Below are 72,089 nucleotides of genomic sequence, written 5' to 3'. Positions count from 1 at the left end.
CACTTCCGCAGCCACAACCTCCATCTCTGCAAATCTGAGCCACCATCAAAACCCACCCAAAACCCAAAAAAAAAAATCAAGAACAGAGGGAGGAGCTCTGCCACCATCACCTTCCTCTTCCTCCGGTCAAAATCCGGCAAAACCCTAGCCAACCACCACTACCAAAAACCCATCCTGCCCAAACCCCCCACAGCCGCCACCTTCTTCTCCGGCAAGCTTGCCGGAATCCGGCAAGCCCGCAACCTCCACCATCTCCTCCTCCACCATAGCCATCTCCGGCCGAGCCTCCCCCACAACCACCACCACCATAAACCACCCCAAACCGCCACCTCTGCAACATTACCACCACCATAAACCACCCCAAACCGCCACCTCTGCAACTCCACCTCCACCGCAACCCACCCATTTGCCCTCCACCCACCTCCACCATCCTCCACCTCCAGCACCACCACCTCCAAACCCTTCGAAAATCCCCTCCATCTCCATCCTCACCTCCCTCCAAACCCAAAACCGAAATCCCCTTTCTCTACACCCCAACAAAACTGAAACCCATTTCAAAAAAAAAAAAAAAAACCCAAAAAAGCCACCACCGGACCATTACCCTCTTCAAACCCAACGCCGCCGCCCATCCATCCACCTTCTTCCACCTCCTCTGCCACCCAAACCACCCTCCTCCCCCAACACAGCCGCCCATCATCTCCTTACCTCCACCCTCGGCCACCGTTCCCCACCACCTGCAACTCCATCGCCGACCCCCTTTCACCTCCTCCAGCCACCGAAACCCGCCGAAATCCTCTCCCCCACCTCGTGGTTTCTCCCAACCCTCATTAAACCCAAATCCTCCCCCCCATCTCTACCCATTTCGAAAACCCATCCCACCTCCTTTTCTTTTCGTTTTATTTAACAGGAGAGAGAGAGAGAAAGAAAGGGAGAGAAAGAGAGAGAGAGAGAGAGAGGGAGGGAGAGAGCTCGAGCTCCACCGCCGTGCCTCCCCCATCGGCCGATCCTCCCCTCCACCACCGCTACCTCCCTCTCTGTTTTCGGCATTTTTTTTTTTAAAAAAATAAAAAGGAAAAGAGAGAGAGAGAGAGAGAGAGTGAGAGAGAGAGAGAGAGTGAGAGAGAGAGAGTTGAAGGAGAGAAGAGGAGGGTTTTCTCGATTTTGTTTTATTTTATTTTTTTTTTTTTGTTAGAAAAATCAGAGTGAGGGAAAGAAATTGCGGAGGTGGACTCGAGCCCCACCCTCGACCCGCGGCCTCCCCATCCGCGGCCTCCCCATCGCTGCCGATTAGCACCACCATTGCCATGCCCAAAACCACCTCATCCTCACTTGAGAACCCAAGCTGATCCCTTTTTCGTTTTCGCCATCCCCAAGCTTCGATCTGTCGAATCCCAAGCGCAACCGACTCCAGCAAATCATTCGAGCCGTGCCGACCATCTTCAATCTGAGGTAATTGCTACTCTCTTTCTTTTACTAGTTGTTTATAATGTGGGTGGTTTGATTATCGTGGAAATTCAATTTACCTGAACATTGCTAACCTTGTTTTAACTCCTGGAGTATTTCTGGTCTTAAAAAGCATGGTATATCTGTACCCCTATCGTTCGATCTCATCTTGGGTTTTCCTATTAGGTTATTACCCTAAGGATGCATCGTTCGATCTCATCTTGGGTTTTCCTATTGGTTATCACCCTAAGAATGTAAAAGGTTCATGATTTTTGTCTTCTGATTAATTCCTTTGGTCTGTTAAAAGTTTTGGTATCTGTGACAGAAATCATTATAGATGGGGTTTGAGATTCCGTGTGTTCTTCAGTTTGGAAATGAGAACCGTGCTAAGTTGGCCAATGCATGAAAAGTAGAGGTTTACTCAAATACATGTTGAGGTGATTTATCCTAAGAAATGTATCTCCCGTGTTTGAATGAGATTTGAATGTCTCGTGAGGGCTACGAGAGCTCCGTGGATTAATGTTAGAGCAAGTTATCTTAAATATGTGCTCAATCTTGTTTGCATGCCAGCTAACCCAATTTCATTTGCTTGTTAGTTGAACTCCCAGCATATTGACTTTAGTCAAGAGGGGTAGGTCTAGTAAAAGATGCTTCTATTCTTGTATTTGCATGTGCTAGGTGCTATTCAATCCTCTTTTCAGCCAATCAAGGGGGAAGTAATGTCCATTAAATGAAAAATTCCTAATAGGTCGAATAAATAAGCAGATGTTGGAGATGTTCAATCTAGCTCGTTAGGAGTGGCAATTCGAGCGCCCTTTGTGTATAGGATCAAACCTCTAATAGTTCATCCCTACCCAACAGTTGATATCATCGTGGGGACGTCTATGGGGTCGGCATTTTGTCCTATTCTGTCTCTTTTGAGAATATGTATCGTATGAGTCCCGCAGTTTCATTCATAATTGGACCCCATTTCTTGTCTCTTCCCACTTCTAGGATCCTTATAGAGTTCGGTGTCCCTTTTGTTTTCTGGTTCCCCTTTATTATCATATTTCCATAGGGATCAGGCTATGACGGAATACTTCTTGAGCCAACCCCTTCCCTTCCCGCCTTAGAGTTTTCGCAGGTTGAGCGATTTCTTCCTCTATAGAGTCAGTCGTAGAGAGTTTAGGGGTCTGTCCCACCGTCCTAGGGTTTGGGAGTCGGCCCTACCCTTGTAGAGTTTAGGATTCTGTCCTATCCCTTCATAAAGTTTGGGATTCCGCCTTTTCATCTTCCAGAGTCCGTCTTCAGCATACGAGTTAGTCCTTCAGTCTTTCAGGAGTCAGTCCTGTCATCGTAGGGGTTAGGATTCTGCCCATCCTCTCATTAAGTCGTGATCTTTACCCGCTCTTGCAAGGTATAGGATGATGTCCAACCCTTGCCGAGTGGTTTTCATGTTCGTACCCCCGCAAAGCATAGGATGCTGTCCAACCTTTGCGGGATATCAGGGGTCTGTCGTACCCTTATGATGATAGGGTTGTGTCCTCTCGTGTCAAAAATTCCAACAAAAAAACATTTCAAAATACTTAAAGGTTCAAAAAACATCTAAAAATCAAAAATCCCAAAAATCTCAAGTTACTAGGAAAATCAGGTCCGAACTACGGATGGCTTGATCCCTAGCTGAGGGGTACGTAGGCAGCTCAGGCGTGCTGCTGGCACCCTGAGTTCAGTCACTCTTTTTTATACCACTTTACCATTATTTCTCACATTTCCGTCCGAACTACGGATGGCTTGATCCCTAGCTGAGGGGTACGTAGGCAGCTCAGGCGTGCTGCTGGCACCCTGAGTCCAGTCACCCTTTCTTTTTACACTATTTTCACACACCATTTTTTTGGCAAATATCTTTCACAACTTCAAAACCTTCCAAAACTACAAAAATTCTTCAAAATGACCTTGCAAATCGGTTTCAAAAGACCTTCCCATAGAGTTAGGAGTCAGTCCTAGGCTTTTGGGGTGTCTTAGAGTTAGGAGTCTGTCCTGATCTTGTGGATTTGTCATGTCTGGTCGTGTAAGTGTCCCTAGAGTTAGGAGGCCTCAGATCGTGGTCGGTTAGACACTTAGTCGAGCCGATGGCTAGACTAGAACGCGCTTAGATAGCCCATGGTTTTCCTTAGGACACACAGCCTAGTCACACTTAGGGTGTAGGTCCACCTGCATTACTTAGGGCATATAGGGAGTCCTAAAAATTACCATTCACTTGAACTTAAGCAACGGCGCAAGAAGCTTTAAAAACTAGTCAGGTCTAGTTGATCGAGTCTAGGATAGCGGTCCTAGAGGGTTAGGCATTGTAGTTTAGCATAGGTCGCCGAACTACGTTGGCTCTGATTCTTCCCGAGGCCGGGATACGTAGTGCAGCTAAGATGGATGGCCATCTTGGTCCGAGTCAATTATCGCATTAGAGTTTAGAGTTTGTCGTGTGGAGTCGTGTTGTGTTGTATGTTTTGCTGTGTTTTCTTACTTTCATGTACAGATCCTATACTTTTAGTTGTAGCATGCATGTGTTTGTCCACCAGAACATAGACACCAATTAGGCATGACACTCATAACCTAGCTATTCTTAGGTGTCATATCTTTCATTTCTTTTTGTATGTGCTTCTTATTCATCTCCGAGATATGCATGATTAGCTAGACGTTATCTCGGAGATATTCGTTCCCATTTCACATGATTTTTACCCAAAACTCTTCAAAGTTAACAATAAATGGCATAAGAGACCAGGTGCTCGCACTTGGGCGAATTGGGGGCGCCTAACCCCTTCCCCATTCGTCATCAGGCACGGACCTTTTATATATCTCTGGTTATCTGTTGCGACAGAGCACAGCATGGGATCCAGGGCCTACTTCCTTGGATGGCGACTCTTTCTTCGTTTAAGGTGCGTCTCGAATCCGGGCTAGTCCCCGAATCGAGAGGTATCTCACTTCACATCGCCGCTCATGCTGTGAGGGGCACTCTTTCGAGAGTTCCTTGGCGGAGCTCTCCTTCACGTGGATGATCCTGAGACTCGCGTGGGGGCACGTCCCCCCCGCCTCTCTCGGATCGGGGTCCACACCTATTTACGTTGTGGCCCAACAAATGAAGGGTTTGGATCATCTCATAAAATGGGCCGTACAGTAATTTTTAAAAAATTACTAGATTATACCGGGCCATATAAAATCTTTTACCTTTATTCTAATAACAATCCAACACTAATTCAGTATGAGTATAACATGAGGAATTTACATCTTACTACGATTCCTATTTTGATTCTTCCTCACCTGTTTGGATGGCAAGAATTTTGTAGAGAAGTTTGGAAAGCAAATATATTTCTAAAATTTCATACTTTTCTTTACACATATAAAAAATATTTGGAACCAACCGTATTCCCATCTGAAGACCCCTGAGGCAACCCTTTTCGTTGAAGACCCCTGAAGTAACCCGTCCATTTAAAGACCCCTAAAGCAACCCTTCCATCTAAAGACCCCTGAGGCATCCATTCCATTTGAAGACCCTTGAGGCATCCCTTCCGTATATAGACCCCTGAGGCATCTAATCCTTTCAAGAGTTCAATTATCACAAAATCATTTTCTTTTTTCTTTTCTTCTTTAATCAATCTTGGGCCAGTCAAAATGTGTTGTCTGTTTAGCTTTAGCATTCGCGCGACAAGTACGCTCTGCCAAAGAGGGGCATCTGTAGACACCCCATTTTGACCGAACCTTAAACCCTTGTGTTCAAATAAGTACCCTTCAAAGTAGTGATCAAGGGTCCCAAATTTCACCCTAAGCTAAGTTAGGGTTCCTGCAAAATTTCGTCGAAATCCGAGCAGGTTTGCCTAGCAAACGAGCTGAGTAAGAAGCGAGGTGCAAAAACAGAAGTGGGGTGAATTATCCTACTCTAATTTTTGACCTAATTTCTTCCCGAGACCACCCATTTTCAGCAAAATCAAATATAAAACACATAGGAGGGGTGTCTTAAGGTAATAGAAGGGGATAAAATTATGTTAATTTTTTACTTAAATTTTTCTCTTCAGACCACCATTTTGCAACAAAAATCAATGCAAATTTTTTTTAAAAGGGGTTGTCCTATAAACTAATGGGGGTACAAAAATTAAGGAAAAACTCTATAAATAAAGCATTTGGGCTCTCATTTGAAAAAAATTATGGTTCTTAATCTAATTTTAGAGAGAGAAAGAGAGAGCTTTCTAAAGAGAGAGAAGATTCCAGAGAGAGAGAGAGCTTTCTAGAGAGAGAATTCTAGAGAAAGAATGAGATCTAGAAAGAGAAAGAAGGAGATCTAGAGAGAAAGAAGGAGGAGAAGAAGATTTCAAGGAGAGATCCAAGAGAAGAGTACAAGGTTAGTAGATTTTGAGTTTTCTTTGAAAATCTAACCTAAAATGGGAAATCTAAATAGAAAATGCTTAAAATTGTTAGATCTAGTAACATAGGGCTAAAATCTACCAAGATATGTTTAAAAACATGTCTCATATAAAGATCTAAAACAATTCACCTTAGATTTTGAGTTCTAGTTGAATTTCGATGTGAAAATGGCAAAATAAAGTATTGTCCAGGTTCATTTTTGCCAATATTTTATCAATTTTAGGTTGGAATTTGTGAAAATTTCAGTTGTGAAGGTGTAGTACTCGTTGAGATCTTCGATTTGGCGTATAATGGCCCAAAATGGGCCAAGAAACGAAGAAGGTATGCCAATTTTAAGATTTCAGTTTAAAATTAGGGTTTCTTAGATAATTTTTGTGAAAATCTTTAGATCTGATGTATTAGGCTTTGGAAATCAAAAATTTATGTGTTAATATATGCGTGATTGGAATATCTAGTGAAATCCATGATAGATCAAGGGTTTTGATGTGAAATGCTCTTATACGATGTTGAAAAACTTCAAAATTATATGTTGTCTAGAATTATTTTTTGAGTTTTTCACTAAAATCCGGTTAGAATTGAGTATTGTACTTTACATAAGACTTGTAGAACTTGTTGAGATCTTCGATTTGGCATATAATGGCACAAAATTGGCCAAGAAACGAAGAAGTTATGCCAATTTTAAGATTTCTGCTGAAAATTTAGGTTAAAATGGTGAATATATACATTTTTTGTGAGAATTCCTTAAAGATCTTGAAAACTGAAACTAACATGGTTAGATCTAAACCTAATCAGCATGTATTATCATATATTTGTGTCAAATTCTCATAGCTCTTGTGTTTGAATGAAGTTTTGATGTGAAATGTCATGAAATTATGTTGAATTACATGTTGTCCAGATTTTATTTTCAATTTTTCACTAAACTTCGATTAGATCTATCAAAAGTGATACACATGGAAGTTGTAGATCTATCCGAGATCTTCGATTTGGCATCTTACGATCCTCGTAACGATTAAAAATAAAAAAAAGTTATGCTACTTTTAAGTTATCAGCAAAAAAACACTACATTTCCATATTTGAATTTGCTCGGAGATGGTCGTTTGCTGGCCGCTTCTGGCAAGATCTAGCCAAAATTGTCAAAGAGAAAACTTTCTTTGATCAATTTACTAAAAATTTGTAGTTGAACACTTTTCTCGAAAATGTATTTTTGATCATCTGTTTTGCAAACTCAAATCAGAACTTTTGAAAAACAAAACTGCATAAATGAAATCTGAAATCAGCCCAAAGATGATAATTTTCTGGCTACTTCCGGTGAGAACCGGCCGAAGTGTATAACTAATCAAATGTTTCCTGATGTGTCCCCTACAACTTTTATGTGTATAACTGTTGCTAGTTATTCCATTTGAAGAGTGTAATTGTAAATACAAATTATCAGCTTTCATGTAGAATGCAAATGCGTGCTTTTGATACTTGATTCATGCTTAGCCTAGTGGGTGATGAAGGCGTTAGCCCAAGCCCATCCTTAGGGGACTTGTTCAGTCCGAGTAGCTTTCCCCTCTCTCATTTAGAAGACTTGTTAAGTCTTTTAGACGTGTTTAAACCATAGAATCCTTCCTTCATTGCAAATGGCGATGAAGGCGTTAGCCCAAGCCCATCCTTAGGGGACTTGTTTAGTCCGAGAAGCTCTCCCCTCTCTCATTAAGAAGACTCGTTTAACCATAGAATCCTTCCTTCATTGCAAATGGCGATGAAGGCGTTAGCCCAAGCCCATCTTATAGGGGACTTACCCAGTCCTAGTAGTAATCCCCTCTCTCTTTTAGAAGACTTGCTAAGTATTTTAGACTTGTTTAGACATTAATCCCCCTTTCTCATTGTGAAAGGGCGATGACGGCATTAGCCCAAGCCCATCCTTTAGAGGGATTTACATGGTCATGGTAATACCCTCTTTCTTCATTTTTCTTCATAGAGAGCCTTCTTAGCCTTTAAACATCTCTTAGACATTAATTCTTCCTTCATTGCAAGGGTGATGAAGGCGTTTGCACAAGCCCATCCTTAGAGGGATTTTTCGAGTTATGGTAATACCCTCTGTCTTTCTTTTTCTTTCCTTAGAGGTTTTCTAGCCTTTTAGACACCCTTTGAACCCTTGCTCTTCTTCATTGCAAGGGTGATGAAGGCGCTAGCCCAAGCCCATCATTAGGGACTTGCTCAGTCCAAGTAGCACTCCTCTCTTTCACTTAAATGACTTGCCCAGTCTTAGATATGCTTACATTAAGCCAGATATGCTTACCTTAAGCCATTAAAATTTTTTAGCTACCTCATTGCAAGGGCAATGAAAGAGTCATCTTGAGCCTAGCCTTTTAGGAGACAGGCTATGTCTCATGTAGAAAAAGTCAAACCCTTTGGAGACAGGCTTTGCTTTGTCTCATTAGTAAGTCAACCCATAGGAGACTACCTCAACTCTCATAAGCTGCACCTCATTAGAAGACTAACTTAGTCTTTTATTTGCCCAACCCCTATTCTATCATTGCAAGGGCGATGATAAGGATACTTGGAGCTCTCCATAAGAGACATGCATTGTCTCATTAGTAATAGTGGTTTCTTCTTCTTCTAGAAAACATATTTTGTCTAATTAACACCCCCTCTTAGGGTTACCAGTTTAGGAGTCTGTCCATTAGCATAGGAGCCTGTCCTTAGTTACAGAGTCTGTCCTACTGTCATAGGGAGCTAGGATTCTGTCCAACCTTTCATAAGTCATGTGATTTTGTCCAATCCTTACAAGACATAGGATTTTGTCAAACCCTTACAGAGTCGGGATTCTGTCTCCCCTGCAAAGTATAGGATTTTGTCCAACCTTTACGGGATATTAGAAGTTTGTTATACCCTTATGATGATAGGAATCTGTCCTCTTGAGTCAAAAACAGCAAAAATACTTGAAAACATCTGAAAAATCCAAAAACATCTGGAAAGTTGTGAGTCGGTAGGAGTAGTTAGGAAAATATGTTTTCTAACTACGTTGGCTTGATCCTCTTCCATGAGGTACGTAGGCAGCTTGGGATCCTTATCCCAAGTCCAGTCAAACCTTTAAAAATAAACATTTTAAACCTTCCAAAAAATACAAAAATTCTTCAAACAAATATTTTACACCCGATTTTCGAAAAGATCTTCCCCTAGAGTTAGGAGACTGTCCTAGATGTTTGGAGTGTCTTAGATTTAGGAGTCTGTCCTGGGATGATGATGCTTTGCATGTTTCGTATGAGTGTCCCTAGAGTTAGGAGGCCCCGAGTCATGGTCGGTTAGACACTTAGTCGGGCTGATGGCTAGATTATGATGCACTTAGTTAGCCCATTGTTTTCCTTAGGACATACAGCCTAGTTACACATAGGATATAGGAACCACCTGCATTAGCTTAAGGCTTATCAACTTGCATTAGTTAGAGCATATAGGAAGTCCTAAAAAGTTACCATTCACTTGAACTTAAGCAATCGTACAAAAAGCTTTAAAAACTAGTCGGGTCTAGTTGATCGAGTCTAGGATAGCGGTCTTAGATGATTAAGCATCGTAGCTTAGAATGGGCCACCGAACTACGTTGACTCTGATTCTTTCTGAGGCCTGGATACATAGAGCAACCGGGATGACCATCCTGGTCTGAGTCAAGTATCACATTAGAGTCTAGGGTTTGTCGTGTGGAGTCGAGTTGTGCTGCGTGTTTTGTTATGTTTTCTTACTATTATGTACAGACCTTATACCTTTAGCTGTAGCATGCATGTGTTTGTCCATCAGAACTTAGACAGACACTCATAACGTAGCTATGTTTAGGTGACACTTCTTTCTTTTATGTTTTGTGCGTGCTTATTATTTTCATCCCCGAGTCATGCATGTTTAGGTAGACATTTTCTCGAGGATATCCGTTATCATTTCACATGATTTTTGCCTAAAATTCTTCAAAGTTAATAAATAAATGATATAGGAGACCGGATGTTTACACTCGGGCGAATTGGGAGCGCCTAACACCTTCCCCATTCTTCATCAGGCATAGACTTTTGTATCTCTGGTTATCCGTTGCGACAGAGTATAGTATGGGTTTCAGGACCTACTTCCTTTGATGACGACTCTAAGTTATTTTAGGTACGTCTCGGTTCCGGGCTTGTCCCCGAATCAAGAGGTATCTCATTTTTCATCGCCAGTCATGCTGTGAGGGGCATTCTTTCGAGAGTTTCTTGGTAGAGCTCTCCTTCACGTGTGGAGATCTTAGAGGATTGACGGGGATCTCGTGTCCTCGCCACATCCCTTGGGATCTGGGTCCACAGGCTGGCGACTCTGCTGGAGAGTTCTTGAAACATTGCCTAACTCTGTAGAAATGCCATTTTTACTAATTTTGAAGAAATTTGGGTCAAAATCAAGCTAAAATGGAAACCCTTTTTCATTAGAAGCCAATGGCACCAAATAAGTGCGTAATAAAATAAAGGCTCACACACCACTTTCATCCCTGCAGATATTATCATGTTTTGTGGTTACTTTTCTGCTGTGGTTTGTTGTGGATGGATATCAAATTGACCTATTTCGGTGAGATACTATGAGTAGGAGCCGTGAGGGCTATACCCGCCTTCTAGTGCCATCGCACCAGTAGTATACTTAGCACCTGGACACTTCGTGTGTAAAACTGACATAGTTCGTGCACTGGACTCTATAACATAGTGTACAAGTAACTATGCACCCGGTCAGGTGGACCTCACAGCCTTACCCTCTCTATATATTGCATTGTCCTTTTGTTTGCATATAGGGACGAACACGTGTTGCATACACATGTGGAGCTTAGAGTTAGGAGCCTTGTCCTATCTTTAGACTAGGGTAGCTCACCTTGTGTGGCTACAAATACTGTCATAGTACACTCAAGTTCGCTCTTATCTCTATTTGTTCAGAATTTTATCCCATGACTATGGATCTAGTGTGTGTGCATCCAATTCAAAAGTCTGACTCCAACAAATGACTATCCATCCAAAAGACTAACCATTTTTAAACACATTTAATCCAGGCAATTTATTGCTTCCCTTATATTGCCAACATAGCCTTTTATTGCCTCACTTAACCCAGGCCTTGTGGGGTTATCTTTTTTTGAGATTCCTACTCCGGGATCGAACTCTATAGTCATCATTATCATAGAGGAAGGCATGCTACTTGTGAACCTTCAGTGCCAATTCATTACCTTTGAAGAAGTGTCCTGTGTTTTTGAAATTTGTCTTTTCTTGAGTATACATCAACCCTCTACTATCAGAGTTGTAAGGTTTAGCTACATCAATGTCAACTCTAGCATGATGTTTATGTCAGTCTTTCTCATTGAGTCAATGTCCAGTCCTTTGTCAAAATTCAATGTAGTGCTCATTGAGGCACGTAAAAAAATCATCATCCATGTACTTGAAATTTCTATTGAAATAAACTCTTGGTTTCAGCATCATCAGTATTCTTGTGATTCACTCTTAGATCAAATGTTTAAAATAACTAAAGACACCCTTTCTCGGATGAGAATGCTGACGAAATTTTCTAGAGATTTGAAAGATGGTCAAACGAGAGGAAGAGCGTCGAGCATAGCCACTCAAAGAAGAAATCGAAGCTATCGATAGTGGTATCGAAATTCAAAACTCGGGAAAGATGGATTGGCAAAACTTTATCTCTCGAGGAGTGCGAGGAATTGATAAACCTATTTAGAGGGGTTTGAGGTAGTCCTGCTTAATCCTATAAGGATAAACTGGGTGAATACCCTATCGTTGAGCAAAGCAAGACTCCATCAGCTTTAGACATCTAGTCGAAAAGCGGAAGTTCAAGAGAGTGAACATCAAGCATCTAGTGGAGTTGATGAGATATTGAGTGAAGACTTTCAGAAAATGAAGTCATAGATCAGAGCCCTAAAGAGCACTTGGATCACATCTTTTAAATGAAATTCCGAGGTGGAATATTTCAAGAGAAGAGACAATTCTTATGTCGAAAAGAAAGGAAAGCATGAGAGAAAAATAAAAAGGAAAAGGGAATGTGTCCCTCAGACAACTCCTTCAGAATATCAAGGACTCAGATGATGGAGTCGATGAGATATATTGAATATAAGAATCATCTTCACCACTTGGAGACAAATGAGAGCTGTAGAGTCTTGAACATAATATTAAGATCTCCGAGACAAGTGTAAATTCAAGGGAAGCATTGTGGTTGAAGTCTTACCAAGAATACCGCCAGGCTCCTCGACAAAAAACATTTAAAGCCTTTGAACCTAATTCATTTAAAAGAGCTTGCATGTCAAAATGCCAGGAGGTCATCCTTGAACGTTTGAACCTTTATAGCCCTTTGAGCCAACACTTAAAAATCCTTTTGTGAGCCCTTTGAGCCAACACTTTAAAACTAAATATTTCTTTCTAACACATTATAAACCAGGGGCATTTTTTATGCACCCGAACTACGTGGACCAGATCCCCACCTCTTCAGGGGTACGTAGGCAACCTAATCAACTCAGGTTCGGTCAACCTTGGGGATAAAAGCTAAATCATCCCCCTTTTAAAATTTTGAAGCTCAGAGCTAAACCATTATTTGACAAACCCCAAAGCGAACTACGTGAACCTGATCCTCCATTTTTGGGGTACGTAGGCAATCTGGTAAGACCAGATATGGTCCAAATCGTTTGAACCTAAGAACTATCTTACCCTTTTGAACCCAAGCCTATCTAGAAAGTCCTGGTGAAACAAGTAAAGGTTCAAGACAAATAAAAGCAAAAACAGAAAGAAAAGAAAAGAACGAGAGTCTGAAGACCCGCTAGGTTGAAAACCCGAAAGGGCGGCTTAGAGAAAGGTAAAATTCATGTACTTGCTAAGTTAATAACCAAAGGGGTTGGCTTATGCTAAAGCAAAAGTAGCGGTCTGCCGGATTGAGAACCTGAAAAAGCAATCCAATCAGGGGCAAAGACTTTCCGTTGAGAGCGAGTTGCAAAGATATAAAAAGAGTTCCTCAGTCATGGAGAATTTCAAGGTTTGAGTAGTGTGAGTAATCCAGACAGAAATCGAGGCAAGTAGTTTGTTAGATCAGAAACCTGGAATGCAATAGTCATGAGTTCCTGTAAGAGAAGAATCAATGAGATGGAGAAGCAGTCTTCAAACAGGGCAGGATCCCAGAATCTAAGTAGTGTCGGCAAGACTTACTTTGATGCATTTCTAAACTAGGGGCATTGAAATTGAGCAATCCGAATGGGGTAATAACCATGATGGAATTCCTGATGGAGGAAATTAGAACCTCTTGACATGGTCTTCGAGATTAGTCTGAGAGCGGTTAGCCTTACCATAAAAAAACAATAAAACATCAGATCTGAGAATGAATCAAAAGTTAGTTGAGTTCTTAAAATAAATGTTGAGTCTCTTCAAAGTGAGTCAAGTTTATTGAAAATCAGGATCCTCCTTGATCGAGTCTTTGGAAGTCTGTTCCTCATTCATATTCGTTTTCTTTCAAGGTCCAAAATTGTCTGGCATTGGAAAGGATGGGTGTATAACTTCCGAAATGACAAGAAAAACCCAGAGTAGATCCTGGTTTAGGTATTAAAGAAGGGTAAGAGACATTTTGTTCAGACTTGTGACATCAGAGCCTTGAGCAGTGAGCAGTAACAGAAAGAAACTCTCAGATTCATTTATTGTGGAGATTGACTTATTCAAATACCAAAGAAAGAACCCATACAAACATAAAATTTGCCTACTTATCCTAGTACTGCTTTCTTAAGACTTTTGTCATGGAAGTACATCACACTAGGGGCATCTTTATGACCTATCAGGTCATAAAAGATACTAAGCACACAATGATAACTAGGATATCAATTCTCGGCAGATAGAGATAAGAGAAGCTTTAGAACATTTCTTGGAGCCAAATTCCTCAAATGAAATCATTCTGCAGCAAAGTCAATGTTGAGAAAATCAATTTCCCCAACGGAGTCTAGAATTAGCTCCCACAGTCTCCAAAACTTAAGCAGAATGCTGTTCACCTTTTGAAAAGAGTCAATACCTGAAAACCCGTCAAGTTACCTAAATTCTGTTCTCAGCACATATTATGCACTCCCAATTATTCTCGGTAAGAGATAGCTATTCCATCGAGAGTTTGCCTCACCATTTCATTGAGAGTCTGTCTCATCATTCTATCCAAAGTCTCCGTGAGAGCACCCAACCAAAGTCTCCCTGAGAGCATCCACCTCAAGTGAAGAACCAAATTCTCCCTGAGAGCATCCGCCCCGAGCGAAGAACCAAATTCTCCCTGAGAGTATTCGCCCCGAGGGAAGAACCAAATTCTCCTTGAGAGCATCCGCCCGAGCGAAGAACCAAATTCTCCCTGAGAGCATTCGCCCCAAGGGAAGAACCAAATTCTCCTTGAGAGCATCCGCCCCGAGCGAAGAACCAAATTCTCCATGAGAGCATCCCCCCCGAGCGAAGAACCAAATTCTCCCTGAGAACATCTGCCCCGAGCGAAGAACTAAATTCTCCCTGAAAGCATCCGCCCTTAGCGAAAGAACCAAATTTTCCCTGAGAGCATCCGCCCCGAGCGAAGAACCAAATTCTCCCTGAGAGCATCCGCCTCGAGCGAAGAACCAAATTCTCCCTAAGAGCACCTGCTTCTGAGCGAAGAACCAAATTCTCACTGAGAGCATCCGCCCCGAGCGAAAAACTTAATTCTACCTGAGAGTGCCTGCCCCGAGCAAACAACAAAACCCATTCCATTTCAAGACCCCTGAGGCATCCCTTTCATTCAAAACCCCTGAGGCACCCATTCCATTTAAAGACCCCTGAGGCACCCATCCCATTTGAAGACCCCTGAAGTACTTATTCCATCTAAAGACCCCGGAGGCACCCATCCCATCTGAAGACCCCTGAGGCAACCCTTTTCGTTGAAGACCCCTGAAGTAACCCATCCATTTAAAGACCCCTGAAGCAACCCTTCCATCTAAAGACCCCTGAGGCATCCATTCCATTTGAAGACCCTTGAGGCATCCCTTCCGTATAAAGACCCCTGAGGCATCTAATTCTTTCAAGAGTTCAATTATCACAAAATCATTTTCTTTATTCTTTTCTTCTTTAATCAATCTTGGGCGAGTCAAAATGTGTTGTCTGTTTAGCTTTAGCATTCGCGCGACAAGTACGCTCTGCCAAAGAGGGGCATCTGCAGACACCCCATTTTGACCGAACCCTAAACCCTTGTGTTCAAATAAGCAGCCTTCAAAGTAGTGATCAAGGATCCCAAATTTCACCCTAAGCTAGGTTAGGGTCCCATCAGGGTTCCTGCAAAATTTCGTCAAAATCCGAGCAGGTTTGCCTAGCAAACGAGTCGAGTAAGAAGCGAGGTGCAAAAACAGAAGGGGGGTGAATTATCCCACTCTAATTTTTGACCTAATTTCTTCCCGAGACCACCCTTTTTCAGCAAAATCAAATATAAAACACATAAGAGGGGTGTCTTAGGGTAATAAAAGGGGATAAAATTATTTTAATTTTTTACTTAAAATTTTCTCTTTAGACCACCCTTTTGCACCAAAAATCAAAGTAAAATTTTTAAAAAGGGATTGTTCTATAAACTAATAAGGGACAAAAATTAAGGGAAAACTCTATAAATAAAGCATTTGGGCTCTCATTTGAAAAAAAATTAGGGTTCTTAATCTAATTTTAGAGAGAGGAGGAGAGAGCTTTCTAGAGAGAGAGAAGATTCTAGAGAGAGAGAACTTTTTAGAGAGAGAGGGAACTTTTTAGAGAGAGAGAGAACTTTTTAGAGAGAGAGAGAGAGCTTTCTAGAGAAAGAATGAGATCTAGAAAGAGATTGAAGGAGATCTAAAAAGAGATAGAAGGAGATCTAGAGAGAGAAAGAATGAGTTTTAGAGAGAGAAAGGAGGAGAAGAAGATTTCAAGGAGAGATCCAAGAGAAGAGTACAAGGTTAGTAAATTTTGAGTTTTCTTTGAAAATCTAACATAAAATGAGAAATATAAGTGAAAAATACTTATAAATGGTTATATCTAGTAACCTAGGGCTAAAATCTATCAAAAAAAACATGTCTCATATAAAGATCTAAAGCAATTCACCGTAGATTTTGAGGTATAGTTGAATTTCGATGTGAAAATGACAAAATAAAGTAATATTCAGGTTCGTTTTTTCTAATTTTTATCAATTTTTTGTTGGAATTCATTAAAATTTCTCTTAAAGAGGTGTAGAGCTCGTTGAGATCTTCGATTTGGCATATAATGGCCCAAAGTTTGCTAAGAAACGAAGAAGTTATGCCAATTTAATATTTCAGCCGAAAATTAGGGTTAAAATGGTGAATTCTTTGATGATTTTTGTGAAAATCTTTAGATCTGATGTATTAGGCTTTGGAATTTAAAAATTATGTATTAATGTGTGTAATGTGAATATCTAGTGAAATCTATGATAGATCTAATGTTTTGATGTGAAATGCCCATGTAAGATGTTGAAAAACTTCAAAAATATATGCTATCCAGAATTATTTTTTGAGTTTTTCACTAAAATCTGGTTAGAACTTAGTGTTGTACTTTACGTAAGAGTTGTAGAGCTTGTTGAGATCTTCGATTTGACATACAATGACCAAATATTGGCCAAGAAACGAAGAAGTTATGCCAATTTCAAGATTTCAGCTGAAAATTTAGGTTAATATGGTGAATCTATGCATTTTTTTGTGATAATTCCTTTAAGATCTTGAAAGCGGAAACTAACATGGTTAGATCTAAGACTAATCAGAGTGTACTATCATATATCTGTGTCAAATTCCAATAGATCTTCTGTTTGAATGAAGTTTTGATGTGAAATGTTATGAAATTGTGTTGAATTACATGCTGTCCAGATTTTATTTTCAATGTTTAACTAAAATTCGATTAGACCTATCAAAAGTGATACACACGGAAGTTGTAGATCATTCTGAGATCTTCGATTTGGCATCTTACGAGCCTCGTAACGATAAAAATGAAAACGTTATGATACTTTTCAGATGTCAGCAAAAAAATACTACATTTCCAGATTTGAATTTGCTAGGAGATGGTCATTTTCTGACCACTTCCGGCAAGATCTAGCCGAACTTTTCAACAGGGATAAATTTATTTCATCAATTTACTAAAACTTTGTAGTTGAACACTTTTCTTAAAAATGTATTTTTGATCATCTGTTGTGCAAAACCAAATCAGAACTTTTGAAAAACAAAACTGCATAAATGAAATCTGAAAGAAGCCCAAAGAGGACCATTTTCCTACTGCTTCGATTGAGAACCGGCCGAAATACATAACTAATCAAATGTTCCCTGATGTGTCCCCTACAAATTTTATGTTTATCACTTTTGCTAGTTTTTCAATTTGGAGAGTGTAATTTAAAATACAAATTCTCAGGTCCCATGTAGAATGCAAATGGGTGCTTTTGATGGTTGATTCATGCTTAGCCTAGTGGGCGACGAAGGCGTTAGCCCAAGCCCATCCTTAAGGAACTTGTTGAGTCCGAGTAGCTCTCCCCTCTCTCATTTAGAAGACTTGTTAAGTCTTTTAGACGTGTTTAAACCATAGAATCCTTCCTTCATTGCAAATGGCGATGAAGACGTTAGCTCAAGCCCATCCCTAGGGGACTTGTTTAGTCCGAGTAGCTCTCCCCTCTCTCATTTAGAAGACTTGTTTACCATAGAATCCTTTCCTCATTGTGAATATCGATGAAGGCGTTAGCCCTAGCCCATCTTATAAGGGACTTACCCAGTCCTAGTAGTAATCCCCCTTCTCATTTAGAAGACTTGCCAAGTCTTTTAGACTTATTTAGACATTAAACCCCCTTTCTCATTGTGAAAGGGCGATGAGGGCGTTAGCCCAAGCCCATTCTTTAGAGAGATTTACATGGTCATGGAGAGCCTTCTTAGCTTTTGAACACCTCTTCGACGCTAATTCTTCCTTCATTGCAAGGGCGATGAAGGCGTTAGCCCAAGCCCATCCTTAGAGGGATTTTCTGGGTTATGGTAACACCCTCTGTCTTTCTTTTTCTTTCCTTAGATGTTTTCTAGCCTTTTAGACACCCTTTGAACCCTTGCTCTTCTTCATTGCAAAGGCGATGAAGGCGCTAGCCCAAGCCCATCATTAGGGGACTTGCTCAGTCCAAGTAGCACTCCCCTCTTTTACTTAAAAGACTTGCTCAGTCTTAGATATGCTTACCTTTAGCCATTAGATTTTTTTAGCTCCCTCAATGCAAGGGCAATGAAAGGGTCATCTTGAGCCCACCCTTTTAGGAGACAGGCTATGTCTCATGTAAAAAAAGTCAAACCCTTTGGGGACAGGCTTTGCTTTGTCTTATTAGTGAGTCAACCCATAGGAGAGTACCTCAAGTCTCATAAGCTACACCTCATTAGAAGACTAACTTAGTTTTTTATTTGCTTAACCCCTATTCTATCATTGCAAGGGCGATGTTAAAGATACTTGGAGCCCTCCATAGGAGACATGCATTGTCTCATTAGTAATAGGGGTTTCTTCTTCTTCTAGAAAACATGTTTTGTCTAGTTAACACCCTCTCTTAGGGTTACCAGTTTAGGAGTCTGTCCATTAGCATAGGAGCCTGTCCTTAGTTAGAGAGTCGGTCTTTCAGGAGTCTGTCCTACCGTCATAGGGAGCTAGGATTTTGTCCAACCTTTCATAAGTCATGTGATTCTGTCCAATCCTTGCAAGGGATAGGATTCTGTCCAACCCTTGTGGAGTTGGGATTCTGTCTCCCCCGCAAAGTATAGGACTCTGTCCAACCTTTGCGGGATATTAGAAGTTTATCATACCCTTATGATGATAGGAATCTATCCTCTTGAGTCGAAAACAACAAAAACACTTGAAAAAATCTGAAAAATCCAAAAACATCTGGAAAGTTGTGAGTCAGTAGGAGTAGTTAGGAAAATATGTTTCCGAACTACGTTGGCTTGATCCTCTTTCACGAGGTACGTATGAAGCTTGGGATCCTTATCCCAAGTCCAGTCAAACCTTTAAAAATAAACATTTTAAACCTTCCAAAAGTACAAAAATTCTTCAAACAAATCTTTTACACCCGATTTTTGAAAAGATCTTCCCCTAGAGTTAGGAGTCTGTCCTAGATGTTTGGGGTGTCTTAGATTTAGGAGTTTGTCCTAGTATGATGATGCTTTGCATGTTTCGTGTGAGTGTCCCTAGAGTTAGGAGGCCTCGAGTCGTGGTCGGTTAGACACTTAGTCGAGCCGATGGCTAGTTTATGATGCACTTAGTTAGCCCATTGTTTTTCTTAGGACTTACCGCCTAGTTACACATAGGATATAGGAACCACTTGCATTAGCTTATGGCTAATCAACTTGTATTAGTTAGGGCATATAGGAAGTCCTAAAAAGTTACAATTCACTTGAACTTGAGCAATCGTACAAAAAGCTTTAAAAACTAGTCGGGTCTAGTTGATCGAGTCTAACATGGCGGTCTTAGATGGTTAGGCATTGTAGCTTAGAATAGGCCACCGAACTACGTTGACTCTTATTCTTCCCGAGGCCGAAATAAGTAGAGCAGCTGGGATGACCATCCTGGTCCGAGTCAAGTATCACATTAAAGTCTAGGGTTTGTCGTGTCGAGTTGTGTGTGGAGTCGAGTTGTGTTGTGTGTTTTCTTGTGTTTTCTTACTTTTATGTACAGACCTTATACCTTTAGCTGTAGCATGCATGTGTTTGTCCATCAGAACTTAGACACCAATTAGGTATGACACTCGTAACCTAACTATGTTTAGGTGGCACTTCTTTCGTTTATTTTTTGTGCGTGCTTATTATTTTCATCCCCGAGTCATGCATGTTTAGGTAGACATTTTCTCGGGGATATCGGTTCCCATTTCACATGATTTTCGCCCAAAATTCTTCAAAGTTAGTAAATAAATGGCATAAGAGATCGAGTGTTTACACTCGGGCGAATTGGGGGCGCTTAACACCTTCCTCATTCATCATCAGGCCCGAACTTTTGTGTCTTTGGTTATCCGTTGCGACAGAGTATAGTATGGGATCCAGGACCTACTTCCTTGGATGGCAATTCTGAGTTATTTTAGGTACGTCTCGATTCCGGGCTTGTCCCCGAATCAAGAGGTATCTCAGTTTACATCGCCACTCATGCTGTGAGGGGCATTCTTTCGAGAGTTCCTTGGTAGAGCTCTCCTTCACGTGTGGAGATCTTAGAGGATTGACGGGGATCTCGTGTCCTTATCACCTTCCTCGGGATCGGGGTCCACACATGTCGAATCACAATACCATTTCTGGAGGCGGGAAATTGATTCTGGCATTGGAAAGAAATCTTTATTCCCATACCTGATTTCGACAATCCAAACACACCCTAAAACCATCAATCTTCTAAAGGAAAGGGAAAATAGTTAGTATATGGCGTGGGGCCGCTACATTTATGACAATGTTGTCTCTAAATCTTCTAGTCCATCACAATTTTCTCTTGTCTCTCCTCTCTGGATGATCTAGCACAGAAATTTCATGTTTTGCGGACAGAGTGCATACGGTTTTTGTTCTCTATTTGTTGTAATAAAACGTATCAGATTCGGCTTTGATTTGGACTAAAACTGTAAACAAAATATCATATATGAATCAAATCCATAACGTCCAAAGAACTTCACTAAACTAACTAAAATTTGTTCAAGAATTTTTTGTCACAAGTTCGTCCATCTCTAAAGTTCAGTTGATCCGCACTTTAGTAACAATATATTTGATTATTTAGACATGTTTGATATTCATATTACTATCCATAATTTTAATGAATTGAGTTGATTAATTGTTCTTTTCTCTCTTCTTGATCTTTGATGGAATCAATTAAGTCAAGAAGAAATTGCTCCTGAGAATTTAAAACAAAAAGATCATCAGAAGAATCTTCTTCTTCTGATTCTTTGTCTTCACAGTTGTAGTCTTCCTTATCGTAACAGACATTAGTCTCCTCTTCAGAAGATTCTGAATCCAAATTCAGCTTATTGATAAGATCATTCACTTCTTCTTTAGAAATGTTTTTTGCATCCTATTCTGAATACCCTAGGGAGAAGCACTTAGAACTCGGCGAAGAAGGAGAGTCGGTGTAAAGGTTTAAGGGCATCCTCACTCAATACCTTTGGAAGTGTAATCGCCTCGGAGCCGGGCGTCGTGGAGGTCTCATATAGTGGAAATCCTTGAGGACAATCTCAAGAAGAGTGGAGTAGGGCTTTGCCCGAACCATTATACATCGGTGTGCTTTTCTTTTATTCTTGCACTTTCATTTTTGTATTTGGTGTAGCATTTTCTTTGTATTTTGATATTAAGTGAACTAGCAAAAACTAAGCAAGAAAAAGAAAAATTGAATTAGGTTAAAATTGTGAAATAAAAAAGGGATAATTTTTTTCGTTAAAACCAATTCACCCCCCTCTTGGTCACATAAACCAATATTTCAAGATTACATGATATTACGAATTCCGGACACCTTGAAAAATATTAACGAATTCCGGGCACCTTAAGAGGAACAACAATTATGGAAACCGCTATAGATTGGAGGGCTATGATCAGCCTATAGAAATGATTTCACGGGCACAGCCTATTTATGTTGTGTTCCATCACATGGATGGTTTGGATCAACCTATGATGTGGTCCGTACAGTGCTTTGTCGGCTCGTGCATCGCACATGGTTTTTTACTAGTATATATATATATATATATATATATATATATATAGAGAGAGAGAGAGAGAGAGAGAGAGAGAGAGAGAGAGAGAGAGGGAGGGGAAACTGTTTCTGAGCTCGAGCTCTTCCAGGTAGTCCTCTCCATATGTCACCCTTTCCATGACCCGAACAGGGGATGTCGTGGCTTCTCTGATACCAAATGTTAGGTTCCTTACCAACACACCAAAAGCTCTAGAGCTGATGGAATATGTTAGGCAAGGCCCTTTAAACCTGTCCCATACTAGGTTGGGTCCCTCCCAGTCTCATACCTAGGCGGGCACCCACATAGGCCTGTAACAGAAGGTGAAGAAGAAGAAGAATAGAAAGAAAACGAAGAGGAAGATGAAGATGAAGATGAAGAGGAGGAAGAGGAAGATGAAGAGTTACTACGGATTGCCATGGGAGAAGCAATCGTGAGAGAGGAGAGGGTTTCAAAAGCTAGGGTCGGGGATTTTAATCATGTCACGACATTCCCCCCCAAGTCTAATAACAATACAATATTAATTCAGTAACGAGTATGATTGCAGTGATCGGGAATCGGAAATGACAACAAATTCCGATTCCTATTCCTATTCCTATTCTCTCTTAAATGGTGGTAAAAGTATTTTTAAAAATAGGTTTTGCTAACAAGTCCCCTTAGCATCATTTAATTGCCCTTGGGATCTTGAATTTACCCATACTTTGATACTTTTACACATTTTTGGAGATTTTTTCCTCAAAGCATGTGCAAATTCAAGATCCCAAGGGCAATTAAATGATGGCAAAAAAAAAATTTCAATTCTAAAAAAAAAAAAAAAATTCCATTCCGACCAATCCCTGGATTAATCCAAATACCACCTTTTGGGGCGGAAAGCAGATATCGGCATTTCCCCACCTGTAATTTCACCTCGGTGTGAATTCTACCCCCTTGATTCTATTTCTTTTTTCTTTTTTGAACCAATTGTCGAGGAATCATGTAGAAGTGGAATGAGATTCCAATTCCCACCTGATTCCAACAATCCAAATGCACCCTTAAAACCGCCAATCTTCTATAGGAAAAGGAAAATGGTTTAATATATGGCGTGGAGATGATTAGGTCTCTAAATCTTATGGTGCATCACAATTTCCTTTGGTCTTGCCTCACTGGATGATCATGGCCGTAAAAAAGAAATGTTTTCGATGATGATTGCCTCACTGAATTCTATGCCCTTGATTCTATTTCTTTTTTCTTTTTCTTTTTTTTGAACCAATTGTCGAGGAATCATGTAGAAGTGGAATGGGATTCCAATTCCCACATGATTCCAACAATCCAAATGCACCCTTAAAACCGCCAATCTTTTAGAGGAAAAGGAAAATGGTTAATATATGGCATGGAGATGATTAGGTCTCTAAATCTTATGGTGCATCACAATTTCCTTTGGTCTTGCCTCACTGGATGATCATGGCCGTAAAAAAGAAATGTTTTCAATGATCATCCCTTAATAACTAATAAGTGTTGAAAAAATTGTTCTTCTACAGTGCATGTTTATAAACCATAAAAAGTCATAAAAATCTCATCTATCTAATCATAAGAGATAGGAAAGGCCAAAAAGAGGAATTTGAGAAGGAGGGAGGAAGGAAGGCACGAAAGGCTCAAAATTTGGGGTAAAAAATATCTAAGTAGTTATTATTATTTTTTCCTTATTTTTAGGGCGTCTCATGCTCCTCTACTCCTCTCAAGTTTCCCTTTCTCATAAATGGCCTCACAAATATTCCATAGAATATTTTTTATGATTTACAACATAGCCTTGGGGCAATTTTGGCAGCTACGAAAAAAATTTCATGGAATCCCAGCTAAACTAATGAGAAAGGAGCCACATGGCAAAAGAGAGATCTAAACGAACAACGTCTTATTGTATATCTTGAATAATTTGTTTTAATTTTTTTGGCTTGTAGGTGATTGAGCGCTCTTGGCATTCCTTAATGCTATGTTTGGTTGCTATAAGTTGGGTGGGGGATTAGAAGAAGAAGAAGTCAAAGGGGAGAAGACAAGAACATTAGATTGGGAGAAGAATAGTGGAAGATTGACTGGGTGTGTTTGGTTGCGTGGCAGTCCGTGAGAAGATTAGCGGAAGATGGAGGGGTGCCATTACCAAAATGGAGCGTGGAAGAGAGAGAGAGAGAGAGAGAGAGAGAGAGAGAGAGAGAACATAATAAGACAAGAACTTCTTGAGATCTTCTCCTAAAATTTCACCAAAATGGTGAAATTGGGGGAGAAGATTGGGGGGGACACGTCTCCGCCACGTAGGATAAAATGCTATAATGATGTCTAGAAGTTGTCTAGTGGTCAAAGTTCTAAATGTCAACCAAACATGCTTTTGGGAGATCTCAAGCATTTGAAACTCCTACAATCCTCGTAAAATAGGCAACCAAACAGAGCATAAGTGAATTCATTTGGCATTAACTTCTGCTGAAAGACCGTGATGAGGGATGGTACCATAATCTCCAATGGGAGGGCAGCATCGTGACTGAAGTTCAAAGTGTAAGGAGTAGTGCCCATGCTATGTTTATAAGAGGTTCTATAGGATCATAGGACTTATGCCATGTACTAGGTGATGATGCCGAAATCCGCTTGGTACGATCTAGCGGTGATAGAGATGGTTCTGCAAGTAAACTGCACTCACAGAAAGTGTGTTAGCGAGCTCGAAGTTGTGATTCTGGACGGCCACTTCGACACTCAAGTCAGAAATTGGTATCACAGGAAAACTTAAAGGAAAGAGATAAAATTTGAAGTTGTTACTAACAAGTATGAATGGAGAAGGATGCGACTGAACTTGGTTTTTTCCAAGTTGCCTGCGTACCCCTTTTGTGAGGATCAAGTCAGAAGTAGTTCCATTAATGTGTAAGGGTCTCCTTTTATAGAGAATAGAATCTATATTGATAAGAAACTTACTGTTTTAGGAGTCTTGCCTAATTGGTCGACTTCCCTGAGAGATAAGCTTGTATCGGTTTTTTATAGATATCCTATTTCCCTGAACAAGTAAGTTGCTGCTAATAGGATTCCCTTAGGTGGAGAGTCGTCGCCTTATAGTATATTACCTTTTTGAGGGACGGTTTCCCAACTAGGGACGTTGCTATTTATAAGGAGAGGATAATATTTTGTTATCTTTCCTCTTAAAACCCGTAAGTCGATTTCTAATTAGTTGGAAATGCCACGCGTCGTCCATCGACAGTTAGTGCCGATTTTACCCCCAATATATTGCCCCCAACTTCCTTGAACCAGGTTTGGGTCAAGGAAGTAGTCCAAGAGCCTTTTACTATTTAGGGGTTTACTCGGTATCGGTGATTTTACGTAATAGTTATTTCGATCTTTCAAACGTTTGGTCGGTCGTCGGAAATGAGACTGATTTCCACGACCGTAGTTCCATTAATCCTCCTCACTCCTCATCACTCATCATTGAGAGCTGTCAAATCATTCTCGAAAAGCGAAACGTGGGTGGCAGGAGCAATGACGTGATGGGAAGAGGCATTTTTTCATAATGAGCGTCGTTTTCAGGGCAAGTGAAACTTTGCCACGTGTCATAGAAGGCGGGGAAAACCCGAAAGGCACTTGGTTGCCCTTTCACCTCCTTTTGAACTCTATTTATAGGAGTTTTCCCCTCCTATTCTATTTACCAAATCTTTTTTGAAAGTGACTTATTTCTCTTTTTCTCTTTTCTTTCTATTGCCATGGCCCAAGACTTAGATCTCTCCATCTCGGGGCTATTCGAGGCCCAGATAGTAGACGTTGATGCCGTGCCAGAGGCGGAGGTTGCCCTTACAGCTCCACCGAAGCCGCTAGTGGAATCGGTGGCGAAAAGAACCAGGAAGGCCTCCTTGGGGAAGGAGGTAGTGAAAGAAGAGTTGAAGGAGGAAGCTGCTATGCCCCCGCTCTCCTTCCACCGGCACCCAAAAAGAGGCCGAATAGGGTTGTTCCTCCATCTCCCGCTCCGTCGGACGACACTTGCGGGATGTACGACTTGAAGGGGTTCCGGTTGTTCGCTCGTAACTACCGTCGCTTGGCAAGGCTCGACAAGGGCCGAAGTTTGGAGTTTGCCGCCCAGTTCGTCAAACTGGCACAGGAGCTGTGCGACCTCGAGATGAGGGCGGCTCTTCTGGAGGAAGAGAACGCGGCGCTGCATGCCCGCCTTGCGAGTCTGTCGGGGGAGGCCGGTCCCTCGGGAGCTCCTTTCGAGGTGCACCCTACCGAGTGATCACCTTTGGTGCCCTCGAATTCTAATCTCGTTAGGAGGCAAGGCATTGTTCTTTGCACTTCCCTGAGGATCTGGGGGAAGCTCCCTTTTTTTTCGGTGGCGCTGGAGTTCAAGCTTTCTCTTTTTATAGTTCTTACTTCTATAGTTCTTTTCTGTTTTATTTTGTTTACTTTTTCGGCCTTGAAGCCCTCCATATGTAAACAGTCTAACAGATTAATAGAAATTTACTTTACTTGTACTTATCGATTATCTGTTCGACTTTTCTTTTTATTCTTCAAATTGTATGTACCAGTAGGAATATACATGTGTATTTTAATCTGTATTTGCCTTTTAGAATGGGCCTTTACCGAGACATGCATTTACTTAGAAATCTCAAGTTCTCGATTCATTTAACTGCGTGCTTGTTGGTAGGTTTTAGAATCTGAATTTTAGAAATGAAAATGGATGGGTACCGAGATAGAATCTCATTCGGAAAGTTACCCTTCACCCGTTTGTCACGGCTTGCTTGATAAGAACCCATATGTAAGAGGGCAACGTCGATACCGAGTTACAGGACCACTTTTCTTTCAACGGTTATTGCCTTGGGAAATGGCGCTTTTGCCCATAATGGTAACCTCCATTTGGAATGATGGGAGATGTGAAGCGTCACCGTCTAGGGACGCGACACGTGTCTCCTTTTAAATGGTAACCTTGGTTCTTCCTGCCAGCGGTTTTAACCCATTTATAAGGCATTTTTATCCTTTTACCATTAACCGGGAGCAATTTCATCTACTGGTTCCCATTCGAGGGTGGTGCAAAGGTCTTTCTTCTTGTTTTAGAGGAGAGATTTTGTACATCCGCTTGCTCAGAGAATGGTGAGTTTCCCTCCTCTTATTTTTTTCATCTTAGTTCTAGAAATGTCTGAGGCTAGTGACTCGCAAAACCCTTCTGGGAGTGGCTCATATGGAGAACTCAGAGTCTCCCCTTAGGGCTTATTTGCCCGAAGAGACTAGAGACGAGGCCAGCACATGCGAACCGCCGATTCCCATCAAGTCTAGTAAGAAGAGAAAATCCAATAAGGAAGAGAAGGCCTGGAAGATATCCAAAAATACCAAGACTGATTCGGAAGCCACCGTTAGTGCTTATCATCCCTACCAAATCCCCCCTAGTTTAATGATAAAAGAATCGCTAGGAGAGTCCCATAGACCAGAGGTAGTTACCTCACAAGTTTGCACCCTCATAGGCAAGGATATTACCGATATTCGTAATGAGTATCACATTCCTGATGACTACATCATTTGATTACCAAGTTCCGCTGAGCGAGCTTGCAAGAGTTCGAACGAGGGTGATACAGCCTTCTACCTAGAGGCTTTTAAGGGCGGTTTAAGATTCCCTTTGGTAGAGGTGATTCCTCATATTTTCAAATTTTATGGGATAGTCCCCTCCCAGGTCTTTTCGAGTAGCTGGAGGAATTTATTGGCCTATCTAGCCAAAAGTAAAATTCTGAACGCCGACGTGTTAGTCGATATTTTCCGTCGATGTTTCAAGCTGGTGGATGAGGGGGGATGGCTGACCATCACTCATCGTAGAAAAATAATGGTCGGGGCCAAAAACCCTTCTTCAATCAAGGGTTGGAAAAATGAGTTTTTCTTCGTCCCGCCACCCTCCCATGCCGGATGGGATTTTCTTTTTGACTAGAGGAAACCCTCAGATCTAGGTTAAGTATCATACCGACCCTGGGAGACATGGGGGAAAAATATTCATTTCTACGCGTTTCGAAATTGATGTCCGGGAGTTCAAGGACCAAGAAAGGCTCGTCGAGTATGGCTTATGTCGCAAAGTTGTTAGCCCCAAAGTTTCCATCAGGGGGTCGAAGACTCAAATAACGGTAATTCATGTTTCTGTGCCTTCGTTTAGTCGGCCATACCTATTTGATGGAGGTCATTAACTGTTTCACTACTTTGTACAGGGATGTCTTCTCGACAAGTTAGAGTCTCCAAGAAGGCCGAAGTTCCAGAAAAAACTGAGATCCCCGAAAAAGGTAAAGTTCTTGAGGAAGACAAAGCTCCTAAGAAGCCCGGGGCTCCCCCCAGCCGACTCTTGTTATATCGGCAACAACGTTAGAAAAGGCCCGGAGAGCCAAATACGGAGGGGACCAATCTAATACTGCCCCACCTTTCAAGACTCTTTTCAAGAAGTCCAGAGAATCTTCTGGGAGCGAGAGGCCTGACTGGAAGAAGCTCAAGGAGTCTACCCCCGAGGCACCGACTGGTGGAGCCCCCAGCGATCTTCCCCCTGTCTTTACCGTTGATGGGAGTAAGCGGACACAACTTCTTTTCCTCCGCGTTGACATATCAGAGGGGGATGCAAGGATCTAAGGTGACCCCTTTAGTCCTTCTTGGAAGGTTGGGAATAGGGACTCGGCTATCCACAACCAACGGATAGGGGTGGAAATGTGCTTGACCGACCTTCTCCCTCGGGATAGGGAGGAACTGAGAAAGTTAAGTTCTAGGGCCTTGAACCGTTCCTTGCTTCATGCACACAAGACGGTATGCACGTATTGGATCTTTTCCTTCCTTTTCCTTCTTGGGCTATATAGGCTTACATCCTTGTGTCTTTTGTCAGGCGAGCAATCTTAGCGCTATGGCTTCCAACCATATCATAGACATTCTAGCTGATAACCTAAAGCTTAAGGATGTGCTTAGCACTTTGGAGGGGAAGAACAGCTCCTTGGAGAACCATGTCACGGAGTTAGAGAAGAAGGAAAAAGCTTATGAGGATGTCATTAGTGCGCTCAGGAAGGATTTGGATGATGCACGAAAGAAATTTAAGGAATCGGAGGAAGCTCTCAATGATTTATCCGAGGATCGGGCGGTAGTCGAGACTCAAGCAATTGCCAAGTTTAAGGAAAGCGAGGAATACGGTTTTGAGTTGGCCTTCCATGCTCTCGACTTTAAAGTGAAGGGGTTTGCCGAATGCAGGAGGCAAGTTCTCGAGATAATGTCGGATTTCCCCATTAACCGCTTTTCCACTCCTAAGACTAATACTGTTGCACCGATCCTTCGGCCATGACTGATTTAGACCCTTAGGTCTTTCTTTTGCTAATTTCATAAGCTCTTTTTGGATGCACTTGAGATGTAAAAACTTATCTATTTTTTGGTCTATAATATTTGCCTCCATGGTAGGGTGTATTCTTTGTAGGACCGTGCCTTTATCTGCACTGTTGATCTAGTACTTACACGTACCTTCTTTATTTATGTAAATACGCTAATCCTATTCCTACCTCTAGGGGGAATGAGATTTGCGCTTTTAGCTTTATTTGTGAGCCTCAGGCCTTCCCTCCTTGGTGGGGCAGGGCTTTCTTTTACAATGTGCTGGTTATTTCCTTTCTCGTTCTCATTTAAAAATAAGAAGGGGGAACCCAAGTAAGGGAATGGCCGGACGTTCGGTCCTGTTCCTTTTGTGAGGAATGGGTTGAACATTCAGTCATGTTCCCTTTTCCTCATGCTAGTTAGGGATACACTCTATCATTCCTTTGTAAAGGCAATAATTTACGAATATTCCCTTCGTGCTTTGCACGTCAGTCGTCTTTCGTCGTTTGATCAATTCAAAGTCGACTGACCCGCTTTTCCTTATGAGGAGAGGACTCATTATCCAATGATATTTTTGGTGGTATCCGGGATGATCAACCTCGGTCGCACTCACATATCATCTAGTTGATCCGAGGATCAGGACATCGGATCCTCCTGTCGTGGGTCAGATGGGTGCCTCTCCCTACTCGATCGGCTTACTTGCTCGGTGGGTGGGTCTTAACCTTATAAGGCTAACTAATTTTTATTTAATGTTTTCTTTTTTAATAGAAAAAACACGTCAGGGCTTTAAGTCCTCTTGTCCTGAGGATCGGACAAGTGTTTTACCTCGTTCAATCGGTTTATTAATCGTTGGGTATTGATTTTATTAGAAGTTTTCTAAGCACACATAGAAACATTTTTCACACATAGAAATATAATAGGAACACTTTTGAAACAAACTTAAACTTTATTTCATTAAGCTAAATTCCTTATTACATCCTTTCAAAAGAATTGCCTCTACTTATTCCTGCATATAAAAAAAGAAAAGAAAAACAAAACAAAATAACATACGTAAATAAAGAAAAACTAACTAGACTTACTGATAGAATTTCCTTAAGTTCTGCATGTGCCATGTCCTGTGGATCGGTGTTCCATCTAGATTTTCTAACTGGTATGCTCCGGGGTGTAGGATCCTTATAACTTTGTAAGGCCCTTCCCATGAGGGGGTGAGTTCTCCAGAATTCCTTAGGTCTGAAACCTCTGCCCGACAGAGTACCAGATCTCCTTCTTTAAGAGCTCTTTCTTTCATCCGATGGTTATAATACCGAGCGACCCTTTGCTAGTATGCGGCAACTTTGATCCAAGCTTTCTCCCTGGTCTCCTCAACGAGGTCCAAACTGCTTCTCATAAGGTCGTCATTTAGTTGTTCATTATAGCTCTCGACCCTTGGAGAAGGGATGGCTATCTTGACTGGGATAATTGCCTCGACACCGAATGTTAGGTTGAATGGGGATTCACCCGTCGTGGTGCGTGGGGTAGTTCGGTAGGCCCATATGACATTCGGTAACTCTGATGCCCAAGTGTTTTTGGCATCTTTGACTCTCTTTTTGAAACTTTGAAGGAGAATCCGATTGGTGACCTCGACTTGTCCATTCGCCTGTGGGTGTCCAACAGAGGTGAATCTTTGCTCGATCCCGAGCCTTTCGCAAAAATTCCTGAATTGTTCGCTAGTAAACTGTGGCCCATTATCAATAACCAACACCATTGATATTCCGTACCTGCATATGATGTCGTGGTAGAAAAAAAGTTTCGACTACCTTAGAGGTGGCTTTGTTTACAGCTTTAGCCTCTTCCCATTTAGTGAAGTAATCTATCGCGATGTAGAGCATCGTTGGACCACCTACTGATGGTGGAAAGGGGCCCAATAGATCTATTCCCCACATTGCAAAGGGGATTGGGCTGGAGATGGGAGAATACTGGGTCGCCCACTGACGCGGTACCGAGGAAAACTTTTGACACTGTTCACACTCCTTAACGTAATTCTGAGCGTCTTCTAGTATTGTTGGCCAAAAGAATCGTCGGCGAAGGATCTTGTGAGCCAACACCTTGCCCCCCGAGTTATCTCCACATATGCCTTCATGTACTTCGGCCATCGCTCGGTCAGCATCTGTGGGTCAGAGGCATTTTAGGAGCGGCCACGAGAATGATCACTTGTAAAGTGCTTCGCCTTTCAGGACGTAGAGGACGGATTTAGCAGTAACTCTCCTTGCTTCCTTTCGATCCTCAGGCAAGTTGCAGTCTTTAAGATACTGCACTATAGGGTCCATCCAACTAGGTTCGTGCCCTTTCGATACTGGGACGGGACAACACCTCTGTATACACGTTTCCCCAGTTGGTGGTTTCGGAGGAAGCCATTTTGGATAGAGCATCGGCTCTTGCATTGAGGGTTCTCAAAATCTGCACAATCTTGAATTCTTTGAAAAGGGAGATTTTTCCTCTTACCTTCTCCAAATATTTGAGCATCCTTCGGTCCTTGGCTTCATAAAGTCCATTAATGTGCCCTACGATGAGTTGAGAGTCACTATGGGCTTTCAATCTATCAGCTTCCAGTTCAAGGGCTAATGATAGTCAGGCAAGGAGTGTTTCATACTTGGCTTCATTGTTAGAAGCGTTGAAGTCGAGTTTCAAAGCGTATTTAGGAACGTGTCGGGTCCGGCCAAGACTAGTCCCACTTCGCTTCCGCTTGAATAGGCTGATCCGTCAACAAACAACATCCATGGGTATTGTTTTTCCTATTGTTCATCTTTTATCTCCTCCTGCCCCCCCCCCCCTCGTTCGAGTCTTCGGTTGGAACCGTGCATTATGCCACAAAAGTCTGCCAGCATTTGCGACTTAATGGCGGGGCGGGGTTGCAAAGGTATATCAAATTCGCCCAGTTCTACCGCCCAGTTGATTAGTCGTGCTGAAGTGTCAGCCTTTTTGGATTGTTCCTAGCGACTGGAAGGTGAGGACAACTATCGTGTGGGCCTGAAAGTATGGGCGCAATTCCTTGGCGGCGGCGACCACCGCGAATGCGAACTTTCTATGCTCTAGTATCTTGTCTCGGCGTCGTGTAGGACTCGACTGACATAATATATCGGGTGCTCCATCAGTTGCTCTTGTCTGACAAGCACGGCTCTAACAGCTAAGGGGCTTACCGCTAGATAGAGATACAACTCTTCATTCGGTAATGGTTTCATCAGTACAGGGAGAGATTGGACGTATTGCTTGAGTCTTTCGAATGCTTCTTGGCATTCGTTCGTCCACTGAAAATAGCGAGTCGTTGTACCTCGTTCACGGTTTTTGGAGGTGTCATGTCGAGGATGGCTTGTATTTTTTGAGGGTTTGCCTCTATGCCTCACTGACTTACCATGAACCCGAGGAACTTGCTGGAGGTTACCCCAAAGGCGCACTTTGAGGGGTTGAGCATCATCTGATATTTCCGTAACACTCTGAAGGCCTCCTGAAGGTCGGTAACGTGGCTGGTAGCTTTTAGGATTTTGACGAGCATGTCGTCGACATATACCTCCATATTCCGACCGATTTGCAAATCGAAAATTTTATTCACCAATCGTTCATACGTCGCTCCCGCATTCTTAAGGCCAAAAGGCATGACTTTGTAACAGAACAGACCTTGTTTTGTGACGAATGACGTTTTTGGGATATCATGGGAGCACATGTGTATCTGGTTATATCCGGAGAAAGCATCCATGAAGCTAAGCATTTCGTGGTCGGATGTAGCATCTATCAACATGTCGATTCAGGGGAGGGGGTAGTGGTCATTTGGACTGGCTTTATTTAGGTCAGTAAAGTCCACACATATCCGCCACTTCCCGCTTGCTTTTTTGACCATTACTACATTGGCGAGCCATTTTGGGTAGTGTTTTTCTCGGATGAGCCCGGCTTGTTGGAGTTTATCAACCTCCTCTTTTATGGCTTTCTGTCGCTCAGGAGCGAAATTCCATTTCTTTTGTTTAACGGGTCTATGAGAGGGGTCGACACTAAACCGATGGACGGCAACGTCCGTCGGGATACCTGGCATATCTAAAGCAGACCATGCAAAAACATCCGCATTAGTTTTCAAAAAATTGACCAGGTTGGTTCGGGCCTTACCTGTAAGAAGTGAACCGATTTGAACTGTTCTTTCATCATCTTCCCCGAACAGCAGTATTTGTGTTAATTCCTCTACCGGTTCTCCTCGTATTGAATAGTCATCAGATCGTGGGTTGGTAACGGATATTTGGAGGGATTCTTTAGCTATTTTTATTACTTGGGCATAATCAGCATAGCAGTTTCTGGCTTTCTCCTTGTCACCTTGTACCCCTCCGACTCCTACTTTTGTTGGGAATTTGATTTTAAGGTGGTGTGTCGAGACAACTACTTCGAGCTTATTGAGAGCCGGACGCCCTACGATAGCATTATAGGTGGAGGGGACTTTAACTACCAAGAAAGCCTGCATGATAGTTTTCTAGCCGGGTTCTGTACCGAACGTGACCGGGAGGTCTATCCTTCCCTCGATGCGAATTGATCCGCCAGAAAATCCGTAGATCAACCATTCAACGGGTATTAGTCTGTCCATCCCCAAGTGCATTTATTTGAAGGTGTCGTAATGTAAAATATTGACAGAACTACCTGTGTCTATCAACACCTTAATTATGTTATAATTGGCAATAATGAGACGAACGATGACCGCATCATCATCGGGGAGGTGGACTTTGTCATAATCTTTCTCAGAAAAGACTATTTGTTCCTCACTATCGGTCGACTCCAAGCGCAACTTCTTTGCTGGGGCCTCCACCGTGTGAATCTGGGCGGCATAAGCCTTTCGTCCAGAAATCGTCGGCCCTCTTGAGGCGAATCCTACGGCAATTACGTCGATGCTGAGCGGGGCATCGAATGTCGAACTTCGGAAATCTAACTGATTTGGTCAGTCCGGTGGTTGATGGGATTGAATTAGAAGGGCCAAGCATCTTTTGAACCTCGGATTTCTTGGAAGCTCTGATATTCCTCGGGTTCAACAAGTATTTATCAACGCGCCCAAGCTCTACTAACCTTTCGATCTCATTCTTTAGATTATAACAGTCGTCTGTCGTATGGCCATGGTCGCCGTGATAGTGGCAATATTTGCTAGTGTTACGCTTCTGACCAGTATTTTTCATCTTTTTTGGCCATTGGAGATCTTCCTTTCCTCAAATTTCATAAAGGATGTTTGCAACGGATGTGTTCAAAGGTGTGTAATTGTACCTTTCAAACTGTTGCGAGGGAGGTCGGTTGTTGGATTGTGACTGTCGATTATCAGGTCGAGGGTATTTAGCCTGACCGTTGCTGGACCGAGTCTCCTCCTTCTGCTTCTCCGGAGCTTTAGCAAGTTCTAATTATCTTTCCATGGCGAAAGATTCCTCGTTGTTAACGTATATGTCTACTACTGCCATTAACTCCTGGAGATCTCTGGGAGGGTCAATATTCAGGGCTACTTTGAAGTCCCTATCGTGGATGGCTGATTTCATCACTGCTCTAACCATCTCATGATTAGGGTCTTTGATTTGGGATAACTCAGACCTAAACCGTCCTATAAAGGATCGTAAAGTTTCCTCCTTTGTCGGAGAGCGAGGAGTGCGTCGGGGGTTTGTTCTGTGGTCGGCTGTTGGCGAAATATGTAACAAACTCCCAACCTAATTCTCGGAACGAGGATATGAAATTAGGTTTAAGGTGGTTGTACCAACTATTCGTCCCTCTTTTCAGGTATGAAGAAAAAGCTGACACATGACTGTGTCGTTAGCGCCTTTGAATTACATCGCTCTCCGATATGCTTGTCAGTATTCCAATGGATCCGACGTACCATCGTAGAGGTCAAGCCTCAGTAGGTCGAAATTTGGTATCAATTGGGCTTGTGCTATGGCCTCTACGAATGGTGATTGAATCTCGTTCTCCCATTCAGCCAGGAGATCTAGTTCATAGGGTTTCTTAATATGACGCTGCATTTCCTTGACTTATCGCTGAAGCTCGGCGAAGAGTCTCGGGTCGGGGGTATTAACTCCGTCTTGCGGATTGTGCTGCAGGTTGCCTTGCCCTTGGTCCGAATTTCCCATGCTATTAGCCCTTTGGGGGACGTTATTATTCTGGACTAAGGTAGGCCTAAAAGTCAATTCCGGTGCACGTCTGTCGTTCACTTCCCCATCCCTGTGATTCGGCCTGGGGCTAGTAATTGAGGCCGAGGGTCAGTGATTTACCGGCCTTCTGCTGCGAGGGTTTCTACCTTCGGGTGATTCATCTTGTTCTTCCTCTAAAGGGGAATTCTTCACCTCCATAATTAGTGGCGGAGCGCTAACGTTTTGAACCATCGGTGGGGGTGTTAGGTGTTTTAATACTTCCTGAAGGGTGATGGAAATGTTCCCAACTTGTGTTGCCAGTTGGTTGAACATAGTCATGGTGACCGGAGTTGTACCTTCATTGGTAGGTGCTTCCTCCGGACTTCAATTTCCGGGGATTGCAGCCTGTGTCTGACTCCTGGTCATTACTTCTTCGCCTTGTGGGTTGACAGTGACGGATTTTGAGGCTTTTGATCTCGAATTTGTCATGAAGCCCCACGGTCGGCGCCAATCTGATAATGCCGAAATCCGCTTGGTACGATCTAGCGGTGATAGAGATGGTTCTGCAAGTAAACTGCACTCACAGAAAGTGTGTTAGCGGGCTTGGAGTTGTGATTCTGGACGGCCACTTCGACACTCAAGTCAAAAATTAGTATCATAGGAAAACTTAAAGGAAAGAGATAACATTCGAAGGTGTTACCAACAAGTATGAATGGAGAAGGATGCTACTGAACTTGGTTTTTTCCAAGTTGCCTACATACCCCTTTTGTGAGGATCAAGTCAGACGTAGTTCCATTATTGTGTAAGGGTCTCCTTTTATAGAGAATAGAATCCATATTGATAAGAAACTTACTGTTTTAGGAGTCTTACCTAATAGGTCGACTTCCCCTGGAGATAAGCTTGTATCTATTATTGATAGATATCCTATTTCCCTGAACAAGTAAGTTGCTGCTAATAGGATTCCCTTAGGTGGAAAGTCATCGCCTTATAGTATATTACCTTTTTGAGGGTTGGTTTCCCAACTAGGGACGTTGTTATTTATAAGGAGAGGATAATATTTTGTTATCTTTCCTCCTAAAACCCGTAAGTCAGTTTCTAATTAGTCGGAAGTGCCACGCGTCGTCGATCGACGGTTACTGCCGATTTTACCCCCAACAGGTTGTCCTCATTAACGGGGTGGCTGGTCTTAGGTGCGACAGACCAGCCGCGAAAAGCCTTTTGTGATGGACGCTAGCAATTCCCTTCACATGTTGTTCTTCAGCTTCTTACTAGTTGTCTCAACTTGCCTGTTAATATGGAGTTGAATTTATTATCTTAAACATATATTCTTAGGCTATCTCCAACATTTGCCACCCAAGTCCCAAGTGCTATGCCCAAAGGAGATGGAGGGTCCCACATGTACTTCTGATTCTTACTTTGGGATATTCAAAGCACCAGGACGAAGGCAACATTGAATGCATCCTCTTTAGGTTTGGAGAATTTCATAGACCCTATCCCTTGGATTTGGGCGTCGTGACAATGTTGGATTATTCCTCTCATTCAAAAAAATTTGGGCAATGTAAACGGTCACTTTTGTAAGAGGCATTTTGTATTCAGGGCTGATAAATTTGCCCCCTAAAAGTCCCCATCCGCCCTACTTTTACCTTTTTACAGGTTGTGAATCCCACAATCGGCACACTCTCTCACAACCCCCGTGACACCCCCTGCCTCTCTTTCACACACTCACAACTACTACACGCTCCTCTACTATGAACTGTCGGTGGGGCCGACAACTGAATTATTTAGATATTTGAACTGTCACGCCCCGAACTGTATTCTTTGGCTGGTGCCCGTAACAGCAGCCCCAATGTCCGTAGTGTTACCCCCACAAACACGCAAGGCTCAACTTCTAACAATTCACTAATCTACTCTTAGTAGAATCACTTTAAAAGGGTATACCTTTCAGAGTATTAACTAACTAGTGCATAAGCTAAATTTACTTAATTAAAATAATATAACATCTCAAATACAAAAGTCATAATAAGTCTTCTAAATACATCAACATCAAATCACCTCACAACGCTAAATACTGAACTAGAGAATAAAAGACCGAAGTAAAATCTCTGAATCAACAGTGCGGCAAATCTCCACTACGTAGCGGACCTACTGGTGATCCTCAAGGTCTGAAAAATGGTAAGCAACAATAATGAGCACAATGGCCCAGCGGATATACCATAACCGACCAGCTAATACACAGTCTCACACACACACACACAGACATATATATATATATATATGAGAAAACGGTTCCTACACATATGTGTATTGAGTTCTCTACACACTAGCCTAAAATACAGTTGGGGCCCACATTGTTTGGGTGATCCAAGCCATCCATTTTAAAGGCCCTCACATAGATAGGGTGTCTACAAAAAATCAGATCCATAGGATTATCCCAACCCTACGATTTGTGGAGGTAAAATGGATGTCTTTAAACCTTCACAAATTAGTCCATTTTTTGCCTCCACAGTTCGAATGGTTAGGATGATCCTATGGATCTGATTTTTTGTGGACACCCTATCTATGTAAGGGCCTTCAAAATGAATGGTTTGGATCACCCAAATAATGTGGCCCCCATTGTGTTTTAAGCTAGTGTGTAGATAACTTATCTACACATATGTGTAGGAACCGTTTTCTCTCCCTCTCTCTCTCTCTCTCTCTCTCTCTATATATATATATATATATATATATATATATATATATATATATAGAGAGAGAGAGAGAGAGAGAGAGAGAGAGAGAGGGAGAGAGAGAGAGAAAACAGTTCCTACACATATGTGTAGAGAGTTCTCTACAAAGTAGCTTAAAATACAGTGGGGGCCCACATTGTTTGGGTGATCCAAGCCATCCATTTTAAAGGCCCTCACATAGATAGGGTGTCTACAAAAAATCAGATCCATAGGATCATCCCAACCCTACGATTTGTGGAGGTAAAATGGATGTCTTTAAACCTTTACAAATTAGTCCATTTTTTGCCTCCACAGTTCGAATGGTTAGGATGATCCTATGGATCTGATTTTTTGTGGACACCCTATCTATGTGAGGGCCTTAAAAATGAATGGTTTGGATCACCCAAATAATGTGGCCCCCACTGTATTTTAAGCTAGTGTGTAGATAAGTTATCTACACATATGTGTAGGAACCGTTTTCTCATATATATATATATATATATATATATATATATATATATATATAATATGATAAATGACATGCTTTTCATGTTGATGTATGCAAATACTGAATTTTGACTTATGCAAATACTATAAATGACATGCTTTTCATGTTTCAAATCAACAATATTTCAAAGAAAGTTATTTCGAAAGCTACTTGTGAAACAAAGTACATTATGAAGTTTTCAAATCCATAACTTGTTTAAATTCATTATCTATGGTTTGTCAGTCTTCTCTGAGGCCAATGCCACACCTCATTGGCAAACAAGTACCCAAACGAATGAGGCCACACCACATTGACGAACGTTCATGGGACAACAGTCCCCAAGTGCGCGCAAATATATAATCAATCGTCTTCACCCCGAAATCCATTAGTGGTGGCCTGCGAAATCCATCGTTTATGGCAAAGGACACAAATAACCCATCCAAATCAATCACTGGGGCCCGAGCTACGTTACTGGCTCCCTCTCGACCATGGTCTACATAATCACGTCCATTGTACAGACACGTTGGCAGGTAGTGGGTATCAAGTCAGCGAAATACAACTCATACTGACAATTCCATACCAAGACTAGGATAGGTCTCAGTTCGAAGATTATAAATAATTTTGGATAGTCTTTAGGTCTCAAGGTACTTAGGGTATCTTTCCTCCCCTTTTTCTCGATGTGTCAAGGGTATCTTTCAAAGTATATGTCAAGGGTATCTTTCAACCTGAACCGTTATAATGATAAAGACATCTTTCAAACCCAATCATGTGATTTGCCAAGGGTATTTTCAACCCAACCAAAATATTATTCCAAGGTGTCTTTCAATCCCACTTAGAGTACTATGTCAAAGGTGTTTTTCAACTCAAATCAAGTTAAACTTTTCAAATCATTTCAATTTCGGATACTATATCAACTAAAAACTATGTATTTTGATTTCCGGTGCGAGATATTCTTTTCAAAATTTTCTATCCAATTTTTGAATATCATACGTTATAGTCAACTTTATTCCATTACAAATCTTTGTTTCCATCCATATGCATAACAATGTTATTTCTCAATTTGAAAAGGTAATCAAATTTTAAATGTTTGAATTTCTAACAGTAACGCACTATCACACCCAATTCATGTAATCAAACAACATAATGTTTATAAAACATGCATAGAGTACATAAATGATCTATCCCATAGTGTTACTAAATTCCTTCTAAAATTCAAATGCATTCAACATACTTTATTTAAGGTCTAATTCAATTACAACAAGATTTAATGCCTAATCATAACTTAGTACCTTAATCTAACCATAGGAAAAGACGTAATACACTAGTAGGGAATGGTCTACCTACTTTAATCTGTACTCCCTACAAGATGATTCCAATGGCTTGGGACGATTTCCAAACTCCCGAATCCTTCCCTTCTTTTCCCTTGGATTAACAAGATCAGCCTCCTCTCTCTCTCTCTCTCTCTCTCTCTCTCTCTCTCTCTCTCTCTCTCTCTCTTCTTCACAACCTCTCAACCTCTCTCTAAAAATGTAAAGGTAGGGAGTATGGGGTGGTCGGCTACTTTAAATAGGGATGAAGAACTAGTCGTGTGACCCTCCCTCTCACCTTAATGCAACACATAAGTGCTTTGCACAACTGAAAACCCATTCAATTTCGCTTTTTAATGCAAAACAAAGTCCCCTATTAAATTACACGTTTTTTCTACTTAAACATGTGCCCCAAGGTCTTCTTCAATATAAGTGGATTTGTTTCATGAAGTTATTCTTGATAAATTAAAAGGTTGGGAGCCACACACACGCACAGTTTTCACAAGACTCACATATCATTGAAGAAGGTAAGCATCTATGATGGTTTTCTATAGTTAATGGCTATTTACGAGAAACCATTCCTTTGCCAGTATGGAATTTAATTTTTTCCCTCAAACCTTGCCAAAGTAGCACCCAAAGCTCGGACGTTTCAATGCCTTGAGACTCCATTAAAGAGGAAAGCCCTCCCATTAATGGCTAATTGAAGTTCATCTTTCTAAACTCCCCCTCTCTCTAATATTAATTGGCGACCCTCTCTTCCTATTGGCTACAATAGGCTAGAAATGTCACAAATTTGTATCAAGAATTCAATTTACATATAGACTATTTTTTGATAAAGACACCACCATTCAAGCATCTAAAAAACTTATGTCCATCTTTTGATAAAGACACCCCAAAAGGTTACAATTTGGGGTCAGGTATTTCATTCTCCCCTGCTTACAAATATTTTGTCCTCAAAATTTACATATTAGAAGACAAAGGTCAGACTTAAACAAAAAAAAAGATATTTCTCCTTTTGAGTTTTAAATTTTAAATTAGTGGAAGTACCGAAATTTGGGATGTGTGATTTTCTAATCAAAGACTTCATTTACTTTTTTTAACAATTCAAAAATAGCAAAACAGTCTCAACCGTAGAGATTTAAATTTCAATGAGGAATAAAACTCCAACTAATATAGCTAGTTAAATGAAAAAGACAAGGTCAATTAGTGCAATTATCAAAATATAGTACTGCGTATATCACTAATATCAAGATATTTTATAAATTTTTTTATAATGTACACCAGATATTTTCAAAGATTTTGGATAATCATCGAGATATCTTCATATTTTACATTTTACAGCAAAAATCTCATGAAAGTATTATGATAGATTAACAATATTATTTGTCATACTGATTTTCCTTAAATTTTATGTGTTTTAGTTTTTCCTTGTTTTTGCTGATATAAATCTAAAAAAATAAAAATCCATATTGGAAATCAAGATAGAGAAGAGCTTACGATGACAATATCAAGCCAACTAAAGTATGTTTAGTCACTTTCAAAACTTTCTCTAGCTGAACATTGCTTTTAACTTGAGATAGGGTCTAAATATCGAAAGGGCTTAAGTTTAATTTCGACAATTTAATCATTAAAATTGATAATGTGTAAATATAAAAAGGGTTAGGTATATATAATATATAAATGGTGTAAATATCGAAAGACTTGAGGTACAGTTTATAGCATTTGATCATTATAATAGATAAAGTGTGTAAATATCAAAAGGTTGGGTGTAAATCCAAAACTAAAATTAGAAATTGGATATCATTATAAAATTTAAGGCTAAACTCATCTAAATTCTTTATCAACTCACTTTCCAATATTCTGTAAGGCACCCTAAACCGGTTAAAACATTGTTAATTCGGCTTTCCACTAAACACTTCCATCAAGACTCTACTAATTTGTAAAATTTCTAATTCAGTGTACCACTAGTAGTCCCTTTCCAATTAGTACTTTGGAAATTAATCTTATCATCTGGAACTTGTCTTAGTATACGATCTAGAAGCTTGAATTAACACCAGACTTAACCATTAGATCTTGACGTGTGGTTCACATTGATTCTAGATCAAAGAAATTGGATAGCTGCAATGACATCCAAATCTGAAAATGATTTAATCACCCCTTTCAATTTAAATAGCCTTTCGAACAAATCTTTAATCCAACAATTGATCCGAAAAGAAAAGAAAGTCTTCAATAGTTTGATCTTTGATCATAGCAATTTCAACGGTAAGATCACGAGGTTAAAGAATTAAGCCATTGATCAAAGCAATCCGATCATTCTGATTACTATTGCAAAACATTCAGCTTTCAATCAATTGAGAAGCATCTACATCACCAACCCAAGGTGGGGTCGGGTGTTTACATTAATCCTCAAGTCTTAGCTAGTTCTAATACTCTATAGCTTCTTAAACTTAACCCTTATGCTCTGATACCAATTTAAGTGTCACGCCCCGAACCGTATTCTTTGGCCGGTGCCCGTAACAGCTGCCGCAATGTCCGTAGAGTTACCCCCACAAACACGCAAGGCTCAACTTCTAACAATTCACTAATCTACTCTTAGTAGAATCACTTTAAAAGGGTATACCTTTCAGAGTATTAACTAACTAGTGCAGAAGCTAAATTTACTTAATTAAAATAATATAACATCTCAAATACAAAAGTCATAATAAGTCTTCTAAATACATCAACATCAAATCACCTCACCACGCTAAATACTGAACTAGAGAATAAAAGACTGAAGTAAAATCTCTGAATCAACGGTGTGACAAATCTCCACTGCTTAGCGGACCTATTGGTGATCCTGAGGGTCTGGAAAAGGGTAAGCAACAATAATGAGCACAACGGCCCAGCGGATATACCATAACCGACCAGCTAATATAAATCTGGACGTGGGTGCGCGTATATTTTTAAAAAATACAATGCCCTTGTTCGAAGATCCACGCCATTCTATTGTTGGGACCCAATGTAAATAGATTCTGCCCTCAAAATCATCTTCATATGATGATCCTCCTAACCCTCTAGTATGTACACAAACTACACCATATATAAATCTCTACAGATCGAAAAGTTTGGATCATCCTATTGGAGATGATTTTTGGGTTACGATCTATATATGTTAGGCCCAACAATTGAACGGTTTAAGTTTTTGAAGAAGGTGGAGAACACTTGATATTTTAAAATAAGGACACCATATCATGCATATTTATTAGAAAATTCATTGAAGCATAATGCATACTTACTAGAAAATTGATTGAGGCCTAGCTTATTCAAAGATCAAACCATTCCTTTGTTGGGCCTCAATGTAAATAGGCCTCTCAAAAAATCATCCAAGTAGGGTGATCCGAACATTCCCATCTGTAAAACAGCTTATATATGGTGCAGTCCATCGAACGGTTTGTAGACATATGAAGTAAAGATAAATAATGCCTTTTAGCAGGTATGGCCACTAGCCATACACTCCCCAGATAGATTTTTTTTACATGGATTATTTCTCCAGAAAATCTCTCATTCACAAAGCATAATAGAAGACTCGTGATAAAATCCTCAGATAGATGGGAGTATTTTCTTTATCTGTTCCTCGATATAAAAAACATATGGCATCTTTCAGTGGAACAGTTGACTGTGATCAAAAGCCTGAATGGCTCAATAGCCATTTGAATTTCCTCTTTTCTGAAACAAATCATAGGCCCTCCTTTAAGAGTCTTTGAAGGATTCTTGATATCTATAGGAACCTCAGGCAAGAATGAGCTTGATCAAAACTCGTTTTAGGAGCCACTTTGCAAGTGGTTGCCTTTGCAATAGATAAAAAACTTTTCATCAATTTTTTTCTCACTACAACAAAGTTAGTTTCTACCCAGAAGTAAAATCATCCGCAGGTAAATCCTATCCCCGCGGATTCCTGGCAGTCATATTTCCACTGCCTAAAGTGGCGTCTGCAAAGCTTTTACTGGCAGATGATTTTATCAGCCGGTAAATGTTACTTTTTGCCGACGATCAAAATTGACCTATAAACCATTGTATGCCTTGTAATCTCTATCTTGAAAAGCTAATTGATCCAAGACCAAACAATGCAATGCAATAAAATTCAGATATATATCAAAGAGTCATGGGTTTTATTTTCAAATAATTGTAAATGGTATCAGAATTATTAAAAAGGGAGTACCTCCTCCAACAATCCACAAAACAAAGAAATTGTCTAAATAAACCTTAATGCTGACGGTCCCTAATACTTTGCAGATCACCAAAAATCTCACAACAAATAGAAATTACTTCCATAGATATCGCTGGATCCCATAACTGAAAATGAACAGGTAAAAGGAAGAAAGAAACATGAATCAAACATAATTCAACATAAAAAAAGGAAGGTGATTTAGCAGTCCATTAGAATATAAATCTCATTGCAGTCCTACAATAAAATCAGAAAAGAGCAAAAAAAAGTGCTAAACAAGAAAGGGTGATGAAGATCAAACAAATCAAAAGGAACAACTAAAAAGACTCTGACCCATCAAAGAATTCCAAACAAGATCGATCTAAACCATTCATGCAATAGGCATCATCTTGGATGTTCACTGCCTGAAGAACATTAGGATCAGATGATTCTAACTGTATGATCAAGATTCATCAAGAAAAATACAAACATGCAGGCCAAACGGCTTTAAACACAAGATTTGGATGGTTGATGTTTGAGCGACAGGCAGTCCAAGGTTCTGGAGCCCACCACATGAATGGTTCATATCAATCAATATGGTAGAAAAATAAACCAAAACATTGGCCACAAATCATATAAGAATTCCCAATCTTAATTTCACAAGTAAAATAATAATCTAGAGCAATCCTACAAAAAGGAAAAGAAGGGAGAGAGGGTAAAAAACAAAAGCATACCTCCACATAAAGAAAATAAGCATATCTAAGAATTCACACACCTAGTTTCACACGCAATAGGAAAAAAAAGTTTCTTGTTGTAGTTAATAATACAATAGTTGAAACTTGACACGTCTGAGAACTTCCAATCTCTCTTCCTATTATGCCATCACATTGCCACGCTTCCCAGTTTATACACTACATAAGGAACCAATCATGCTCTTTAAACCATTCATGTGATAGGCCAAACCTTGGATGGTTCATTGCAAGAAGATCATTATGGCCAGATGATATAAATATTCAATGGTCCAGATTCAATGGCCAAAAGCTCATTAAACACATGATTCAGATGGTTGATTTTTAGGCTCCGAGCAATCCAAGGTGGAGCTTACCACATGAATGGCACATATATTGGTGTCGCCTATGTGTATGGTAGAGGCAGGAAACATGAGAATATGATACAAGACTGGGATGGAGGAATTCAATAGGTCCCTTTATTGCTATCATATACAGATCCACAGGAAAAATGAAAAGAAAATGAAATAAGCCAAAAACAAATAATGGAAGCCCAATATTACAAAAAACAAATACAGAAGACCACTTAGAATTCTCATTCCTGATTCTAAAATTATAAAAACTGAAGCCTATATTGCAGTCGAACACATATCCCCAAATGATAAAGAATAGGGAAACTTACACTCCCTAAAAAAAAAAGAAAATCTGACCGATCTGAAAATTGTCACCTTTATTTCTTCAAACTACAAAAGTTCATAATTGGCCATACATGGCAACATATCCACCCATGCCATTGGATAGTATACCATATGACTATACCCATGGAGAACTCACAATTGTCAAGTTTCTAAACATTTTACCCATGTGTAACTCAATTTTGATTTACAAGTAATAAAAGAAAACCATAGAAATCTTTTCTACGGTGAACAAAATGAACTAGAATGAACAAAGCATGGTGATATTAACAAGGCACTTATTGATCACAGAAGAACAACACCTTTCTAAGTTTTATGCAACAAAGCATGCCCATGATCATGAATATTTTTGTTTGATGGAAAAACAAAAAAATAATAAAAATAAAGGAGAAGTTTGATATTACTTAACTTTCAAAGGTTTCAAGTTTGGTTAAAACTATGGTAGTCTATCTTCACCTAATGAGTCATATACTTTTTAAATTGATAAAAATTAGTAATTATTTCAATTAAAAATCATTCCCAAGTTGTGTGATACTCATCAAAATGACCTCAGAAACATCCTATAAATGAAATTGTTTACTTAACACAATCGAATAGACTAGTTAAGTAACAATCCACATAGATGGAAATGTAATAAGCGTACATACCCCAGAGGATGGATCTGCCTGGCTTGCAGAGGAGTTTGTTTCTAGCTGCGACGGAGTGGCAGTGGCTTCAGGAACCTAACATATAACATTTAATATAATATGTGAAATTATTTACTTAACACAATCGAATAGACAAGTTGTTCACGTAGATGGAAATGTAATAAGCGTAGATACCTCAGCAGATGGATCTGCCTGGCTTGCATAGGAGTTTGTTTCTAGCTGCAATGGAGTGGCAGTGGCTTCGGGAACCTAACATATAACATTTAATATAATATGATACTAAAACCACTACGACAAATATTAACATGAATAACTAAATTATATCAAGTATACATAAAATATTACCTGACTGGTAGGCATGCTTGTTGACATCATGTCCCTTAAGTTCTTCACCTCGGCTTCTATATTTGCGTGCTTCTCATTTATCTTAGCTATCTCCTGTAATACATGCTCCTTGAACTTTGACTGAACATGAATTAAAAAAAAGATGAATGAGTGCAATATGTTGGAACTCCTTTTTTTGAAATGGTAAAGAATTGTATTAATAGAAAGATGGGGGGAAGCCCCGCGACCAAGGTGGTCAATACAGAGGGTAACAAACATAATAAGAAAAAAGAATACAGTGATGTCCCTCAATGGGGAAGAAAATCGAAGATCTCCAGGCTTGCCCTATCCACACCGACTCTGGCGAGCCCCGGCCTCACTATTGGCCGAACGCCTGACACGGTAAAATGAAACTGAAGACCCTGCTATGCGGTCTATGATCTCATCCTTCCAATGGGCCAGCTACCACAGAGGCGATGAATTGCCCTTCAGCCACCAGGTTACAACAAGGGACATGCCTTCCACTACCATATGGTCAAGTAGAGAAGGTTCCAATATCCTTACCTTGGAGGACCAATCTGAGTTCCGCTTCATTAGAGTCCGCCGTTCCGATTGGTACCGAGAATGACCACTTTGTCAATCCGCTGTCATCTCTTAGAGGCCTCCCATGCCTGATGGGCCCAGGGTTTCCAAGACTAGAACCGTCAAATTTAAGCTTAAGTTGACTAGGAATAGGAGGCCTCCAATCCTGTGTAGGAGCTTCTCTTTCTTCACTTCAGCAACAAATCGCCCTCCACCCATCGGTGCTGCTTTTACAACTGTAAGGCCAATGGTTAAACCCTTGGTTTTTTTTTTTTTTTGATGATTATAAACGCAAGTGATTCAGTTTAACTGTGTTTGATGTTTTAGTTGTAAACTTATTTAAAGTTTGAAAGCCAATGATCAGTGGATCAAAGCAAGTCGAGCTGAAATGAGGATCATTGATGCAAGTGAGATCCATGATGACGAAGGAAGAGGCTTGAAGATGTAACGTGTTGAAGATCTCAAGTCAAGACCTTTACCATTTTAGAAAGTAAAATCCAATCCCAACTTAGGATTCCTTAGAGGCTTTAAAAGGAGGCTAAAATAACCCTCAATAAGCTAAACATGCAATGGAAATCAAGTGGACCAATGTACATTTGAGAAATCAATTGAAAAAGGGTACAATACAGAGATCTTGCCGGTCGATCAGCGACATCACTGATCTCAAAAATAAAATAAGGCAGAGAAGTTCTGGCAGCTGACCGACCTTTCTTGGTCGACCGGGAACGATGGTCGACCGTGAACAATAAAACTGCATTTTAAAATAAATAGCCCGACTAGCCATTACAGAACCGTTGGGGTGTTGGTTCGTTGGTTTATTTTTTAGAGGGGGGGGGGGGCTCCCAAACTGCTAGTTTTGGCTCTTGGCCTATATAAGCGTTCCCTAACCCTTTAATCATAACTCTAACACTCCATAGTCATTCCGGATCATCATTTTGAGTGAAAAACCTCTGTTGAGCCTCTTTTGAAAATCTTGTGAAGGATTGGATCCTAGGATCATTTTTTGTATATCTTTCTTGTATTTGCCTTTGAAAGGATTCGTTTCTTTCTTCTTTTATTTCATTGTAAACGTCGGAGGGTGCCCGGAAAAACCTTGGAGGGCACCAAAAACTCCCTTGTCGGCAAGTGTTGAGAAGCGCAGAGCCACCTCAATGATTGTAAACAGCAGAGGGCGCCCAGAAGACCCTTGGGCAAGTGTTGAGGCACGGAGCCACCTCGAAGGTGATTGTAATGGCTTGGACGACGCCCGCAAAGAGCCTGATTAGTGTAGCCACCAAGGACTTTGGTGGAGTGGATTAGGTTCGGGATTTGGACCGAACCACTATAAAAAGCTCCGGTGCAATCTTTAACTCTTCCCTCTATCTTGTTCATTGCATCTTGATTTTTATTTTCACTAATTGGATTTGGTTTTAATTTGATAGTTTGTTTTAAAAGGGCAAAGTTTTTATAAACGCAATTCACCCCTCCCCCTCCCCCCCCCCCCCCAAATCAAATCCCCTTTGGGTTGCTATCTCATTTACGTAGGCCTAACAACATTCTAAAAACAACGAAATCAAGGCAACAAAGGTCCTGAAATTTAGGTAGCAATGGGGTCAAAGTTTGGGAAGGTGCTACAATTAACAGTAACAACGGATAATGATAGCAAATCAGCAGCAAAGGACTGGTTTCTATGGATCTAGACAGAAATTTTCAAAGAGCAAATTGAGCCTTGCCGGCTCTGCACTTTAAAACACCAATGGCAATGATAACAACAACGTGGTTGTAGATCAGATCAGATCTGATCATGCTGCTCAGAACAAGCTTTCTGAACCTATCCTAGACGAAAAGGAAATTCATCCTGCTTTGGCACTCGGGTGGGTTATGGTATAGATTGAATGGCTAAGATTTATCACCACATAACCAAGAGACTCAAGCGAACGTGTCTAATGTCATACCAATCATCAAGTGTGCTGAAATTTCAGCCACATCAGCCTCGTGTGATTTGGTACGAGTTGGAAAGCCAGCTAGGTATTGGCTAGACTTGTTTGCCACATCATCAAAGACATGAGCTGCCTATGAAATGTCCATGAGGAAGCTAAGAGTGAGTTGATAATCACTAGATGACTAGAATTACCTCTATAAATAGAGATGTGTTTCATTTTTTAAGAGAGTTGGATTTTTGGGGAATTGGAGTGCTTGGAGAGTTTCCAAGTGAGGAGGTTTAGTCCATGGAAGATTTCCATGGTCCTTGGGGTAAGTAACCAGAACTTCTTTGGTTTGTTGGTTCTAGCCTGTCGAGTGCAAGATCTATTGCCTCTGTTGTGATTAAATCTTGTTGTGTGCAAAGATCACATGAAGTTTTATCAATCATTTTCTATTTTATACCATTAAAAATCATTTTCTATTTTATAAATTCATTTTAGTATTATAGATGTAATCTTGCTTCGTTGTTTCATTGTCCATTCTTAGTTCGAGAAGTAAATAAAAATCTCGGCTGTGCTTGTATTTGTTCTCCAAATCACAAAATCCATTCACTTTCCTTTATGTTTGTCTTAGAACACTAAGAGCGGCCCAGTTCGATTTCTGTTTGTGTTCTAAATCAAAATTCAGTTTGAACTATTATGCTACAGATTTCAGTCTAAATTTCTTTCAGATCCAATATTTTACTAATTATCTTAACTTTTCTATTTAGTTGTTCTGAATTCCTTTGCGTACAAGTTTCTGTTTTGTTTCAGGTTGCCACTACAAGTATTCTCCATATGAAATATTTATTCCGTAAACATAAATATTTGAAGGTTGGTAATATACTAATTGAGATTCTCCAACATATGGTAGTTAATGTCCATCAACACCAAACAATCATAATGTTTAAACTTTTACAAGTAAACTTTTCCTGCAAACTGACTACGCTATCCCTCCAACACACAATAATCACAATTGTTCCCTATGGACCTTTCTTATCCTAGGGCCAAATTTTTTGTACACATGACGTCTTTTATCAGTTAGTTTCGAATGTTTGTAACTCTTCCGATTGAATTCCAATTCACACGTGGTCAGATCCGTTGGATTCCTCGTTCTGGGAGCTTTCCAATGAACCTAATATCGTACGCTTTCGGGGAAACAAAGTGTCCTTTGAGTGAAAACAGAAGTTTCCGTACCAAAGTTAACTTACTGATAGAAATGCCGTGTGCGAAAGGGCTTACCGGCATGGTTTTAAATTTCGGCCGAAACGTGTCGAAATATTTCGTTTTGGCCGAAATATTTCGGTTTCGGTGGAAAACGAAACGAAATTCACAGTGAGTCGGAAAAGTACCAAACTTCGCCGAAACGTTTCGGAAATTTTGGCCGAAACATTTCGTTTCGGTGAAATTTCGGAAATTTCGGTGAAACGTTTCAGAAATTTCCGAAATTTCGGTGAAATTTTTACAAGATTTCGTCCGAAATTTCGTACTGAAACCAAAACGTTTCGGTTTCGGTCATCACCGAAATCGAAACCGAAACCGAGATTTAAAACCTTGCGTACCGGTTTATGCTGTAAAAGGCGAGTGACGTGTAAAACAGGCTTTTGGTTTGTCGAAAAAGGCGGGTGTTTTGTTAAAACACGCTTTCTGGTTTTAAAAACGGCTTTCGGAATCACTTTCTTCTGAAAAGATCCTAAAGAGAGATTTGAGAGAAACCTAACAGGTGCTCTGGGACTCTTCATAAGGTTCTTCCTCGCAACACCTATCATTAGTACCGCCTTGACAAAATTGGGTGTCTACACATGGAAAACTAAAAATATGTAAATAAATACTAATGGGCAAATATGCCACTTATTTGGCCTACTATCTGCATCAGTATGATATATACATTCCAGCTTGAGGGGGAGTGTAAGAATAGATAGTTCTACTAGAGGTATAATTGTCTATGTACATTATTTGCTTTAATATAAATACATAAGTGGGGGAGTTCTCCCTAACTCACTTTTTGCTCTCTCATTTCTTCTTGAACAATATTCAAAAGAAATTTTGGATTTGAAAGGTTCCTAATCTAAGCAAAATATTAGGTTTAAACTTTTATATTTGAAACCCTAGATCCAAACACTTGTTCATATGATTTGATTAAAATTTGTAAATTCCCTTTCGCAAAAAACATATTTGTAGGATATATAATATTTATTAAAAAATAAATTTGATAAAACACTATAGAAAATACTGGTGCCAAATTTATAGGCCAATTTTATTTTAAATATAGTCATGTAGATTATTCTCTCCTACTAGAGTACTAAACCCCATGTAGGACACCACCATGTCCAATGTATCTTATACATGGCCCAATGTTTCAGGATATAGCCTTCCATTGGGCACCACGATTTAGAATCCTAAAAGCCACACATTCAACATATAAGACAAAATGGGCCACATCAATTATAAGGAATTGAAAACACTTGTAGACCAAAAAAAGTAGTTTTATCGACTCCATGTTTTATATTAATGATCTCATTCAATGTGTAACTCTCTTTCACCTACTCACATATTTGCTTTGGGTCACATGACATCAGAATACGCACATGGATTCTAAACCTTGGGCATTGCACGAATCCCCTCTTTCAGAATAGAATAGAGCGGGCCCAGTGAAATTCCCCTAGTCCTGTCCAAAACTATGGAACTAATATGAAAAGTTGATTTGTGGAGGTAAAATGGACGTGTATAAACCTTCACAAATCTGTCCTTTTTTGCCTCCACGGTTCGAATGGTTAGAAGGATCCTATGGAGCTGATTCTTTGGGCACACCCTATCCATGTGAGGGCCCATCAAATGAATGCTTTGGATCACCCAAACAATGTGGCCCCCACTTATTTTAAGCTAGTGTGTAGAAACTCCTCTCTCTCTCTCTCTCTCTCTCTCTCTCTCTCTCTCTCTCTCTCTCTCTATATATATATATATATATATATATATATATATATATATATATATATATATATATATATATATATATCATTCTATATTTAACAACTTAGTATGTGACAACTAATTTAGAATGAGATATCTAATCTTCTTTCTAAGTTGCAAACAAATTTAGGTTCACAAAAAATTGAAAGGCCATATTGAAAAATATAACGTTTCGGCTAAAGGAGTTTATGAGCAACGAGGAAGAGGAAAGGGAAAGAAATAAAAGTGCTTTAAGAGCACTCCAAGACCTTCAAGAGGCTAAAGATAGAACACACGCATGAGAGTGAAGAAATGGTTATTTTGGACGTGTTATGAAAGAATAAGAGGAGAGAGGCAACCACATCACGATTAACATTTAACATGTAACAAGAGGATGCTTGCATAGCCTACCACATCAGCTAGAGATGAGCTATCAATGAGTTGTCCCTTGGCTGTCATTTTCTTGTCACCTTGCCAAATTATGAGTGGTACTTTAGCTGTCCATAAGCTGAAATTAGTTGTCATCACGGTTTTCAATTTCCACCAAAACTGACACGAAACGAATGAAATGTTCATGTTTCCATCCCCACAGAAAAGAAATCTTAATGGATTCGTTCTACTCCATTATTTCGGTCGAAATTTCAACCGAAATTCAACCAAAATAGTTGGAAACGACAGAAAACGGAAAGATATTATGATTTACAGCATATAAAGCCAATTTTCTCAAAACCAAACAAAGAGCCCTCCCTAATCTGCTGCAAATCGAAAAATACTGCAAATTAAAGAAAAACCTTTTTTTTTCTTGCTTTCCCATGGAATTTTTTTTGGAAAATCCTGATTTGGAAGACCCTAAAAAGTATGAATTTTTTTCTGAAAAATCTCGTTTTGGAAAATCCTAAAAGTCCGAAATTTTTTCCTTAAAATGCATTTCTTTGATTTGTTTTCACCAACACCCGGTTTTTTCATTTGGAACATTTCAAGGTTTTACTGTGGCCCTAATTTTCAACCTTTGATTGGTTGCATTTAAAGACAAATTTTCATTCAGATGTAAATGGTGCAAATAGTGGTGTCAATACCAACTACAAAGGTAGAAAATATTTAATATTTTTAATCTTTGTCAAGTTGCTTTGTAGGTGCATCCTTGGTGGATCAAAGTCGAGCTCACTTTTCATTTCAATGTGAAGTCAAGGAAATTTCAAATTTCAAAACCTAAGCATCATACAAATGATGAGTCTATGACTAGGCACGGAAGAGGGAAATACGGAAGAGGGAAATGTTTTTTGTAAGCCATTTTACTTTGCATTTCATTTCATTTCATTACATTAATGTAAAGAATGATAATTGGTAGGCAACATCATTGAACTGCACAACAAAGTAACCGTATTTTATGCATGGGATGTCAGATTGACGTGGGACCAACGATACCTCGTAACTCTATGTTGTATTGACATCGAGTTGGGGTCCTTAGAGGGGAGTCTGGTCATTGTATTTTCTTATCCCTCATCAGATTATATTTATTTTTATTGACTTTACAGTTCAGGACATGTGCAACAATGCATGTCACTAGGTGTTTGATGTGATTAAGCCATTATCGATGGTTTTCTTGCTTATGTGATGGCTTCTAGGTATGCATTTGTGCTTACCATAGCATTTCTCAAAGTTTCATCTTAAAATATCATCATTTGCATATGTTTCCATACGTTTTCATGATTTTACAATATTTCCACCGAAATTTAAAACCTTGGCTGTCATGACAGCTGGCTTATGGTTGGCAAGCATTTAGAGCCCCAACCCTCACCTACAAACACCAATCTATGTTGTATTTTCATTCATTCTTTGATGTAGTAAAATTTTGGATAGTGCATTCATTCTTTGATGCAATAAAATTTTGGAGAGTCTTGGGAGTTTCTTAGAGCTGAGATTTGCTCCTCCAAGGATGCTTTGTTAAGTCCTTGGACGTAAGTGACTGTCACTTTCATCTTATATCCCATTTCTTCTCGTCGAGTGCAAACCATCATTCATTTGTAGCTCCGTTCTGTTTTCTACTGCAATACTTTAATTTGATCAATTCAAGTTTTTTGTTTTCTGTAACTAGCCAAATTTGATCTCAATCCTATAAATCAATTTCATTTCTGGTGAGTTTTGTTACCGAATTCAATCTAAAGAAATAAGATTTCCAAGAGCATTAGGTTGTGTTCTTTAACCATTTTCCGAAATGAATCTTCACTTTTTTCGCTCCACGAGAAGAAAAGTTAACAAGATTGACATATCCAAAAAAATCATCCTGATTTTTAGGTTACATTTTTTAAAGCAGACTTTTCCCGCTTCATGGGACGAGAATTGATTCGTCGGGATGGCTCTATCTGTATTCAGGTCTCCCCTCTCTCCAGTCCCATCAAGTTCTCCCCTATCCACCCCAAGACCGATTCCCAAGTGTTAACAAAAAGTTTAGAGAGAAAAATGAATGAGCTAGGGTTAATCTCCCCCTGACTCATATCTTTATACTAAAACATAAAGGAATGTACAAAGTCCTAAATGCCCTTAGGCAAGTTACATAATCCAACACTCTCCGTCAAGCTGGAATGTAGATATCATACATTCCTAGCTTGTTACATGTATCACTCAATTTTGACTTATTTTAAGGACTTTGTAAACATATCAGCTAATTGGTCTCCTGATCGAGTAAACACAGTGCAAATCTCTCTTTTCTGGATTCTTTAACGGATAAAATGACAATCCACTTCAATATATTTAGTGCGCTCATGGAAGACTGGATTGTTGGCAATGTATATTGCAGCTTTGTTGTCACAATACGTGGAGAGCTCATATACTGACTGACAACTCCAACAACATATGAAATATCTGGCCGAGTAACCGTGAGATATATAAGTTTACCGACAAGCCTGCGATACCTGCCAGGATCCTCCAACAACTCTCCTTCTTCTGGAACGAGTTTCACATTAGGATCCATGGGTGCAGAAGCTAGTTTAACTCCAAGATTGCCTGTTTCTTTTAGCAAGTCCAATACATACTTTCTCTGTAATAGGAACAAGCCTCTAGAAGAACGAGCAACCTCTATCCCCAAGAAATACCTGAGCTGACCCAAATCCTTAGTAGAGAATTCCTTTTGCAAGAAAGTTTTCAAACGATGTATACCTTGTGAATTGCTCCCTGTGATGATTATGTCATCCACATAAACTATCAACAAAATACACCCAGCTGAAAAGTGGTAACTGAAGACTGAGTGATCCACTGCGCATTGTTTCATGCCAAAGCGCATGACTGTCTCACTGAATCTCCCAAACCACGCACGCGGAGATTGTTTGAGGCCATAGAGTGACTTGCGTAGGCGACACACATAGGAGGAAGTCTCTCCCTGAGTAACAAACCCTGATGGTTGCTCCATATACACCTCCTCAGTCAAGTCGCCATGGAGGAAGGCATTCTTCACATCCAGCTGATGAACGGGCCAGTTATGATTAACAGTAATGAACGGGCAATAAGATACTTCTCGACGGCTGCTTTCCAAGTAACGTAGTTTGCCCCATCCAACTTAACAGTAGTGATCTGTGGGAATTATCCATCCAGAGAGAGAGATGATGTCGAAGAAGACGCCAAAGAGGGTGTCGGACGAACACCAGGAGCCACTCCTGTGGAATGATGGTCAATCACCTCCTCCATAACAACAAGCAAGAAAGAAACAGACAACCCAAATAAAGATGAATAACAGTAGATAACTGAATAGGTGGGCAAACCAGGACACGCCAAGAAAGCTAGACGCGGCTCCAAGAATGATGGTCATCGACGAAGCTTGACAAGACGGAAGCCATGGGGCACAAGAGAAGTCGCAAAGACAAACAAACAAGAATGAAAGTAAAATAGGAGATGAAGATCTAACACATTGTAAGAGGGAGAAAAGAGTTTTAGGGAGAGGAAGAATGATGTGGGTTGAAAAACGTGTGTGTGTGTGTGGGGGGGGGGGGCCTTACCTGCAAACCCAGGAATTGGGGGCTGGAGAAAAAACAGATTTCTGGGAAAGTAAATATGTGAGGGGGGGGGGTCAGAAAATATTTTTCGGGAAATTTTGGGGGGTTGCAAATCCTCGTTCCTGAAAAAAAATTTCCAAGCTGGGCAGAAAATATTTTCTAAGGAAAATTGAGGGGGGGCTGGCCAGGAGCTGCGGCTGCCCTGCGGGGGTGGATAGCTCGGGATGTGCTGGTGGCTGCAAGGGGGCGAGCAGAGAGAGGAGCAGGGGGGATGCGCAGGGAAAGAGAAGATGAAGGGCGGGGGGAACGACTCCTTCTCAAGAAGAAAAAGACAGCATACCGTTTTGCCTCAGATGAAAGTTTGGCCGGAGTTGGGGTTGGGGTTAAGGTTTCGCGACGAGAGGGAAGGGGGGTTTCGGCTATGTGAAGGTGGCGGAGAAGGTGAAGGCTGATAGAGAACCCTAGGGATCAGAAAACCCTAAGGTTTTGAAACCATGTTAACAAAAAGTTAAGAGAGAAAAATGAATGGGTTAGGGTTAATCTCCCCCTGACTCATACTCCAACACCAAGCAAATGCAGCCCCATTCAAGCTTATCACCACGATTTATTCACAATAGTTTTCTACCAACTGGAGCTACACCTACACCTGCACCGATGAATGATCGACCATCGCCTACACTTAGTAAACCCTCCCATAATAGCTCTGTTCTCTTCTTGTTGAGCGAAACAGCTAGCCATCACTAAATCCATCCCCTCTTTATGGTCGCCATTCGATAGTCGCCTCACCAATGGTTCACCACTCTAACCAACTGCAAGAAACACTAGTATTCATCCCCTTTTCCGCGTTGAGCTACCCCCTTTAGTAGAAAAATAGTATTCATAATTAAACTAGTGGGAGTGTCTTGGGGAAGAAAAGAGAGCTAATATATCACTTCCATAATTTTTATTAAGTGGAGCCTGCATTATTTAATCACAATTATGGGAACATCATCGGTCCCTCATCTAAAGGCCACCAATAGATGGTTAGGATCATTTGACATGTACAATTTTGTAAAATTTTGATGTAGACTCGGAGATGTCTAAATTTGAGTGAGGCGATGCAGTAAATTCCAACTTGAGAGTACATTGCCAATCTGTTTTAGGTTTATTATAGGAAAGATCAGTGATAGCAATATGTGTTTAAATGCTTGCTGCAATTCATTAGAAACATGACAGATCTAAAAGAACTTAAACTCAAATCTAGTTGTGAAAGTAGATGAAGGGAGAATATGACTATAGAATTCAATCAACAACAAAAAAAAGATAGAAAAGAAAAGGATAGCTAGATTTCAAATAGAGATGAAACAAGATCCACAAGCACATCTGATGTAGAATGAGAAGTAGATAGGAAGGCCTTACTCATCCGAGGATTTCCTCTCTCTCTTCTCACCCAAGTTTCTCTCCATTCTCCACCTCATGCTCTCCACAAAGAAGGTAATCTTCCTCCCTCTCGACACTCAACAAATTTTCACTTCACCAAAAACTCTCTAAACACTACCCTTTATCCCAATTTTATATTGTTGTCCTCACTATATAGTCCCCTCATGTCATCCAAATTACAAAGACACCATTCACACACTTCAGTCCTCCACACACAACATTTTCTTCACACTAGCAAATATACAATAGACCCTTTTATCCTATTGCCAGGACCCGGTCCTCCTCATCCTTCATTTCCTTGTCACATTAGTGTCCGGCCAATATTCCATTGTTAGCTTCACCTCACCCTACAGAAACAATTCCAATAGGACAAACTTGTCCACCAATCTTAGACTACAAATCAGACTGTCCAAGTGATCAAACATGAAGCTACTACTCAGAGCCTAAACCACAGCAACAATGAAGCCCTTCACTTAAAACCATATCAGTGTTTTTCAAACCTTCGTACCATCAGCCTCTAACAAATATTCAAAAGAAGTTTCCCTTCTTCATATGTCATATATGCAGAATTCCCATTAAAACAAAAGATGGTGAATTTCTGACCTTCAAAGTACTCTTCAAGGCATTTGGTCGGCACCATCTGGATGATTTAAACCTAGCACCCATTGGAAACCCAATAGGTAGCATTACTTTATAACAATGAAGGTAACCAATGACATTTAACTTGCACCTATATGGGCCATCAACGTGAACAGTCCCAAGCAGAATTTTATCCAGCCTCTTAACTTTGGTTCTTTAGAGGAATTCCAACAAACAGTAGGTAGGCTTCGTGACATAAGCTAATAAAACTTCCATATTCAAAATCCTTTTGGAGTCATAAGGATTGTAGGTCTGAAAAGAAAGAAAACCTGAACAGAGACACTCGGACAACTTATGGCAGAAATCTGCTATTTTAAACACCCTGGCACTCCGTTCCTTCAGTGTCTCTTGAAACCTTCAGATTATCACACGATCAGGATTAATTTTCATTTTCAGAGGGCAAATGCTATAGCAGGATCTAGATCAGAGATTGAATCCAACACGATCTGGTCACTTAATCTAAGAATCAGATTGAACTCTCAAGTTGCTTCCAAGCCATCAAATCTTCTCACCCAAAGAAGTTAAATGGAATCCAGTTATAATATCTTAGCTCCAATCAGTGAGAAAAAGTGAATCAAAGTTTTTTTCTTTTCCCGGACAGGCAAGAACGATCAATGCACAGGAGATGCTGGCTTATAGATCAGGACAACATATAGTAGGGGTGCAACTCAAGTCGGGTTGCGGCTAACCCGACCCAACCCGAGAGGCCATTTCTCCAACCCTAAACCGACGCGAATCTCAAACCGAAGAGGGCCAACCCAACCCAACCCGCCTTGACATTTTCCCAACCCGACCTGAACCAAGTTGAAATACAAAAAATAGTAGAAAACAGAAAAAAAAACAAGAAGAAGAAAGGAAAGATCATGGGCTGCTTCTTCTACTTGAGGGTTCAACACTCCCATGTAAAGCCAGATCATTGGAGTGCTCATATGCTGCCTTCTTCAAGAACCTAGCATTGTCGTCCATCTTCAATCATCCAGCCGTGAAGTTTGCATGGAGCCATGGACCGGTGAAGATTAGGTCCTGAAAGCTTTGAATGTTCTCAGGAAAAAGAAAAACCTAGAAGCTTTGAATAGATACTTTCACTCTTGCAGATGTTTCTCAAGAAAAAGAAATGAAAATACATGATGAAACGAAAAAAAAAGAATTAGGGTTAGGATTGTAAGAAGAAGGAGAGGTATTATTGGACTTGTTGCTTCTTCCACAAGGCAAAAATAATAAATACAAGTACTGACAGAGCAGTTGCTTCTACCAAAAAAGCAAGGTATCATTAATGCTTCTTACACAAGACAGTAATAAACAATCACACTGACAGACAGGTTTGCTTCTAACAAAAAACATCATTAAAGCTAGGAAAATAGAATCGTAGATGGGTCCAAGTGGCGTGCTTAAGCATTTCATACGAAAGAGAGAAAAAAAAGTTAAAGTTTCCGAGTTATGCCTCAGGTCGGGTTGACAATGCATCAACCCTAACCCATCCCGAATGTTCTTCGGGTTGCACCCTAACCCATCCCGAATGTTCTTCGGGTTGCCCTTTTCCAACCCGACTCGAGAAATGCGTAACCCAACCTGGGAAAAAATCAGGTTGAACCCGCCGGGTCAGGTTGAGCCCGACCCAAGTTGCACCCCTATCATATAGGCATTCTCAGATCATATTCAAAAATGACCTCAGAGGTCAGCTTTAAGAGAAACAACACTTTTCATGTTCCACAAAACGTATATTTAGGAGAAAAAAAGCATTTTTTCATACTTGTAGAAGCATGTTTTAAATAATTTCCTTGTCCATTCTGGTTTTTTATATTTTTAATATGATTTATTATTTACTAATATTATTAATATAAGAAATTATTTTTTCCTATTGTTAATAAAATAAATAATTTTTTAACATTTTCTGAAATTTCATCTTAAATTTGAATCATCTGCATGTTTTAATATGGGGAGAATACCTGCTTTTCGTGGGATAAATGGGTTCAAATCTAGCTTGATAGGAATAAGGACTTCCCAACCTCTTCGCCAGGGAAGTCAACACTAGGTCTGCAGTTTTGTCCTGTGCTTAATACGGGTGAAACCTCTAGTCTTTGGGGAATTCCCTGAGTTGGACAAGAAGTGAAGCCTTTTTATTTCCCTATCCAAGATTGTCAAGATGACATTATATGGTGCCCAAATCAAACGACATCTTCCCAGTTAGATCCTATACCTCTCTGGTTTCTCCGTTCCCTTTGGCCCGTGAGTTTCTCAATGTCTGGAAGATTGTGGCCTCCCCCTGGATCTCCGCATTCCTATGGTGTGTTTCACATGACAAGATTCTCAATGGCTAACTGCCGGCAAAAAGACATGTGCCCAAACAGGGATTGCACATTGTGTCGGTCCCCAAACCAATCTATGTCACATATCTTTTTTAGATGCCCTTGGTCCCTACATCTATGAAGCTTTTTCTTTGGCATATTTAAGATGCATCGGGCTATTGGCATTTGTGTTGCCACCATGTTGGGAATAATACACTTCAAGGTCTTTGAAAAATCTTTTGTCCTTGTATTTGGCTAATCTAGAAGGAAAGAAACAATCGCATCTTTAATCATAAAGCTAAATTCATTGGCTGATTAATTAATGCAATAATTTTGGAAGCTTCAAAATGGGCTTCTACAACAAAGTACTTTTCAGTTTGTCCATATTAATGATATCATATCTGTTTGGATCACGGTTAGTAACAGCTACTTCTCCTTGCCCAGGCATCTTGATTCTTGGTGTGCTCCTCCTAGTGGGTGGCACAAGCTCATCTACGATGGTAGTCGTGAAGTGGCTATTATCAATGGACTTGGTGCTAAGAAGGTTGGGTGCAAAGGTGTCCTCTCGGACTCTAGCAGTAATAATATCCTAGTTTTGTAATATCCTAGCTTTCGCAAGTCCTTGTGGTGAAGCTCAATTTAATGACAAAAAGGAAAGAACCATTGGTCGGGCTTATCTATCTCGAAGGAAATAATCAGTCAGAACCTATATGGATTGGAGGTGATGCCCTCAATGTGATCCGCAGATAGCTTAATAAGGAATCTCACCCTCATTGGAAATTTCAAACTCTTTTTGGTAACGCATGACATTATCTTTAGGATATCTAATTGTGCATGCTATCATATTCACAGGGAAGGGAATAGTCAAACTGATAGGTTAACAAATCATGGGGGGAATTGCAATAAATTAATTGTATGGAATGACATGCCTCTGATATAATTTATTTTTCTGCTGGGGTTGCATCTCTGCTCTTCTTTTGTATGGGCAAGTTATATTAATAAATAATTTTTCAATTTTTTTATTATTTTCTTCGTAAATTTCCAAATCTATTTAACAACATTACCTAGGATATAGAATCATATCGTAAAATAAGTTGGGATTAATCAAAAGTGAAAATTGACCATCTACTTAAGATAGGATTTTCCTTCGTCCTTGGAAATATTTCTTTACAAATGTGAATTCATTAATCACAAGGAGAAATCCAAGGGAAAAGAAAAGAGGAGAAGGGACACAAGAATAGCTCAAGCTATGATTTGTGGACATGGACATCGAGTGCACAACACAACAACCCCCTAAAATCTAAAAACAAAGACACGGTTAATCATGATACTTCCATTCTACACATATTAAGATTCATATATTTGTTGTCTCTAATTTAAAATATGTGGCACATACTTATATAATTCAGAGCGTTAAAAAAAGAACACTTCGTTTGATCAATCCTAGCCACCCAACCACTGAATCCAGATCATTAGTCTGTCTCTTTTGACATTCCATTTGTAGTTCTCAATGTTCTCTGATAATATAATTAGGATTGTCTTGCTGCTATATTTTTTGAAATATGACCCATCCACACAAATGGCTAAGATCAAATCATGCAAACTTGCTACAATAGTGATGACTTGAAAAAAAAGCCATTTCAAAAAAAAAAAGAAAAAAAAGTGATGACTTCAAATATGGAACAAAGGGGGGAGTGGAGGATATAGCAGTCCATCAGAAGATGATGAAGAAGAAGAATATATAAAGAAGAGGGAGAAGAAGAAAAAGAAAGGAAAAATACAGAAAAAATAAGAAAGGGGAAAACTATGCTAGACGACACGAGAAGAAAAGAAAAAGCAGAAGATGCAGAAGAAGAATGGAGAACATACCTGAAATCATAGCAGCCATGGACATATCACCAGCCATGGCAGCCTCTACAAGGGTTCTCCTGCTATCCCGCTTCAACTACGTCGAGCTCTTCCGCCTCTGCCCCAAACCGCATCCTTCATTTCCCTCCAATAGGCGCAAAACCCTATAACAACGATCCAACATCCTATCTCAATTCTGGTAAAGACTTCATCTCCACCCTCCGTTCAATTGATCCCACAAACCGTCACTCACGATCTCCTACACTTTTTGCTTCTTTCTCAGCTTCCTCTCCTTTTCTTTTTCATTTTTTTGCCAGCAGGACCAGCAAGACTGTAAGTGTTCAAGTCCGTGGGACATGTGTCTAAAGATGTGTCCATGCATACTCCAAAGAAGCCCAAGCCAAAGAAAGAGGAAAAATAAGATCCTAGGTGAAAGTTTTCATGTTGTCATGTTCATTGGGCTGAGCCTATTAAAACATCTAGTATTTTGGTTATAATATGAAACAACAAGCAAAAGTTTCTGCTAGTAATCTTAGTTAAGTTCACCTATCAATCTTTATTTGCATCCTTTCACTCATTTTCCAGTTAGATCAGCAGGCTACTATCACTCCAAATCAAAAGAAGAAAAGTGTGACATTCAAATCAGATTATGAACCTAAGTATGATAAATTGATAACATATAATCCCTAATTAGCTTATTGCATCCCTTCAATCATCCCATCCTTGTTCCTCGAAATTGCTCTTTCTCTTCCTGACCTTTCTCTTTGGATAGAGCAGCAAGCCATCAACCATGTTAAAGTTTAAGAGGTGATGATCGACTCATGAAAAAACACACCTTCTTATCTTCTTTCCAAGAAGGCATCTTTTAACCTCTTCCCAGGAAAAATTTAATGTTGATTATCAATAAGCATTTATGGAAAGATCGGCATCAAAAGTTCATGGCGATAACAATGACCATATTAGAATCCACTTAAAAGTAAGGTTAGCAACTAATCAAGTCCTCAAATGAGAAGTCATTTATGGAAACAATGGTGAGGTTTAATTAGTTCAGAGCATGTCCACAGGCCAATCAAAGACCAAGGCCATGTTTAACACAAGAAGTTGGATATCCGAGTTTGAATTTTCATACCCACGTAGGTATCAGACATAATCAAACTACCAAAGAGCTCCTCTTCAAGAAATAAACTTTCATCAATTATACTTTCTCTTAGTTTTTTTTTTTTTTTGGGTATTTTCTTTCTTTTTTTATCATTCTATGGAATATGTGATTTCTAACTAATATATTTCGTCATGTCTCTCATAGAAACAAAAAGGATAGAAGAAAATATTTGGATGGCTTGTTCTGAAATTTGACCGACAAAAGTGGCATGAACTTTACCCGTTTAACACATAAAAATGACTAAAAAACCAACAATATATGGAAAGCCATTTACATAGAAACCCATACTGCAACCAACCAATTTAAATAGGAAAAAGAAATCAATGTTCCTTGCTACTAAATAATCATACCTCTGACTTAAGTACTTCATTTTCAGCCCGAAGAGATATAACTTCCTGTAGCAAAGCCCAGCTCATTCAATCAAAACAGAAAATCATGTCTTTGTAAAATCATTGAATGAAACAAAAAAAAAGTAACCTTATGCAGAGCAGGGTCTGCCACAACTACTTGTGGCGCATAAATATCAATAATATCTTTCAATTTACACCTCTCATTGCATTGGGGACACTGCAAAAGACAAATAGAAAAGTAAATAAGGACGAAATAGCAGTAGATATCTTTCCCTAGAAAAAGAAGAAATAATCAACCAAATGATTATACTAAGACAAGAAAACAAATACCTTCCCAATGTTGTATTTGAATCGTCGAACCCATTTCTCTATGCATTGCCTACCATACAAGTGTCCGCAAAGAAGAGAACTGCAATCCTCAAATATGAAAATCAGCCTATCAGAATGTGGCCTCTAAAAATAAATATTATGAAAGATAATCTTCAAAATGATGAAATGATGAGGAAGTAAAAGGAAGAAGAAACTACTTGGAGAAGACTATTTAACTAAAAGGGAATTGAGGAAGAGAAGAGGGAAGAATGAAATAAGGAAAGTAGGAAATTCATGCGGAGTGAAATCTAAACCGACGACTCCCATAAGGCTTCTTTATATACACTCAAACAAAGTATTACAAGTATACTATCACTAAACTGGGCCCAATCCTAAGTCCTAACGACACATGAACAACAAATATAAGACCAATATGAGACTATATAACTTTGAACTACCACATCTCTGAACAGGGACGGAGGCACTGGGGGCAATTGCAAACACACCCCACCCAACCCCCCGGCGCGATAATTTCCCAACTATTATGAAGGTGGGAGGGCCAAAAAGCTTCCATCACAATTTTAATCATTTTCTTTCCAAAACGGCAGTTGCGGTCTTTCTAAAAGAGTAAAAGTGCAAGACGCCATATTTTTAGGGATTTTTTCATCTTTATAAAACGGCAATTGGGGATCTTTCTAAAACTGCAAGACGCCATAGTTCTAGGGCATATTTGGATCAAGGGAAAAGAAAAATATGGAAAAGGAGCTTTTTCTGAAAAAAAGTATTATGGATTTTTTTTCTGGATTTTCTTTTTCTCTTGTTTGGATCACCTCCATCAATTTACTGGAATTATAAGTTCTATGGTTTTGGTTTTTTTCTCCCCTTTGGATCACATCAATCAATCTCCTGCTGGATGTATTAGATGCAGCTTACTGCATGTTACCTAAGCTATTTCTAGTAAACAAAGAAATCAGATATAACATTAACAAATAATTGATAAAATGAAGGATTTATAAAGAAAATGAAAAAGTAATGCAAAGGACCACGAATTGCACATTGAAATAGAAGAAAATCAGTGAAAAGATGGAGAAAATCGACTATTTAAAAAAGGAAATCCTAAGCTGTTAGTAGCAGAGATGGAAAATGAAAAGCATAACTAAAACGACGGATTTCATTGCAGGTTAAAAGCTGTCAAAGAACCAGTAACTCCCAAAGCTTAAGCTGTTGGAGAAAGGTGTTTTTAATCTTTTAATACTCTAACACTCCCCCTCACGTGTCTCTTTGAGGTTTGGCCTACACGTGGCACATGTGGCCCCTCTTTTGGGTTGGGCCATTGCATGTGGATTTTTTACATCAAGGAGATTGGAACTCATGACCTTTGCTCCGATACCATGTCAAACAACCAGTAACTCCAAAAGCTTAAGTTGTTGGCGAAAGGCGTTTTTAATCTTTTTATACTTTAACAAAAGCAAAACCCTCCAATCCAACACCAACAAAATTGAAACTGATATTTTCATATACCTCAAAATGAAACACATTCCCATACACGATTTAAACAAAATGAAAAGCCACTTCGCCTCACAAGAAACATCTGTTACAAAGATTTAATATTATTTAAATTTGACGGTACAAGAAGGAAAAAAACAAGAAAAATCGACTTCATCCAAACCCTCCAATCTCTGGGTGTTAGGGTTTCTGGCTTGGGTGAGAAGGAATTGAAACCGTCTAATCTCTTAAGTCTTAACTGCTCATTGCTTTTACGGCAGAAATCTTGCCATTGCCCTCGCCCTCAAGTATCCACCACTCCAATCTCTCTCTCTCTCAGAAAAGGTTAAGCACAAGAATGACTCATCTAGAAGTTCAACTCTCTCCCTCTCTAACACGAAATTATCAGTGCAGCGAAATTTATCTAAGTTTACAGCATCTGGTAAACTTATTTTTCATGAAAAAAATTCCAAAATAAAATTGTTCTATATTTTTACGAAAAATTGCAGGTAAATTTACATTATCATCAATCATCAGTGGATTGTTTTTTATTTTGGAAATATATTGATGGTAGTCAGTCATTTATATATAGAATTGGATTGATAAGATTTCATCCGATAGTTAAATCATATTTAATTTGTACCATTTAATTAACATGTAGAATAAATTGTTTAAAAGCATGAAATGCACAATCTTAGTTCTAAGCTAGCAAGAATATACATCCTGGTACTATCAACCCATCCTTAAGATCAAACGGCTCATGCACAAATTTGTAAGTAGTAGACACTGGTCTGCCTACTATTGGATTTGAACCAATGACCATTATCTCCCCATTCAATTCAATAGAGGACTTCTCAGATCTTGCGATTCCCAGCCTCTTGACCCACTTTGAGGGGAGGGTCAGTCCTCTTTTGTGCCCAAAGGCACGATTTCTAGAATAAATTTCTCCATTGATTTCAAAAAGACTGGTTACAAGTTATTTATAAATAGAAAACAGACTTACCACTTCATCTAAAACTCCTACCCAACCCAATCTACATAACCCTTATCTCTAAGAATCCTAAGAGCTAAATCTAAAAACCATAAATATCTAAACTGATTTATGCTACCCATTTAGGTACATATCATAAGAAGAGAGAGAATCACATTGGATTACAAAAGTTGGAACTCTAAATGCCCACCCAAACAAAAAAAAAAGGCGTGGATAAGCGGCAAAATTGGGTTGAGTGGAATCCAAATTCCAGCTCGACATGCCCACACAAACAATCGATGAGGAGGAATCTGGGAATGAGCTTCATTCTACAGCCCCAGAGGATATCTATGTCTCCCCATGATAATGATTCGATAAACGAGGAAAAAGCGCCTAACCATAAGGGGAAAAATAAACTTTATTTTTGGCAGAGAATGTAGTTAAGGGAATTGTTAAATGCGGAAAAACGACTAACATAAGGCGAAAAAAGAAACTTTTGTTTTTGGCAGTGAATGTAGTTAAGGGTATTGTTAAATGCCCTTGAAAAAAGAAGCCTACCCTGCGCTAGTAAGAATCCATAAGCTCCTAAGTAACTTTCATTAATGGAAGATCACACATACATGGCATAAAGCAAACTGATTATCTCTCCAATCCAGATTGTGCATGCATGATTCAAGAAATGAAGAAAAAACACCTAACCATAAGGGGAAAAAAGTTTTTTTTTTTTTTTACCAGATACGATGAGGACCTTCGGATGACCAAGGCTCCATGCAGATAGGGCAAGAGGCAATATCAGAGCCATTCCCATCAACAATAGTCATTGTCATTCTCTTCTGCGAAGGACCCTCTACGGAATCCCCAGCCCTTTTTAGCGAAGTACCCAGTACGAAATCGCCATTATCTCCTACTCCACTTCCTTCTCCTTGTTCTACATTAGGTAAAATCACTTGTTGTCCATAAGGTAAAATCGCATCTCCTTGTTGTTGTCCTTCTTCTTCAACAAGATCAGGATAGGCAAAACCTGGAATAATAAGAGAAGGGCTACTAGCGCTCGGCAAGGGAGAAGTAAACCCAAGAGAAGAGAACCAGGAAGGTTCGAACACTATCTCTTCCTCCTCATTTTCATCATCTTCCACAAGGATATATGAAGGGTTAGTAGGGTTAGTAGCGCTCGCCATGGGAGAACCAAGGTTGAGAGGGGAAAAGGCTTCAATAGCAAGGTTGGAAGTAGAAATAGGAGAACTCATAGAGAACCAGGGTGATAGTTCTCCAAGGAACTCTACCTCATTCTCATCCTCTTCTTCATTTTCTTCATCTTCCACAGGAAAATGAGAAGGGTTGTTACTATCGCTCTCCATGAGAGAAGCAAACGTGAGATAGGGGTGAGGGTTTCAAGAACAAGGGTGGGAGACAGCCCTTTCTGCTATACGGACGTTTATATAGGGGGTGTAAGCACCTATAGGTACAACTTACATCATAGGATGATCCAAACCCTCCATTTGATGAGCCACTAGGTCAATAGGTGTGCCCCGGAAAAACATTTCCACAGGGGATGAAGCCAACAATTTGATCTATATAGGTTTGCATAATAGGCATTTCCTCTATAGATCATAGGGTTAGGATCATCCTATGGAAATGTTCTTTTTTTTTAGGGCACAGCCTATTTACATTGTGGCCCATCAAATGGACAATTTGGATCATTGTACAGTGTAAGCAGTATAGTACTTTTTGAAAAATAGCGAACTATACGAGCTTAAACCATATAAAATCAATGAAAAAGGCACAATTCCTTTCTTGGGGTTTCAATCATTTCATGTTAGTCTAATTACAATAAACATTAATTCGTTATCGAGTATATCCTTTTAAACTGCGTTTGAATTCCGACGATCAGAAATGACAATCTACATCGTATTTCAACTCCCGGGAAAAAAGTTTAAATAAATATTTTAATGTAAAAAAATCCAGTAAAAATTTCCTAAAGGGTCAAATCAAGATACCACCTAGTGGGGCGGGAAATAGATTCTGGCATTTATCCTCTAATTTCATCCTGGTGTCAATTCGGCCTTTTCTTCTTTTTTTCTTTTTTGAACTAAACGTTCGAATTGTGTAGAATTGGAACAAAGATCCCAATTCCCTCGCATGCTTCTAACAATCCAAATGCACCCTTAAAACCGTCAATCTTTTGAAGGAAAGGCAAAATGGTCAGTCAATGACATAGAACCGCTATATTTATGATGATTATGTCTCTAAATCTTATGGTACGTCACAATTTCTTCTTGGCCTCACCTCACTGGACAATCTTAACCCTTAATAAGAATGTTTTGGATGATCCTTGCCTTTGATAAGATTGTTGAAAAATTAATCTTTTATAGAACATGTTTGGTAACTATTAGAATATATAAGATCTCACTATTGAATTTGGTTGAGATTCACCGTTGGATCGTCTTGGTAGTAGATTAAGCAAGTTGGTTGGATAAGGCAACCTTGATAGATTAGGCAACCTAGATATATTAGGCAACCAAGTTATATTAGGATATATATTCTATTCTTATCTCTTTCCATAGTTATCACTTGTTACCATGTTTACCCTTTTGAGTATTTAATATAAACACTCATTACTGATTATAATAGAATCCAAGATATTGTAGAAATCTGTGATTTTATCATGTTATTAGAGTGTGTCGATAGGACCACGTACTAATTACAGCATAAGCAATGCCGTTTTCCGGCGGACGGCTGATGTAGCCGTCTATCCGCCGGCCACTACATCTACTATCTATTGTTCCTTTTGTCACCGTTGTTCTTGAATCATTTCAGTTGAAATCTTCTTACAATTTATCATATAAGTACCATATATATGAGTCCTTGAACTTGACATTCCATTCGTCAATCGGCATCAATTGTCATCATCAATGGACATTCATCACTAAACTTCGATAGTATACTTCAAATCAGAAAATTTTATTTTCTTATGGGGAATTTCATTAGAAATTTCTATTTTCATACTCAGGAATATGTAAGAAATATATGAGTCCTTGTAATGAAACGTATGTTGATCTTCAATCCACATATGTTTGAGGGGGCATTTTAGAATATGTAAGGTTTCATTCTTAGATTGGATTAAGATTCAGCGTTGGATCATCCCAATGGTAGATTAAGCAAGTTGGTTGGATGAGGCAACCTAGATAAAATTAGGCACCGGATTAGATTAGCAATTAGGTTGCATTAGGATATTCTATTCTTATCTCTTTCCATAGTTATCACTTGCTAGTATGTTTATCAAGTGGTGTCAACGGTTCCACTTCAGATCGAATCCACGTATATCTCAGTCACGATCCATTCAAATCCATTATCAGTCAGATCGGATTAGGAGTCTTCATCGTATCCTACTTTGTATGTCTTAGTCACGGTCCATTTCAAATCTGACCATCCATCGGAGTGTCCTAGTAGGTCCTACTTATGTTGTACAGTTAAAATTCTCAAAAGAGGGCGAGGGTGAGTTGCAATGGCGACAACGCAGCGGATTAGAGACTTAAAGTCAATGGCTAGAGAAGGAAAAGAAAAGGCTAACTCAAGACACGAGACAGATGAATGACAAAATACTGAAAATAGAAATAGCTCAAAAAATAGATGCTTATTTTTACTAAAATGCCCTTGAAATAATATTTAATGTTATAAAATTTGAAGGGTATTTTCATAAAATAATATAATACTACTGGATTTCGGACTGTACCGCAGGCTTTTATTAGTTGCCTGGATCCAATCGGTAATTTTTTTGGATCCTATGATTAGGATTTAAAATATATATGTCCATGGATCCTAGTACTGTGTCCATGACTTGTCCATTAAACTTCGAATTAGGATAGTCCTGAAATCCTAGGGTAGATGGCAACCCAAGAGGGGGGGGGGGTGAATTGGGTTTAAAAACTTTTGCCAAATAAAATGCGAAAACTTAAAACAATGGCAAATAAAAACCTTTAAGCACACAAATGAAAACAAATCACAAATGCACAGAGAGATAGAGAGAGATAGAAAGAGTGCACCCGAGATTTATAGTGGTTCAATCACTCAAGGACCTACTCCACTCCACCAAGACCTCTTGGTGATTTCACTACGGATTCCCTTAATGGCGGGAAATCAACCCAACCACAAAGATGGTTTGGCTATGCCTAGCAAGATTCGCCACGAACCGGAGAAAGCTCCGTGTCTCCAACACCTGCTCTTCAGATGGCTACGCTTCTCTTCGCACTCGCCAAGTTACAATGATCTTCTTGAAGAAAGAAAACTAAAATCCCTTCAAAAGGGTTACGAAGGATGGAAGAAAGATGTACAAATATAAGCCTAAATGTACTTCCTTGCTTAGAGATGAGAGAGGCAACACTTTAATTTGATCTTGTAGATGTTCAAGATAATGCAAAAAGATGGTTTAGAAAGGTTTAGATACTGTATATATAGCCCACTTGAAAATATGACCATTTGGGGGTAAAACTGTAAAACACTGAGTTGAAAAAGTCAACATGCGCAAGCCCCAATGGCTCTTTTTCTAGGCTGCGACGGTCGACCGGCCACGACGATCGCCCACCCTTATCGGGCTCTCTTTTGAAAATTCAAATTTCAAACCGGCGAGGTCGACCGGTCCATTGGTGGTCCCCCGGCGAGGGCTACCTGTACGTTCAAAAATTCGGTTCAAAACCTTTCCGCGGTCGACCGGACTTATGGAGGTCAACAGGCCAGATCATACTGGAGTGTTTCTGAATTTTCAGAGACACCTCCGCGGTCGCTTGGGAAGCCCTGGTCGACATGCCCACTCTTTTTCGACAAGTGCTGGATTTCCAGCTACCTTGCCGCGGTCGCCCGCGGAACCCTGGTCGACCGGCCATGTGTTAAATTCCATTTTAACATATAAAGATTAGGGGCTTTTGGGCTATGGTATTTGGGCTTAAGTCCCATGTTTTCAAATATATTTTCAAGTAGTTTTAAAACATATTTAAGTGCCTTTGACATCTCTAAACACAAAGGAGAGGAGAATACATTCTAAAAAGACTTGAAAAACACTTCAATCTTCTCTTGAACTTCAAGGCTTCAAGTCCACCATGCTTCTTGGATCATCCTAGCTTTGGGGCACACCAAAATCACTCAAATTTAGCTTCAATGCCTTGATCCAAGCTTCCTTGATTGCATACTAATGAGATCTAGAACTTAGATAACCAAAACACACATTAGTGATATAAAATCACTTGTGTATGGAATCATCAAAATAAGAAGGTAAAGCCAAGATGGGAACTATTGGGCTTACATTCTCCCCCCTTTTTGATGATAACATTCACAAGAGATTTTTCAAATAGCATAACAATTCTCTCCCCTTATGGCATCAACAAAAATGGGGCAAGAGAGTAGAACAAGGGAAAATATATGTGTGGACCCCGATCCGAGAGAGAGGTGGGGGACGAGCCCCCAGCGGCCTCTTGGATCATCCACACAAGAAGGAGAGCTCTACCAAGGAACTCTCGAAACGGATGCCACCCTCATAGCATAGCACGAGTGGCGATATAAAAGAGATACCTCTCGATTCGGGAACAAGTCCGGATTCGAAACATACCTAAACAAACTCAGAGTCGCCATCCACGGTATACGGCCATGGATCCTTTAAACAAAAATATGCTCTGTATACCATGGATAACCAGAGATATGTATGGGTCCGTGCCTGATTACGAATGGAGAAGGTCTGAAGAGCACCCCCGATTCGTCTGAGTGCAAGCACTTGGTCTCTTATGCCATTTATTATTAACCTCAAAGAGTTTCGGGCGAAAATCATATGAAATAAAAACAATTCTCAGGAATCGTCTACCTAAGCATGCATTTCCTGAGGATAAAGAAATAAGCATACACAGAATGAAATGAAAAAAATGTGTCACCTAAGCAAAGCTAGGTTATAAGTGACATGTCTAATGGGGGTCTAAGTTCTGATTGACATACACATGCAAGCTACAGCTAAATGTATAGTATCAGTACAAGAAAGTAAGAAAACACATCGAAACATAAAACACAAATTAATCCTATATATGACAGGACAAGACAAGTCCTAACTCTAATGCGACTTGACTCGGACCAAAATGGCCGTCCATCTCAGCTGCTCTACGTATCCCGGCCTCGGGAAGAATCGGAGTCAACGTAGTTCGAAT

General features: G+C 39.9%; 2 protein-coding genes across 3 annotated transcripts; both read right to left on the bottom strand.

Annotated features, from left to right (window-relative positions):
- Window positions 1-32,581: 32,581 nt before the first annotated feature.
- On the bottom strand, window positions 32,582-33,280 carry LOC143853905 (uncharacterized). Its single transcript, XM_077363602.1, has one exon. It carries the CDS (start codon window positions 33,278-33,280, stop codon window positions 32,582-32,584), a length of 699 nt encoding a protein of 232 aa, XP_077219717.1.
- Window positions 33,281-36,871: 3,591 nt separating this feature from the next.
- Window positions 36,872-67,328, bottom strand: LOC143854716 (uncharacterized). 2 transcript variants are annotated; one of them, XM_077364814.1, is made up of 8 exons: window positions 66,640-67,328; window positions 63,474-63,552; window positions 63,271-63,360; window positions 63,144-63,188; window positions 46,008-46,127; window positions 45,837-45,911; window positions 45,663-45,737; window positions 36,872-37,072 (listed from the first exon to the last, which is right to left on the bottom strand). In XM_077364814.1, exons 1-8 carry the CDS (start codon window positions 67,263-67,265, stop codon window positions 37,040-37,042), a joined length of 1,143 nt encoding a protein of 380 aa, XP_077220929.1. In that variant the 5' UTR covers window positions 67,266-67,328; the 3' UTR covers window positions 36,872-37,039. The 2 variants fall into 2 exon arrangements, with proteins under 2 accessions (XP_077220929.1, XP_077220928.1); XM_077364813.1 differs by lacking the exon at window positions 36,872-37,072 and adding an exon at window positions 43,537-43,741 and having other exon boundaries at window positions 66,640-67,327.
- Window positions 67,329-72,089: the final 4,761 nt, after the last annotated feature.

The sequence above is a fragment of the Tasmannia lanceolata genome, unplaced genomic scaffold (assembly GCF_043159265.1).
Source record: "Tasmannia lanceolata isolate RefF3 unplaced genomic scaffold, GAP_Taslan_0.1 ptg000020l, whole genome shotgun sequence".
Classification (NCBI taxonomy): Eukaryota; Viridiplantae; Streptophyta; class Magnoliopsida; order Canellales; family Winteraceae; genus Tasmannia; species Tasmannia lanceolata.
This window is presented reverse-complemented; position numbering and strand designations above follow the sequence as displayed.

Bases quoted from the DNA above. Each gene is read 5' to 3' on its own strand.
- LOC143854716 (XM_077364813.1), bottom strand. From the start codon at position 67,265: ATGGAGAGCGATAGTAACAACCCTTCTCATTTTCCTGTGGAAGATGAA. The intron at 46,128-63,143 runs GTATGATTATTT...ATTCATGTTCAG, and splicing joins ATGAAGTACTTAAGTCAGAG to TCAAAGTTCAAGGAGCATGT. The intron at 45,912-46,007 runs GTAATATTTTAT...GTTATATGTTAG, and splicing joins CAAGCATGCCTACCAGTCAG to GTTCCCGAAGCCACTGCCAC.
- LOC143853905 (XM_077363602.1), bottom strand. From the start codon at position 33,280: ATGCAGGCTTTCTTGGTAGTTAAAGTCCCCTCCACCTATAATGCTATC.